Genomic DNA, 68,356 nt, shown 5'->3' with positions numbered 1-68,356 from the left:
TGTTAGCTGTTATCGTCCGATAAGCCGGTTGTGTTGTATTTCAAAAGTGTTCGAAAAAATTCTTTTTGATCAATTGTATGAACATAGTCGCCATAAACTGCATGAAAACCAATTCAGTTTTCGCAGACAAAGGTCAGCTGTATCCCAACTATTGCTCTTTTTAGACTCTGTATACAAAAATCTCGACGACAATTTGAACCTTTCAAAAGTGTTCGAAAAAATTCTTTTTGATCAAGTGTTTGAACATAGTCGCCACAAACTGCATGAAAACCAATTTAGTTTTTGCAGACAAAGGTCAGCTGTAGTCCAACTATTGCTCTTTTTAGACTCTGTATACAAAAAATTCGACAACAAAAACATGAAAGAAATGGCATTCATTTATCTAGACTTGGTAAAAGCATTTGATAAAGTTGCGCATCATTTGCTTATCGATAAAATTAAAATATTTGGAGTGGGCGGAAAACTCCTTAATATCATAATTTGATATCTCGATAAACGCAAACAATTCGCTAAAATTGAAAACGCTTCGTCTAATCTAATACAAGTCAGCAGTGGAGTACCTCAAGGCTCTATCCTGGGTCCGTTACTCTTCTTAATATTCATCAATGATCTACTCAACGCAAACCCTCACCTTGAAAGTTATGGCTTTGCTGATGATTTTAAACTAATTGCTCTGAATGAAATCGACCTAAGGAATGTCGCTAAGGGACTTGAAAACTGGTGTAATGAAAACTTGATGACGACATATACGAACAAATGTAAATTACTAAATTTAAGAGGAAATCTAGCCGCCGAACTGAACGACACCAAACTGCATCCCACGAATGATCAAAAGGATTTGGGCCTCTTAATAACCCCAAATCTTACATGGAACCAAAACTGTGAAAAACATGCCCAAAAGGCAACAAGGGCCTTTTTCCAATTAAAACGAAACGTTTCCGCTACGTGCTCATGCGTTAACAAACTCCACTCGTATACTGGCTACATCGTCCCGAATATAACTGACTGTTCACAAGCTAGGTCACCAAGTAGAGCTAACTCAGTAAGTTTCGAACGAGTACAAGTAATGGCCATAAAGTGGATTCTTAATTGCAATCCTGACTACAAAGGAAGACTAGTCAAACTCAAACTGTTGGCAATATGCCTCTACGTTGAAATGCAGGATCTTCTCATGTATTTATCCTTAGTAAATTCCAAATATGACATATCAATTGCTGTTGAATCTTCTTAGGAAGAAAAAACTCGCCAACACAGCAGAGGAGAACATGCAGTCAACAAAAACAGACTGAACAAATCAGACGAAAACTTTTTTCACAGAAGGAAACTCGTACACAACATCGTCATCAAACACTACGAAGAATATGGGAATCAACTTGACAAAAAACCAATAAGCAAATTTTATTGGGATTACGTTGTCAGAAAATTCAATTATCTAAACAGATGCACTTGGAGAATTATCTGCAAATGCATTCAGTGTAACAACTGGAAAAAACTCGAAACTCAAACTTAACTTGATGAAAACATGAAAATGACGGGACTCATAAACCCTTGGGAAGCGTGACTTCCCAGAAGCCTCAACTACTACTACTACTACTACTACTACTACTACTACTTCTACTACTACTACTACTACTACTACTACTACTACTACTACTACTAGTAGTAGTAGTGTAAGCTTCCCGATCAAGTGGAAAAGGAAGGTTCTACGGAAGGTTCCGAAGCGATCCACCAATCCCGGTCCAAGAATTTGGGAAGATAATGACGTTATCTCCCAGGAAAGGTTGGAGCGGGGCCCTGGGTTCTTGAAATATTTAATTCTCTGATTAGCCGTGTAAGCTACTGGAATGCACTGAGCGTTGCAATTCAACGCCGTTTAAAAATTTTCTTCCGAAGCATGATAAGTTGAGACAGCGAGAGAAAGTCAAACCATCTTCTACATTTTTACGTTGTAGATGTTACTTCTTCCGAATGCACGATAAAAATAACCAGAAAGGCCTTAGTGTCGAAAAAACGAGGGATATGGAACAATAAACTCAAGAGAACCCTCCACTCTAGAAACTAGAATAACACAAGACTCAGGGTCAAACCCCTGTCCTGAACTCATAGAAACCACAAGGAAAATATACTCCGAAGTGGTCCACTGGAAACCAGTCTTCATGATCTTATCAAAAAATAAAATTGGTTACAATTTCATTGAAACCCTCAATAGAACACTGAACAGCTTAATAGAAAACAACGAAATAGCCTTCGCAATGCACGCAGCAATGATATTTTCTTACTTACTACTGTGCAAAGCAAAGTCCGATAATGATGGATCTTTATCCAAGACAATATCAAGGTGACTTAGGCAATGGCAAGACGGATACCTGGATGGCTTATATAACGAAGAGAAGGCGCTGCAAATGCCCTTGACAAAAAGAAGTAGAAAAAAAACTGAAACTGAAGCACAACAGTTCAATAATTTAATGAATACTGGTAAAATATCAAGCGCAATAACAAATTAACGGACACATCCAAAGGCGTTCTTTCGCTCGACGAGATCGTTAAAGGTCAGACAGAAGAGCAGACTCTTATAGAGTAGCACCTACCTTCTGAACCAAATGATGAGAACTATATTACAACAGTGTCAAATTAAAACAATTCCTTTACATTCATTGATATTTGATCAGATAAACGGTCAACATATCAAGAAAGCAGCCATGAGAACGCTTGGATCTGTGACATTCCACCAGAATGTACGAAAATACAGTTTCGCATTCGAATTTTTTTTATTGACCAGAAAAAGAACATCTGACCTGGAAGATTGATGGTTTTAACGGATTAGCGACGTTATTGGAACGGTTAGACGAATCGGGAAGGGTTAGTTTTAACAGACATGCTAATTTTTAAAATTTCGATTTGGATGTGAACGACACGTAACCTTTTTATATTTCGCGCACACTGAAACGGCTAAACAGAACAACAATAGTTGCAGTGAAAACATCTTCGAGAAAACGACAACAGATTGAAACTGTGATTGGAATTTGGCAGGAACCATTCCGAGTTTTAATGATTGTGCTGCTACAATCGTTACAACGTAGAACCCGAGAAAACGGAAGGGTGTTGGGACGGCGTGTCTAGCCTTCCGGAAATATATAGGAGTGCTATTTCCCCGGATTCCAGAATCCGGAGGGGTCTCGGGCCCAGGACTCAAACTGTTTTATATATAAATTTTTAGCTTCCTGATCATGTCCTGAGTTGAATTTAATTAACATCACGATTCAATTTTAGAGAATGAGAAGTTAGGAGTGAGGTAAAGAGTTGATCCACCTTCGATGGAGATGATGATCTTTGTCTACTGAGCAAAAACAATCGTAATATATTAAATAGTAGTAGCCCTGTCCTTAGGAGTGACCTCGTGGTCTTGGGATACTGAGACACAGCCATGAGCTCACTAGTTTTGCATATAATTAGGTTAATTTGAGTGTTTTGACCAAAGCCGGAAACAGTAACGTTTTTGTCGACCCGATGTTAGGAAAACCACCAAAAGAACTGGCTTTGGCAGAGACGGTGAAAACCATGTAGAGCTGTGTTTAGACGCTGGCCAGTCGCTTTAGAACCTAGCTTTATTTTCCATCGATATGTACTTCCGGGCGAATGTTACATAGATGTTTTTATTGCGCTCCTGGGTGTTATTTCTCTTTAACATCTTGACCGGAAGAACCGTTAACGAGCACTCGGGGCGGAAGGGCAGTTCGGAACGCGGAAGCCTTCCGGATTCCCGTTAATAGCTTTTTAACCCAGTTAAGACCGAAAATTCACGAACCAGGAAGAGTGGGGTGATTCGCGGTCCTGTCATTTCCTGAAAGGTACGTGACTAAAAACACATAAAGATATACAAGAAACCAAACAAAAAGTAGTATAGTACCTAAGAAAAACAAAAAACAAAAAAAACCGAAAAAACCAAAAACAGTAAAAAAGTATAAAATCAGTAGAAATCATCACCCCAGACGAGATGTGATCCGACCCTCTCGTTTGTTGTTGTTAGATATATTGTTGTTACAGGCATTTATATCAATTTTGTGGCCCGTTTGTGGTGCTTGTACTGTAGGGTTATTTGAGTATTTAAGCACGTCAATGATAATTTGCGCTCAATCCGGAAGGGTCTCGGGGTTAGTGAAGAAGACTGATCCGGCAAGCAGTTCAAGGAGCGACAAGAAGGGGCTCAAGGAGAACAACAATCGACTGTTGGGTATCGTTAAAAGTTTGGTATCCCTTTTGGTACAAAAAGTAAGATATTACTCTGTGGAGGTCTCGACTGTGACTACACTATAGTGACCCTTCACCGAACAGCGAATTTCCGAGTTAAGCACCTTAATTCGGAGATTGAACAAAACCGGAGAGGTATAGTATTACTACTGTTATTATTTATACAAACTGTATTAATGCTCCTATACCGTTTTCAGTTAAAAAAAACACTAAGCAGACCGGTTTTTAGGGTCAAAATAGCAATAGTTTGATCCCCCCCACGAATCGCGGTTTTTGAGATATCGATATTTTTTGAAAAAGAAAAAAGCACTAAATTCGTGAGTTACATCGTAATTGTAGTAGAATAATAGGTAGAACTGGTTGAGCTTAGTTCGGAAGTGGTTGGAACTAATTGGGTAACAAAAACCGAATTTTCTTGACTTTTGAAAAAACGAAACGCTATTAAAAAAAAAATTTTGAAAGTTTTAAGTTAGGACAGTAAAAACTGTTGTTCGGACAACGTTCACTAGTGAATCGAAAGGTTTTAAAACCCGTTTGCCGATAATCTTCCGGGTTACAGAGAAATCGAACTTAACGTGTTTGATTTAGTGGATTCATCAATCCGGATGGGTCCAAACAGCATTGTTTTTAACAATTTTTTTCAGCTGGAACGTTTTAGATCGTTTTTTTTTTGCATTAAACTAGAAGAGTATATGCCTTCTGAGCTCGGATCAATAATTTTTAGATCGAAAAGAACAGAATTGCGAAAAAAAAGATAGGCGGAACCTATAAGAGAGAAAATTTTTTGATTTTAGAAAAAAGACGTTTTGGTTAATAACTTTGAAACTACTGTACAGATTCAGTTGATCCTGGTACCATTAGATCAGAAATTAGTTGAAATTACTAAAGAGTAGGCGTGAAAAATTGTTTTGAGCAAGTTCACTAATTCGGGAAGGTAGACCCTTCACGTTTTCTAAAATTTTTTTGGAAAGCCCTTACATCTCTACCAAAGGGTAACAATGGTGGAATAAGGTAATTTTACGCTGTTCTAGACAAAAAGGGAAGGCTAAGGGAACCAGAAAACCATAGTCGAGTCGAAACTAGGCTAGTGATAAGACCCTTCACAGTTAAGGTGAATTGTCAAATAAGAGGCTTAGCTTCGATCCGGAAGGGTCTAGGGAAAGAAAATACACCCTTCCTAGTTAGGTCAAACAGCACAATAACATCGGAGAACGCATCCGGAAGGGTGTCGGCTGAAAATTTTGGAAGTCTCTGAAAAGCTATTTTTACAAATCCGGAGGGGTCCCAACCCGGAAGGGTCCCAATTTTGCCAATCCGGAAGGGTCCTTATTTTCCCAATCCGGAAGGGTCCCATTTTGCCAATCCGGAGTGGTCCTGTTTTTGCCAATCCGGAGGGGTACTATTTTTGCCCATCCGGAAGGGTCCCAATTTTGCCAATCCGGAGGGGTCCTGTTTTTGCCAATCCGGAGGGGTCCCAATTTTGCCAATCCGGAAGGGTGCCAATTTTCCCAATCTGGAAGGGTCTTATTTTTGCCAATCCGGAGGGAGCCTGTTTTTGCCAATCCGGAGGGGTCCTGTTTTTGCCAATCCGGAAGGGTCCCAATTTTGCCAATCCGGAGGGGGCCTGTTTTTGCCAATCCGGAGGGGTACTAATTTTGGCAATCCGGAGGGGTACTATTTTGCCAATCCGGAGGGGTACTGTTATTGCCAATCCGGAGGGTCCTGTTTTTGCCAATCCGGAGGGGTCTTGTTTCTGCCAATCCAGAGGGGTATTGTTTTTGCCAATCCGGAGGGGTCCTGTTTTTGCCAAGAAAAGATAATAGTGAAAGGTATTAGGTTATTAAGAGACAGGCTAGGAACCAGTGACTGCACTGGTAACTTGCCTTTTAATAAAAGACGAGACCAAAACAAAACAGGTCTAAGCTCTGATATTCACGACAGTAAGTCTAAAACGAAAAAGAAAGTGCAACTGATTTGTGTGGATTGAAATCCAAATGTTTTATGGGAAAGTGATTGCCTTCATGATTTTAGTAGGTCTAGCGCGGGCAATCCGAAGGCAGATAGGTAACACAGGATTCGGTGGGTGCAACAGACGCCCAAATTACTGCCTTCAAGTTTTGTCTGTCTGGTGCGGGACCGAGCAGGTAAAGCTCTTTCTTTAGAAACAAGTTCGACTATTATATTGAGACTGACTAAAGTACAAAACACATACGTTTTTCATTGAAAATATTCTTATTTTTTCTTCATTTTTGATTTTAACTCAACATTATTTGTGCTTGATTGGGTAGTGCGAACACTATTTTTTAGATAGGTTGATATCATCAGACTGTGCTAGCTTCATATTTTACAACTAATAATCGATTATTGTGAAAAAATTGTATACACGCTGTACTGTGATATTATACAAGGTTTCGTGGTCACTATTTAAGTGAAACTTTTGGATTTCATTGTGTTGTGTTATTATTATCAGTAGTCAGACTATAAGGACACTTGCAATCGAATTGAGTGTATAGGCAGTAAGAAGTGATAAATTGAAAATGAGTCTAGACAAGTCAAGGATACCTAAGCTAGGCGATAGCTCCAGGAAGTTCATACCAGGAAAACAGAGAGAAGCAACGAACGACCCTTTTGTGCAAAAGATCACACAATCCCGGACCGACAATGCGAAGAGAACTTCAGGCATTATGGTTGAAACCAGGAGTCAAAAGTCCTGTGAAGGACAAAAGGCAAGGTTGGAGGTAGAGGCGCATTCGGACCCTGCCATGGATGATACTCAGGAGGGACATGGACCGGAAGGGAGCGGAAACAGAAGATTGACGAGTGAATCTACTCCGGTAGAACAAGGCCAAGACTTTGCCACTTCCACCGGGACCCTGGACCGAGAAGAGATATCTGAACTGTCCGTTATCTCTACCGAAAACTTGGCGACTACGAGATCACCCACAGACAACACCATGATGGTTGGCGTGACGGAAAAAGCGGCAACGTCCTCGTCGTTTTCAGAAAGAGTGAAGAACACTTTAGGAAACTTCTTTCCATTTACTATGGGAACGAGTACAGGCGATGAAGCAGAAGCCCAGGAAGAAGAAGAGGACAATGACGCGCAAGATGACTTTGGATCTCAAGTCAGCCTCAATAGCTCGAATCAGGAGAATGACGCATACACCGAAAGAGAGACTGGTACCATGGACCAATTTGGTGTGGTGGGGACAATAAGGAAGACCAAAAAAAGGGATCAGGCCAGTCTGGAGACTTTGTGAATATGACGAACTCGGAAATGCAAACTGGGGAGAGTAGGAACAGGGCTAAGCAACGCACCGGCGGATCCAGAGGTGGATAGTGAAAAGACATCGAGGCAGAGAATCAAAGCCCGAATATCGACCAGCAACAAGCTAACTGAAATCGACAGGGTGACACCGCCACTTGTGACGCCATTAGTGGAAAACGGAGCATCAATTGAAGAAGCCTTGACCAACATAGTGGGCAGTATAGGAGAACAGAATGAACAGATTTCCATAAGAATGAGTGAACTGGAATGGGCAGTCCACTAGAGAGAAAGTCTGCGGAAAGAGATCAACCGCAACAGACAAGAAGCTAGCAGAAGCGAAAAACGCTTGAAGGAGAGAACGGATGAACACCTAGCGAAGAACGTGTCGCGGTTGACTAGGGAGGCTGACCAAAGAGAGTTAAGATTGAGAGACGACATGGAGAAGTTGAGGATTCAACAAGAGCAGACTCTTGGGACTCTTGACACTAGGACAGATGCGATGATGGAGAGGCGAACTCAGGCTATCATGTATAGGTTGGATGAGCTACTAGGCAGCAGGAGTGGATCAAAAAATGGGGAATCGAACTCAGGAGAACCTAATAGGGAGCCGAGGGTGAACTTCAATGAGCAGCAGAACAAGAGAAGGACATATGGATCCAGTAGAGGAAGGGGCAGTTCATCGGGCTATGCCATACGGGATAATAGAACAGGGGCCCAGACATCAGAGGAAGTTCAAGTAGCAACAGACAGACATCAAACGAACGACCGACGCAAGATGCACATGCGACTGGGAGATGCGATTCCAGGAACAAGAGTCATGCGAGTCAAGGAAGAAACAATCCCAGTGACCAAGGCAGGAAAAAAAATGCAGAGCCCTTGTCAGGGGGCAATGATACTCAGGCGGGGCATTCAAGAGACGCTACATTAATGGCCACAGCCTTTGAACCTCTAAACAAGTCTTTGGAAACATTTCTTACGAGGTTATCTAGAACCAATGCACGTAGTGAAAAGTCCAGAATAGTTTTTAAGAAACCAAGATGCTATAAAGACGAATCTGATGGTTGTATTGATACCTGGATAGAGGTAATGAAACTGAATTTTGAAGAAGAGGATTTGTCAGAAAGACAAGAATGCAGTGCGCTTACCAGGAACTTGGAAGGGACATCCTAAACTGTGTGTAGGCCTAAAGACAATACCAGCGTGACACTGCTGAGAAAATCTTTGAAATCTTGTTAAGTCGTTTTGGACACCAAGCAATGATGCGCTTCGAGAAACAAAGGCAACGCAAAGATGAGATAACAGACAAGTTTCTAGACAATTTAGAGATGCTGAGAAGGCGTAGCTAACCAGATGAGTCGAACAGAAGGATGAACCTGGCAGTAGCCTCGAAATTCATCGATGGTGTGAAGAATGATGAGCTTCGAACAATGTTGGCGACACATTACACACCACTCTCAACCAATGCACCAACACCAGAGGAGTTGACACTCAAGTCAAAAGAATATCTTTTGCTGAAGCCTCCATCGAGATCGGGATATTACAAAAACAATTATGGCAATTTTAAAAATGGACCAGGAAACCAAGGAAATAACTGGTACAAACCAAGGGACGATATGGACAAGATACGCTCTTATGCAAATTGCAGTTCGAGGGACCATTATGTGCCAGCATGCCCAACTTACAAACAGGACATGAAAGCAATACACTTCAGTCTCGAGGATGAAGATGCGTCAGACCGATCATGAAGATTTCATGAGAGGAGTAATTGCGAAATTCGGCCCAAGGTGTTTCTTTTGTAACTTGTTCACAATTCTGGGATGCTGTAGCAGACATCAAGCACCCAAGGCATGAGGAAGCTTTATCGGGTGTGAAAGCCAGCAAGGCTCGCTTGTTGAGTGAGGCGGAGGCACGCAGAAAAGAAAAACCGCAAGTGCTGGCAACGAAGAAGATGCAGGCGGTAACGGAAGAGAAATATTAACCGGAATCGGCGACTGCAGTGGATGACTTCAAGATCGACTATAAGGCAGCCGCGAGGGATGCTCTAAACAGAGTCCAGCAGGAATATGTAACAAAGGAGATCAAACAAAAAGGTGAAGCTCGAATTAGAAAACGAAAAAATTCAGGAAAGGCTGAACGCCTTCGAGGCATCAGAAGTCGAGGAGACAAAAGCACCAAGTAGTTTGAGCATGAAATTAAAGTGATCTCCGGGCAGAAGTTTGGTATGGTGCCGCAGGGAAGTAAAGTACAATCGACAATCTCGGTACTGGGACACCAGGTAATCAGAAATCTGATTGAAATATCGGAATTCACTTTAATGCATTTGGATACATATGCAGATTATCTGAGACAGGTGGAGCCACACACTGAGTCAAGAGCTGTGCGAGCGCTACTACCAATGGGTGGCCCTCGAATAAAGAAACTTCACGGGCGCTACCTGGAAGTATAAGGACAAGATCAAGTGATGCTGAACGTGGACGGGATCAGTATCTACACTAGGACCTACGTGACGACAGACAGTGACCAAATAGGGCAAATCTATTTGGGTGAAGAAGAACTTAAAGTCCGTATGATAGGTCATGACGCCATGATGGAGCAAGATGCGGTTCATTTTGGATACGAAGCAGATGTGACTGAACATCTGCTCGACACCAATGGAAAGAAAATCAGAGTCACAGGGCTCCTGGACACAGCAGCGGTAGTGAGCGTGATGCCGATAAAAACTTGGGAAAGAATGGGCTTCACGAGGGAAGACCTAAGTCCGACAAATCTCCGACTAGCGGCAGCCAATCGAGGAGCTATTTACAAAGCCGGAAGGACACCAATAACGTTCCTCCACATGGGAGGACGGGATCTTTGGATGAGCTTCCTGGTGGTACAGAATTTGGACGACTCCGATCAGTTCATCTTGGGCAGTGATTTTGTCAAGAATTTCGACGTGATGATTGACTTGAACGGTCTAATAAGGATTAGAAAACCGGACCGGAATATGTTAAGAAACCAATTAATAGAATGCTAACAGATGAAAACAAGGTACCCATATTTTTAGATAGAAAGGTAAAACTACAGCCGGGAGAAGCTGTGTTAGCAATTTTTAGAATGAGAAATTTAAATTCGTTAAGTGACAGTAAACAGGTTTGTTTGGTACCGATTCCAAATAGTCAAAGTTCAGTGATTTTAGGCCGGAGCTTCTCGGTAACTCGAAACGGACTGTGTGTCAGTGTGTTATTGAACACACTGGACACCACTGTTTCAATCCAGTGTGGAAAGAAACTTAGTTACGCTTTTCCAATGAGGACCGACTATGACGAGACACAAAATTTGATGAGATATAGTGTGAAAGACTGCCCTTATCATGCCAATAAAGATATATTTTTTTAAAACATTAATGAATTTAAATCTATTCATAAACTGAATTCAATGAAATCCGAAATGAACGACGGCTTGTCGAGCTGCTCGAGTTTTCCGGAACGCCCCTCGTTATATGAACTAGAATCTGACAAGCCGGTTTTGCCAGAAATAGAACACTTAAAAGGGAAAATAGGCAAGGGAAATTTTGAATCATTGCGGGCGGTTTTAAATCGGAACGCGGATGTATTTTCACAACATAAGGTGGATATCGGTTGTTGCAACTTCGTCGAACACGAAATCGAATTAGAGGAAGGCGCCGTTCCCCATAGGGAAGGTGCAAGACGAATGACACCACATAAATCGGAAGCGTGCCGAGCGGAGATAGAAATGTTGCTCGAATATGACATGATAGAACACTCGAAATCACCGTGGGCTTGCGGGGTATTAATGGCAAAAAAGAAGGGGGCAGCTTAGGTTCTGTTGCGACTTTCGTTACCTGAACGCGGTGACAATAAAAGACGCGTACCCGATACTGCGGGTAGACGAAAACCTCTCTAAACTTGGTGATGCCAAGTTCTTCACCAGACTGGACTTGGATTCTGCCTTCTGGCAGGTCCCTCTGCGGAAGAAGGACAGAGAGAAGACCGGATTCGCATGTGAATTGGAATTGTACCGGTGGAAGAGGATGCCCTTCGGCAACGCGACGGCCACTTTTCAAAGACTGATATCTCAGGCTTTGACCAGAGTGACGAAGAAGTACAGGAACCTGGTGATGTGTTATGTGGATGACGTGGTCATAGCAACACCCACCCTGGAAGACCACATTGATCGGCTAGAGAAGGTGTCTTTGGCTGCATGAAAAGAGCAGGCTTGAAATGTAAACCATCGAAATGTGAGATACTCAGAGATTTAATAAAGTATTTAGGAAGAATGGTGGATAGGCATGGCGTGAGGCCGGACCCGGAAGCAGTAGAGGCTGTGTTGATAAGGAAGGCTCCAAGGACGGACACACAACTCATGAGCTTCCCAGGATTCGCCAATTATTACCGTGAGTTCATAAAGGGATATGCAGACAAGGTGTATCCAATGCAGAAGCTGATGCGCAACACAGGAAAGAAGTTCGAATGGAACGAGGAAGCACAAACTGCCTTCGAGAACATAAAGCGGGAACTGTGCGAGGCGCCAGTGCTAGGCATGCCTACAGAAAAGGTCATCTATGTTCTTGACACAGACGCATCAGTAGTAACCATCTCAGGAATACTGCATCCGGAGCAGGAATGAAATGGAAGAACAGTTCTCCGTCCCATTGCATATGGCAGTAAGGTGCTAATGAAACTGAGATGAAAGATGGTGCACCGAAAGCAGAAATGTTTGCAGTAGTCACATTCGTGGAAAAGTACCGCGCATACTTGGGGAGGGCTCCCTTTAAGTTACGCGTGGACAGCAGAGCGTTATCCTGGTTGAAGACATGCTCGATGGATCAGAGTTATATTGGTAGATGGATAGTGAGATCAGATGGCTACCACATGATAGTCGAACACAGGATGCGTGATAAACACCAGTATGCTGATAGCCTCAGCAAGAAAACTGAGTTCTATGAAAGATTGGAACAGAAGCAAGCCAATCAGGCAGAAATAAAGGAGGGATTCTCGTTCCTGAACAAAGAGACTTACGAAGCGCTTTCCTTGACGAGATGGTTGGATAAGTCTGGACATCCAATCCCAGGACATTCTGAGTTACCTGTAGATAAAGCAGTTGAGATAAAGAATCTATTCAAGAAGGACCCGGTGCCCTTGGATCTGTTGCTGCGCTCGAACCTGGTCCAGCAGGAACTCTCTCGCATGAACATTAACAGCCTCTCATTATTGGATAAAACAGTGCAGGTCACACCGCAAGTGATGCGGATGCTGGGTGGATTGTTGGAGAGAGAAGTGACCAGAGATGATCCCGAGTGGGCAGCAGCCAGGGCATCACGCAAACGGAAAGAGCTGGGATACGATACGCAAAAGAAAACCTCTACCTTTGAAGACCAGATTAAGGAAACTGAGAAGGTTGAACAGAACCCAGGCCAAGAAAATTCGTCCGGGAAAAGTAACAGTGAGAAGAGCAGGCGAGTTGAGGATCAACACCCGGGATAAGAAAGTTTGTCCGGGGAGTCTGATGTAGATGAATATTTCCTGATGAGAAACAGGACCTGGAGAATAAAATTTTGGCCGCGGAATTCAGATGGATGAGAAGAACGCACAGAACTGATCCGGAGGAGGGAACGTGCTCTATCGCAATTTTTTCAATGGATGACAACTCCCGGAGTTCAGGAATCGACACCTATTCAGACAGGAACTCGAGCTCAGGATCAGACTTGTCAGAGCTAGCGATCCACACACTGTTGGTGGAAACTCGAGCAAGGAATCTGGCTAGGGAGGTATATCAAGACCCTGACAGTGATCGCTACCTCATCCAAGGTGAGAGAGTCTTTGACAACACAGCAGATGATCTGGAAACAATAGCAGTATCGAAACGTTCGATAAGTTTGTTGCCGCAAAAATAGGTAGTCAGGACTGATCTTCAACCGTTCGAACAAGAAACACAACCATTGGCGAAAATTTGGTGCGTTAAGATGGAAGATGACACGCATCAACTAGAAGAAAAGAATAGTCAGATGAGGGCCATGAAGACGTACTTGAAGGCAAGATAGAGACTCTCGGACCTACTAAGAGCACAGAGAAATGACCGCATGACGAGCAACCTGAAAAGGTGGATCGAAAATGGAGTTCCGGACAAAGGTGATCTGGAGGAAGATAGTTACCGCATTCTGAGACATTACTTTATGCAGAAAGAGGGAAGGTTATATCTGAACAAGGACAAAATTGTGGCTTGCAAGAGAAGAGAAGAGGACAAAGTCCTGTACAAATATCATGCGATAGTGTTGCCGCACCTCTATCAGACAGAACTTTTATTCAGGTCACATGATCAGATGGGCCATCAGGGAATCGATAATGTATACCAGAGGATTTTGAAACGCTTTGAGTGGCGTGGAATGAAAAAGGCATGCGAGAAGTGGGTAACAGCATGTCTGTCATGCCAACAGGTCAAGGATCCAAGGAAGTTGCAATTTTCCTTGCAGTCGATCGAGTCATCTAAATTTAACGAAGTGGTGCAGATCGATAATCAAAAGATATGCATGACAGACAGTGGTTACAATCAAGTCTTGGTCATTATAGATCACTTCACGAAGTATGCAGAGGCCGTGCACTGCATAACTGCCTCAGCAGAAGAGACGTGCGATCACCTGATCAATACGTGGAGAGCCAGACATGGTTGTCCGATGACGTTTCAATCGGACAACGGAACGGCTTTCGTGGGAGAACTTACGAAAGAGCTCATGAGACGTTCAAAGGTGGCCCAAGCTCACTCCACGACATAACATCACCAGACGAATGGCTTAGTGGAAAGGCAAAATCGAACGTTAGTGTCGATGCTGAAGTATATTGTTCCAGGTACATGACCGATTGGGACAGATATCTTCCACAGGTGATGGGAGCCTACAACAGCACGCAACACTCCACCACTGGAGTTAGTCCACACATGATGTTGACCGGACACGAGAAGTATCTGCCCTTGACTTTCTTTTACCCAGAGTATGAGGGGAGGAAAACATCACCACAAGTCTACGTAAGGGATGTGATTAGACGTCAACAAGCAAGAACTAAACGAATTGTGTAGACGGAACAAGGCAGAGGAAAAAATTCGATAAAAAAGCAGCTGGTGCAAAAACTTACGCGGTAGGAGACTACGTATGGGTATTTCAGAACGTTATACCACCAAAAGGAACAAAAAAGCTCCTGAAAAAGTGAGGGAGCCTTCATGATTACGGAAGTGCATCAGGAGGGACGCTTTTTCAGACTGAGTACAAGCCGAGCCGCTCACTACGAGAATATTAAGCCACGCAATCTATCGACAGAGGACTGGTGTATACCTGCGGAAATGGAAGAGGGGAATTATCTGATGATGGACCCTATTTGTGAGGTCAACGAGAAGGGCACCAGGGAAAAGAACGATGGAAATGAGGTCATAGAGGAAGGGACAAGTCCATAACTTGACCTGGATCTCAGCGAGGTGATCGAAGCAGATGAAGAAACCTTACCCTACGCAGAGGACGACTGGCAAGACCCTGAACAGATGGAGGTCCCCAAGAACTCGGAGCCGGATCTTCCATTTACGATACAGACTCGACAGAGTGACAGGACAAGACTCACGAAGAAATATAATTCTTACGGAGACGACTTCGTAGTGGACAGGATAGATTTAAAGAAGACAGTGGAAGAAGTAGTGGGTCTAGAGAAAATAACTGTGTCACAGGACATTGACATAGTCGATGATCATGACGAGGAGTGGGTCGATGACCCGTCGAAGCCCGAGGTAGAATTCGACGACGAGCAACAGCAATCTCATGAACAAGACTTGACGAATCTGCGTGTCTGGGAATGGCTGAACGAAATGACGTCGGACCCAAAGGAGACCAGTGTCACGATTCAAGATGTAGATCGTGGAAGCATGAAATACGTAAAAACCGAAATATGTGATCCTTCCTGTGCTGCCCAGGAAGGACGATTACTTATTCCGGCTTCCCACCTCGATTTGATATCCGGTATGACTTATCCACACTGAAAATTTGTTAATAAAAAAATTAAGAATAGCAAGAGAGACAGGTGATCTAGAAGCAGAAACAGACGAGGACCCTAAGAAACCGAACATAGTGAGGGTAGTTGAGTCAAATTTTAAATTACCAAATGAATACTCAAGTGGCATAATTTTGACAGATAGCGATTTTATACTCACGAATAGAACATGTGCGATAGCGATCACAGCAGACATGAGTTTTAAGACAGCGTTAGCAGCGGATTTTAAGAGAGAATATAAAAACATAGAATTCCTTTGGAAGCAGAGGCCAGGAATAGGAGGCGTAACAGCTTTGCCTCCGGCGGCGTCACAAATACCGGGAAAAAGCTTGTGCTTCTTGGTGATGAGGGCGACGGAGAGGCGGCACGTGGACCCGAAAAACCTAGTCTTGTCCTTGACGAGATTGAGAGACTTCCTTGTGGAAAGGGAAGTGAAGGAGCTCTTGCTTCTGGTGTACGACCCGAACAGAGGACGACTGCATCCACGGGAACTGTATGCACTGATACACGTAGTCTCCTCTGATACTAATATACAAGAATACTTACATAAAAAATAAGTTTAAGTATAGGCTGAGTTTAGGTTGCATGCAGGAAGGCGTCGTGTGTGATATGTGTGTTATGTTATGTTATGTGTTATGTTATAAAGACCCTGGGTAAGAAGGAATTAGTGACAATGAATAACCGAATGGTGATCTTAGGAATAGATCCGAACTTGGACTGTCCATTCATAGGTCAATTTCCAAAAATTTAGAAACGGACTGATTTTAATAAATTTTAGGATCAAAATTTTTTTATCTGACTCTTTTAAATAAATTTTAATAAAAAATTAGTGTAAAGTTGACAAATGTGATATTCGCGACCTCTTTTCTAGATCCTGATTGATCATTTAATCATTCACTTGATTTCAATTCATCAAAGGATAATAGAATCGAATCCGAAAGAACATGGACAACTTTGATTTGAAAGAGTACATGGACCTGGCAGAGGCGTACGTAGGACCGATGATGGATGCGATCTATCGTCGGCTGATGGATCGGGACTTGGCTATGGAGGACCCAGAGGTAGTCATGTTACTGGCCGCCTTACTAAACATCTTGGGGCATGATAACCGTGGGGACCGCCCCACGGAAGTCTTATTGATGGCAGCTTACGGAGAAAGAGGAGTACTAGACGACCTCCCGAACATGAGGGCAAGGAGGTGGAGAAACGGGGCTCTCTCAGGAAGTGACTTGGCGAACGAGCCTGGATTGGGAAGTTCGAGGACCTACCAACCAGGTGAGTTGCCTTTGCCCACCAAGCCTAGGCCTGGATTGAGGAGGATGCATCAGGAAATGACCAGCGAGGCTACCTCGTCTAGTTTACAAATGAGAGCAGCTGTGCCAACTAAGAGGACGAGAGTAGAGGAGGAGGTTCAGACGAACGAAACCGGGCAAGACCTTAAGGGAACGATAGACGAGCTGGAGAAGACCAGAAGTGAGCTGGACGAGATTACCAAGACCCTGCTCAGTACCGAAGAAGATAGAGACATAAGGAAGAAATTCTTTGAAGATTGTAACAAGAAGCAGGGTGAAGAAATAGAGCGCTTGAGGCGAGAGTACAAAGAGCGATCGGAGCGGCTGGCATTGACGACAGCCGTAGAGAAAGTGATACCTGCAAGGAATATCCCTCGCGGGCAGTCCTCGATGGAACTTTTGACGCCTCGCGAGTTGAGTCAAACGACGGAGACGCGACTCCCAGTTACAACTGGTCGAGTGACAATCCCGGACCCGAGTGACAACAAGAGTTGATGACAAGAACGAGAGTTAGTGATACAACGTTACCAACAAAGAGCTCTAAGGTTCCAGAGAGAAAGATACGAGAAGTACCGATGAAGAAAAAGTCCCAAGTGATTGACGTGCAGAAGAACAATCAGTTGAAGTATAGCTTCACGAGAGTTCCGGAAACTGATTCGCGAGCCTGCTTCAATCGATTCACTTGGAGCCCAGCAGTAAACCTGCAGCAACCGCCACTTGGGACGTCACATCTGATACAGGGTGACAGCTTAGTCAGAGTGCTCCAGAGTTTGAGGACCTCCTGGATCACTACGGTGATGGCCTTTGGAGGTGCAATTATAGCCCAGCTATTTGGGATGGTGGAGCTGATGAAACCAGGGAGGATCCCTAACATAATGATCCTAATAGGGACGAATAATTTATCAAGAGGCTCAGATGAGGAAGAGGCACGATGGGAGTCAATGATGGTATGCCTGTTTACTACTCTCTGGCAGAACTTCAGCTGCGCGGTACTGAGCGTCTGCACCGTACCCATGAGCACAAAGACGTTGACAGCAACAGGAAAAAGTCATATTGAAGGAGTCATCAGGTGGAACAACATCCTGAGAAATCTTGCAAGTCAGAATGCTGGACGGTTGATCCTTATGGACAATGAACATGAGCTGAGAGCTATGGATCAGGCCAGATTAACCACTGATGGGATACACTTTGATAGCATTGAAGGACAAGCCTGGTTGAACCGAGTCTTCCAGGAGCGATTGGATGGAATGGAAGTCGAGCTCTTTGACACGGGAATGCTGAAGAAGGAAGAAACCGCGAATGAACCGGCAATTTCAAGCTTTGTGCCCCCTAACTTAGAAACACATTTGGGAACGGTCCCAGGTGTGACGACCTACAGGCCGCAAAGCTCTAGCGAGCCGGGGCAAAGGACAGATGTACAAGATCAACTGGGAGAAGCACCAATGAGAAGAACCATCCATCCTAGGCTAAGATTAGGATCTGTCAATCCGACCGCGGAGACGATCAGCACCTCTAGATTGGATACAAGATCAGAGACGACGAGCACCAGTCGAGAGGAGCGACGCCCAGACAGGAGCTCCTTGATGTGATCGAGGCCCATACCTTCTCCCTGGCATGTACAAAGAGGATCTGATGAAATTCAACCTTCAGACGGTGAGCTTTGCAGCAGATGCCATGAAGATGTTGAATGGAACAAGATTGTCTGTCAACGGACTGTACTCAATAACAGGAGTAGACTGGTTGATAGCCGCTAGCATAAACTTCTGCTCCACAACCGCCTTGAGATTTGCCGATTTAGAGAGACTGTCCTCAAACAATACAATGGGTCCAGTGAATACGAGACCATTGCAGGATGTGAAATTGAATCACGATGAAGGAAATCGAGAAGAAAGGCCCGGAAGATTCTTGACGACTTGGGCGCCAATAGGACAACACGTGAAAATGTTCAGGCAGATAAAAGCACCCCCAGGTCACGTAAAAAAATGAGCGTACCTGAAACAATTAAACCAAGAGTGTGATGTTCAGAGATACGGTGGATTGATGGGGATCAAGAAAAATGAGACCGTCTTTGCTGCGTATGACAAGGCAGAAATGAGGAAGGCAAAGGTTATGGTAGTCGCGAGTTCAGACTTCGTGTATACATCCAAGTCTCGGTTTTGGCCTGATGTTATAATGATGGCAGCGGTCGACCTGGATCTTATGCAGTCTGTGTCGATGGCAATCGGGGTACAACGGCAGACAAAAATGAACCCAATCACAATTGTGTTTGTGGCATTAACAATCATCTACACAGTAGGGATTTCCTGAGGAGACTCAGAAAGCCTACGACAGCCGAAGACGCTGTGTGGCCGGCTATAAAGGATATCCTCGAGTCAATGGGTGAAGTAGTGGACACTCTGAAAGAAGGTGCCTTCACCAAAACAACCCGGAGAAAGTTTGCACTGTCTCCTGGGTATGCACATCTCCCGGATGGACTGAAGTTTGTGTATGCGATGGTGGCTTTGCTCTTGGAAGGGAAATATGATGTGATCATATCTGCCCAAATCGCGAAATAGAGACGGAGAATCTGAGGCCACTCAGAGCTGAATTACCTGCGGTGTGGTTGGACATCTCGAATGCGATGAGAGGGTTCAAGGACCATTCACTACACATGCTAGTATTGGACGAAGTGCTGGGGTGGTAACTGTCCAATTTCAGTCAACAACTCAAACTGAAGCCGGGAATTTACGATGACCATCGAGTAATCGCAGCGTTGTCAAACGATTTGTGGTTCCGGGGAATGGAAGTAAGAGAAGGAAGAGAGAGAAGAGAGAACTCCAAGGAGACCAGAGCTCGTCTGGAGGCGATGGTTTTGAGAACGAAACCAGAGGCTAACCAGTGGCTGCACTTAACCCCTCGGATAGCAGCTTTGGGCGCAGATGCTTTCGAGCGCGGCCATGTGATGATCAGGAAGATCCATGCTTACTTGGTGAAAGAGGTAAGCCTGGCCAAAAATCCTGAAGAAAAATCAGCCGAGTTCATAAAAAGAGTGTGCGAAGTGACCCTGGAAACTTTCTAGAACAAGTGAATGTGACGGAAGGGAAAACGAAGAGATGTTGAAGGAAGACTTGGAGAGAAACGTGAAGTTGTGCCTCCACAACAGCTTCTGCCGAAACAGAGAATCTAACGTTGATCCTCTACCAAGTGTAAACAAAGAGTAGAAGAGCAGGAGTGTTGGAGGACTGTTTCCAACAGCGTCAGAATAGCTACCGACGTGTTGCAAGACACAGAGACTGAAAGTGCGGAGTCAATGACGCAGGAGGAGGAGATGGAACATTGACAGATGGTCGAAAAAAAAGATGCAAAAAGAAAGAAAATTAGAAGAATTTAGAAGTTTTAGAACTTCTAAATGACGAACAAAGGAAGAAACAAAGAAGCGACGAAAGAAAAGATAACAAAACTCAGAATTGTTTTGTATGTAACAAAAAACTCAAATGAGAAACAAAGCAACTAAGTGGCAATTGAAACTGAAAAGAAAACAATTAGTTGAGTTTTGAAGATTAAAGAGTTTGTTGCATTTAAAAACTTGCATTTTGATTTTAGTTAGTGGCTTTAGAGACACTTACTGTTTATTTAGAGAGGCTTGAGTGGAGAATATATTAAAATATTCCAGCCTGCTTGATTGTTTTTAATCAACTAGGACAACTGATCACTTGGTGGTGACATGAAAGGCTTGGGTAATCTCTTGAAGAAGGAGATTATTTCATTGTTCCTTCTAACCGCCGAGTTCCTTAGTTTTAATATTCAGGACCAATAACAAGAACTTCAGCTGCGCGGTACTGAGCGTCTGCACCGTACCCATGAGCACAAAGACGTTGACAGCAACAGGAAAAAGTCATATTGAAGGAGTCATCAGGTGGAACAACATCCTGAGAAATCTTGCAAGTCAGAATGCTGGACGGTTGATCCTTATGGACAATGAACATGAGCTGAGAGCTATGGATCAGGCCAGATTAACCACTGATGGGATACACTTTGATAGCATTGAAGGACAAGCCTGGTTGAACCGAGTCTTCCAGGAGCGATTGGATGGAATGGAAGTCGAGCTCTTTGACACGGGAATGCTGAAGAAGGAAGAAACCGCGAATGAACCGGCAATTTCAAGCTTTGTGCCCCCTAACTTAGAAACACATTTGGGAACGGTCCCAGGTGTGACGACCTACAGGCCGCAAAGCTCTAGCGAGCCGGGGCAAAGGACAGATGTACAAGATCAATTGGGAGAAGCACCAATGAGAAGAACCATCCATCCTAGGCTAAGATTAGGATCTGTCAATCCGACCGCGGAGACGATCAGCACCTCTAGATTGGATACAAGATACAAGCCGGGAATTTACGATGACCATCGAGTAATCGCAGCGTTGTCAAACGATTTGTGGTTCCGGGGAATGGAAGTAAGAGAAGGAAGAGAGAGAAGAGAGAACTCCAAGGAGACCAGAGCTCATCTGGAGGCGATGGTTTTGAGAACGAAACCAGAGGCTAACCAGTGGCTGCACTTAACCCCTCGGATAGCAGCTTTGGGCGCAGATGCTTTCGAGCGCGGCCATGTGATGATCAGGAAGATCCATGCTTACTTGGTGAAAGAGGTAAGCCTGGCCAAAAATCCTGAAGAAAAATCAGCCGAGTTCGTAAAAAGAGTGTGCGAAGTGACCCTGGAAACTTTCTAGAACAAGTGAATGTGACGGAAGGGAAAACGAAGAGATGTTGAAGGAAGACTTGGAGAGAAACGTGAAGTTGTGCCTCCACAACAGCTTCTGCCGAAACAGAGAATCTAACGTTGATCCTCTACCAAGTGTAAACAAAGAGTAGAAGAGCAGGAGTGTTGGAGGACTGTTTCCAACAGCGTCAGAATAGCTACCGACGTGTTGCAAGACACAGAGACTGAAAGTGCGGAGTCAATGACGCAGGAGGAGGAGATGGAACATTGACAGATGGTCGAAAAAAAAGATGCAAAAAGAAAGAAAATTAGAAGAATTTAGAAGTTTTAGAACTTCTAAATGACGAACAAAGGAAGAAACAAAGAAGCGACGAAAGAAAAGATAACAAAACTCAGAATTGTTTTGTATGTAACAAAAAACTCAAATGAGAAACAAAGCAACTAAGTTGCAATTGAAACTGAAAAGAAAACAATTAGTTGAGTTTTGAAGATTAAAGAGTTTGTTGCATTTAAAAACTTGCATTTTGATTTTAGTTAGTGGCTTTAGAGACACTTACTGTTTATTTAGAGAGGCTTGAGTGGAGAATATATTAAAATATTCCAGCCTGCTTGATTGTTTTTAATCAACTAGGACAACTGATCACTTGGTGGTGACATGAAAGGCTTGGGTAATCTCTTGAAGAAGGAGATTATTTCATTGTTCCTTCTAACCGCCGAGTTCCTTAGTTTTAATATTCAGGACCAATAACAACTAAATTTCTGAAAGGAATAAGCATAGTAGGATAATTTTAGTTTGTGGGTTGGCAGGACTGTCCTGCGTTTCTACACTTTTAAGTCTAGGAGAAAAAGTTTTAAATCGGGACATAGACATTGAAAGTCTAAAAAGATGTTTTATCTGAAGTTTATCCTCGAAAGTGCAGATTAGTGAAAGAATTTGAGAGGCTATAATAGTGTGGTATGATGCCATTTATATCCTGCAGTGAGTTGATAGGAGGTGGATAAAATTGTTTTCGTGCATTTTTTAAATTCTGTTTGATGACACTGTGCCATTTTGATAAAGAATACGAGACTCAACGAATACATTGACCGGGCTGTCCGGGAAGTGTGTGACATTTGACCAGAATGTACGAAAAAGCAATTTCGTATTCGAATTTTTATCGACCAAAAAAGAACATCTGACCTGGAAGATTAATGGTTTTAACGGATTAGCAACGTTATTTGAACGATTAGACAAACCGTGAAGGTCAGAATATTCTGGTATTTTAAATTTTTATAATTTCGAATGGTGATGTCACATTTCAAAGAAGTTCTGAAACGGCCATTTTGAAGAAAAAACAGAAGAAAATCAGAACAAAAATAGCTGCAGTAGAAACAACTACGAAGACATAACGACAGATAGAATTTGAAATTATCAGAAACCGCTCCGAGTTGTAACGACTATGTGGCTACAATCGTTACCGAGCAATTCACACGAACGTGAAAATTGTTGGGACGACGTGTCCAGCCTTCTAAAAGAAATAAGGACGTTATTCCAGAATCCGGAGGGGTCTCGGGCTCAGAACTCAAACTGTTTTTTTATGAATTTTAGCTTCCTGGTCATGTCCTGAATTGAATTTAATTAACATTCGAATTCATTTTCAGATAATGAGAAGCTAGGAGTTGATCCATCTTTCAATGGAGATGTTGATTTTTATCTACTGAACAAAAACAATCGTAATATAATAAACAGTAGTAGCCCTGTTTTTATGAATGACTTCGTGGTCTGGGGGTACTGAGACCCAGCCATGAGCTCACTATTCTTGCATATAATTAAGTTAATTTGAGTGTTTTGACCGAAGCCAGAAGCAGTGATGTTTTTGTCGACCCGATGTTAGGAAACCCACCAAAAGAACTGGCTTTGGCAGAGACGGTGAAAAGCATGTAGAGCTTGAGCTGTGTTTAGACGCTAGCCAGTCGTTTTAGGAGCTAGCTTTATTTTTCCGTCGATATGTACTTCCGGGCGATTGTTACACATTTCAGATGGATCAACCAAAACTCTCCTTATCTCAACATAACAATGTAAAACACACTCAAGAAATTTAAATTTGGTATTCACATACCGGCGCACTCTAGAATTGGAGTAACTTAATTAACAAGTAACTCTAGAATAACCGAGGAATTAAAATTGACTAGAGGTGTTTTAATTTAATTAGTTCCAGCTTGAGAAATGAGTTTTGGGGCTGGACCGTTGGGACACTTTGGTTGTCCATCTTTCCACCGAAGGATCACTCTGGTCCACTTCTAATCTGTTTCTCTTTTGTTCGCGATCGCTCTGTCCTCTGTTTCGAAGACAGCTCTACTCTCGTGTATTCTGATGTCTGGAAATTGCGAATAGCAATTTTCCGCTGCTTTTTTTTCGACTACTTTCCCGCGATTGTAAATCGGTTCTTCTGATGTTATATTTCTGATATTTTCAGTTGTCGCGAGAAACTTGAGCATGACATGTCCAATTCGATTTTTTGAAAAATTTCATTTCACCGCAAAATCATGTTTCTTGCGTTGCTCAATGTCAAACTTCCAAATATTTCCGACTGGCACACCTATGACAAAACCAAGCCCCTTTCTTCATTTCAGTTTCGTTATTTTTGTCGGACCGTCGCATGACGGAAGGGACCATTTTATCAAATCTGAGATGGAAAGTTCAACTGAATGAAGCGGTTGCGATAATGGTTCATACTGAAGCGGCGGCCTCGTAAGAGAAAAGTTTTTTTTCTAAGAGAAATGTTATCTCCTTCGAATTGATTCGAATCATACTATTGTTTTTTATTGTTCTTTGCAAATGTTTAAAAGTTATCATCAAATCAGATTTTCTTTACATATATTGAGCCAAAACCACTTGTATTTGTGAGTGTTGGATGGGTGAATTCCCATAGGTTCCAATATTCATAGGTTCCAAAATAAAAAATCTGTCGCATAAGTTCCAAAATTTATCTTCTTGAATTCTGATTTGTTGAAATTTGAATCAGCGAATTTACGGATTGATTGTTTACTGTTCAACTAGCATAAAGTCAAGCTGCAGCCGCGCCAACGTGTTGCGAGCTTGCCACCAAAGCTTGCCACCAACGTGTTGCGAGCTTGCCACGAAATTTAGAGCCGGTTATCGCCCCGAAGCGGCGTAGCGCGCCCACCGGCGACCTCAAACCGAGACTCGGCTAATTTAGTCTTTTGACCAATTGAAAAGATTTGGTACTTATGCGACTGCTTTTTTATTTTGGAACCTATGGGACTGATTTTTTATTTTGGAACCTATGAATACGCACCGTTGGATGATTTTGTTTTATATGTTTCAGATTGATTTTTTGATTTACTTGCGGGTCAGTTAATTTCCTCCATATGGCGAGAAACGCCGCAAATGAATCTTCTGCATCGCTCAGGGTTGTCAAAAGGGTGCAATTTGGCATACTTGGACCGGATGAGATCAAAGCAATGTCTGTGGTCGATGGAGGCGTGCGATACTCTGAGGTCTATGAAGCTGGAAAGCCTAAACTTGGGGGACTGATGGATCCGAGACAAGGTGTGGTAGACAAAGGCACCAGATGTCAAACATGTGCTGGAAATCACTTTGACTGTCCGGGGCATTTTGGCCACTTGGAACTTGCGCGGCCTGTATTTCACGTGGGTTGGCTAGCGACGACGATCAAAGTCATGCGATGTTTCTGCTACTTCTGCTCGAGGCTTTTAATAGACAAGGTACTTTTCAATTTCATCTGTGGTAAAGGTAAGTTAACAAACCCCGCAAATACTCTCCGCCAAATCCAATTAGGCGGATGGCTGTTAATTTGGTTCTGAAGTGTAATTTTTAGTCAAACAGAATCGAGCATTGTAGACGCAGCGCTTAGCAAACTTAGTCAAATTTAACGCTGGATCTTAACCGAGCGTATCTTTTGGAGGAGGTTGTTAACTTGATCCGAGATCCGATCAATGTTTTGATTGAACGGTTTTCGATTGTTTTTTTTTGGCTTTTCAAAGTTGCCATAAGTTAAGTCAGAATTCGGTAAGAAAAACCTTGACTGAACAATTAATTGTAATCAATTCCTTTGCTTATTATTTTATTTTCGACAAATTCTCCAATAGTCACGAATAGCAATTTTAGTTGAGATCTGCCCAGTTCATTCTTTGTCGATGAAACGTTTTAATTAATTAGTGTTAACGAACAAGTGAAGTTTCACTCTTTTTGCCGTGTGGTAGTTTGATTTTCTTTTCATGCTCAATTTCATGTTTTAGCACTTTGACCTATGGTTACTCTTGTGATAAGCAACGGTATTGCAACCGGGTGATAGACTTTTTTCCCGTTAAATAACTTTGTTCACAAGATGCCTGAAACTTATGGTCATTTATCTGTTCTTCCGTCAACTAACAAACAAATTGTGAGCATGTCTGCGATTTACGTGCCCGTTCTCTTTACACGAGCATAGTTTAGTGTGATAGTACTATGTAATTTTTTTACGAACTTAAGTCGCAAATAAAAATGCTCCGTTTGGTGGCACTTTTGAATTAGTAGGCTGCATTAGCAGTATATTTGTGTGTCTTGGCATTTGATTAGTAATAAGTTAACACACGAGAAAAAACCAAGTATCAATGCTTGAACGTTTTCGTTAATTAAGACATCATCAGAACAACTGAAAGAAAAAGCAACCAACATCGTAAACAATAAAAAACCACATAAAATCAGAGAATAAAAAAGCACAATTTGAGTTGACATGAAACGTTAAAACAACAAATAGATTAGAAGCGCAGCGTTAGCTGGCGCTGCCGGTACTCCTCACTGATTAGGGCTGGAGCTTTCCTCGAGATGTAGGGGGCTTCGAGAGTTAGCAATTTCTGGGTGTCAATGCTCCTGTCCAGAATCTTGCACTGCAAATCCGGTGAAAAATTATCGTCTCCGCACTCTCGCAGGTGGGCACCAACAGGTGAGCCGGCCCTTCGGTGCTCCTGTAGTCTGGTTTTAAAATGCCGGCTAGTTTGGCCGACATAGCAGGCTTTGCAACCTGTACACGTGAGTTGATAAAGAACCCGACTACTGAGTTCCTCTGGAATGGGACACTTCAATGAGTGCAGACAGGATTTCAGCTTCCTCGTAGTGATGATAACTGAGACTCCGGTAGCTGCTGAGGCGTTTGGAGAACTTGTGAGACCCACGACCTCTATACTGCAAGACGACGGCGCTTCTCTACGTTTTGCATGCAGCCTTCTGCAGTGTGTTGACGCTCGTCTCCAAAATCTTCTCAGCATTGGCACGAACAATGGGGGAGTAAAAAGAAGGTGGATACTGATTCGCCGCCCAATTCGCTGTGGCTTTCTCAAGACCGTCGTTGAAAGCCTGCCACGTCGACGTAGCATGATGAATCCTGTGGACAGTGGCTTAGACGATGTTCCGCTTGTATTTGTTTGGAGCAACTGCATGGTAGCTCAACGACAGCCCTGTGTCCGTGGGCTTAGAGTAACAGGACGTCTGAAACCTACCATTTGCTCTCGTCACCAAGATGTCGAGAAAAGGCCAGGCTCCGTCAATCTCTCCTAAAATAACACAATTGATGCTTCTTTAACTCATCAATTGAACAGAAAAAAAAGCTATTTACTTTTCATACAACAGTATAATACTTGAAATCTTGTTCGGAAATTTTTGAGCGAGATATACTTCGCGAGATTTCTGAAATGAATATTTATACGCAATTTGTTTCAATACATTCTAATTTATTACATGCAAAGCTTACTACATTTCAAATTAGTATCCAAAAATTGAGTTTTTGTGGAATTCGAACCTCCTGTATCTTTGCCGATTTCTCGCTCGTGTTTGTGAAGTTGCAGCCTCGCCTCTGTGTCGAAATTTGTATTTTATTTTACTTGAACATTTGCCAACTCCCATTTTAGACAATCAGTTTTTCAGTCGTCTGAAGTTTTTTTTACTGAACCTATCTGCTTAAGAATTTTCGGCTTCGTTACCGCTCTGAAAGTTTTGATTGATGCTAATTGAACATTCAAATGTCTAACTGGGCATAATTTGTTGAAAAGGAACTTTATTTGAGACAAAAATAGGAAAATTTTTGTTATGAAATTTCTTTGGCAACGGTTTTTGTAGTTTTAACTCAATTTCTACCGGCTGCTTTGTTTGGGTTGTATCGCAAGTGGTGCGAAGCTTCGCTTCGCCTATGTGTTTTAAAGCTGATTTTTTTTCAGGAAAATTTTTAAAATTTGTTCACGCTCAGTTTTGTTTTTTCGCGGTTCGACTTGAGATTTCTTTTTAATTGTGGTGCTTTTCCATTGTTAAATTGAAGGCAAAGTCCACTATCGAACAGCAAAATTGTAAAGCTCACGAAAAACGTGATCGACTTCTAGTTTCGAAAATGGAAATTAATTATCACATTTCCCAGTGAAATGAAAGTTTTGCCTATTGATCCAGTTTTCTGAATTGTCTTAATTTTGACAAAAAAGTGTCCATCATAAATTAATCTACAAATTTAAAGAGCTTTAAGGCCATCTTTTTTTTCTTCGAATTTCAAAAATAGAAGATTTTTGAAAAAACTAGTCAGTTTTTGTTTCAGTTTCATTGCGTTTATTATCTTTTCCATCTGTCAGTTGGCTATGATTTAAAATTTGACCTATGGTTACTCTTGTGATAAACAGAATCGAGCATTGTAGACGCAGCGCTTAGCAAACTTAGTCAAATTTAACGCTGGATCTTAACCGAGCGTATCTTTTGGAGGAGGTTGTTAACTTGATCCGAGATCCGATCAATGTTTTGATTGAACGGTTTTCGATTGTTTTTTTTTGGCTTTTCAAAGTTGCCATAAGTTAAGTCAGAATTCGGTAAGAAAAACCTTGACTGAACAATTAATTGTAATCAATTCCTTTGCTTATTATTTTATTTTCGACAAATTCTCCAATAGTCACGAATAGCAATTTTAGTTGAGATCTGCCCAGTTCATTCTTTGTCGATGAAACGTTTTAATTAATTAGTGTTAACGAACAAGTGAAGTTTCACTCTTTTTGCCGTGTGGTAGTTTGATTTTCTTTTCATGCTCAATTTCATGTTTTAGCACTTTGACCTATGGTTACTCTTGTGATAAGCAACGGTATTGCAACCGGGTGATAGACTTTTTTCCCGTTAAATAACTTTGTTCACAAGATGCCTGAAACTTATGGTCATTTATCTGTTCTTCCGTCAACTAACAAACAAATTGTGAGCATGTCTGCGATTTACGTGCCCGTTCTCTTTACACGAGCATAGTTTAGTGTGATAGTACTATGTAATTTTTTTACGAACTTAAGTCGCAAATAAAAATGCTCCGTTTGGTGGCACTTTTGAATTAGTAGGCTGCATTAGCAGTATATTTGTGTGTCTTGGCATTTGATAATTAATAAGTTAACACACGAGAAAAAACCAAGTATCAATGCTTGAACGTTTTCGTTAATTAAGACATCATCAGAACAACTGAAAGAAAAAACAACCAACATCGTAAACAATAAAAAACCACATAAAATCAGACAATAAAAAAGCACAATTTGAGTTGACATGAAACGTTAATACAACAAATAGATTAGAAGCGCAGCGTTAGCTGGCGCTGCCGGTACTCCTCACTGATTAGGGCTGGAGCTTTCCTCGAGATGTAGGGGGCTTCGAGACCTAGCAATTTCTGGTTGTCAATGCTCCTGTCCAGAATCTTGCACTGCAAATCCGGTGAAAAATTATCGTCTCCGCACTCTCGCAGGTGGGCACCAACAGGTGAGCCGGCCCTTCGGTGCTCCTGTAGTCTGGTTTTAAAATGCCGGCTGGTTTGGCCGACATAGCAGGCTTTGCAACCTGTACACGTGAGTTGATAAATAACCCGACTACTGAGTTCCTCTGGAATGGGACACTTCAATGAGTGCAGACAGGATTTCAGCTTCCTCGTAGTGATGATAACTGAGACTCCGGTAGCTGCTGAGGCGTTTGGAGAACTTGTGAGACCCACGACCTCTATACTGCAAGACGACGGCGCTTCTCTACGTTTTGCATGCAGCCTTCTGCAGTGTGTTGACGTTCGTCTCCAAAATCTTCTCAGCATTGGCACGAACAATGGGGGAGTAAAAAGAAGGTGGATACTGATTCGCCGCCCAATTCGCTGTGGCTTTCTCAAGACCGTCGTTGAAAGCCTGCCACGTCGACGTAGCATGATGAATCCTGTGGACAGTGGCTTAGACGATGTTCCGCTTGTATTTGTTTGGAGCAACTGCATGGTAGCTCAACGACAGCCCTGTGTCCGTGGGCTTAGAGTAACAGGACGTCTGAAACCTACCATTTGCTCTCGTCACCAAGATGTCGAGAAAAGGCCAGGCTCCGTCAATCTCTCCTAAAATAACACAATTGATGCTTCTTTAACTCATCAATTGAACAGAAAAAAAAGCTATTTACTTTTCATACAACAGTATAATACTTGAAATCTTGTTCGGAAATTTTTGAGCGAGATATACTTCGCGAGATTTCTGAAATGAATATTTATACGCAATTTGTTTCAATACATTCTAATTTATTACATGCAAAGTTTACTACATTTCAAATTAGTATCCAAAAATTGAGTTTTTGTGGAATTCGAACCTCCTGTATCTTTGCCGATTTCTCGCTCGTGTTTGTGAAGTTGCAGCCTCGCCTCTGTGTCGAAATTTGTATTTTATTTTACTTGAACATTTGCCAACTCCCATTTTAGACAATCAGTTTTTCAGTCGTCTGAAGTTTTTTTTACTGAACCTATCTGCTTAAGAATTTTCGGCTTCGTTACCGCTCTGAAAGTTTTGATTGATGCTAATTGAACATTCAAATGTCTAACTGGGCATAATTTGTTGAAAAGGAACTTTATTTGCGACTTATGAAATTTCTTTGGCAACGGTTTTTGTAGTTTTAACTCAATTTCTACCGGCTGCTTTGTTTGGGTTGTATCGCAAGTGGTGCGAAGCTTCGCTTCGCCTATGTGTTTTAAAGCTGATTTTTTTTCAGGAAAATTTTTAAAATTTGTTCACGCTCAGTTTTGTTTTTTCGCGGTTTGACTTGAGATTTCTTTTTAATTGTGGTGCTTTTCCATTGTTAAATTGAAGGCAAAGTCCACTATCGAACAGCAAAATTGTAAAGCTCACGAAAAACGTGATCGACTTCTAGTTTCGAAAATGGAAATTAATTATCACATTTCCCAGTGAAATGAAAGTTTTGCCTATTGATCCAGTTTTCTGAATTGTCTTAATTTTGACAAAAAAGTGTCCATCATAAATTAATCTACAAATTTAAAGAGCTTTAAGGTCATCTTTTTTTTCTTCGAATTTCAAAAATAGAAGATTTTTGAAAAAACTAGTCAGTTTTTGTTTCAGTTTCATTGCGTTTATTATCTTTTCCATCTGTCAGTTGGCTATGATTTAAAATTTGACCTATGGTTACTCTTGTGATAAACAGAATCGAGCATTGTAGACGCAGCGCTTAGCAAACTTAGTCAAATTTAACGCTGGATCTTAACCGAGCGTATCTTTTGGAGGAGGTTGTTAACTTGATCTGAGATCCGATCAATGTTTTGATTGAACGGTTTTCGATTGTTTTTTTTTTGGCTTTTCAAAGTTGCCATAAGTTAAGTCAGAATTCGGTAAGAAAAACCTTGACTGAACAATTAATTGTAATCAATTCCTTTGCTTATTATTTTATTTTCGACAAATTCTCCAATAGTCACGAATAGCAATTTTAGTTGAGATCTGCTCAGTTCATTCTTTGTCGATGAAACGTTTTAATTAATTAGTGTTAACGAACAAGTGAAGTTTCACTCTTTTTGCCGTGTGGTAGTTTGATTTTCTTTTCATGCTCAATTTCATGTTTTAGCACTTTGACCTATGGTTACTCTTGTGATAAGCAACGGTATTGCAACCGGGTGATAGACTTTTTTCCCGTTAAATAACTTTGTTCACAAGATGCCTGAAACTTATGGTCATTTATCTGTTCTTCCGTCAACTAACAAACAAATTGTGAGCATGTCTGCGATTTGCGTGCCCGTTCTCTTTACACGAGCATAGTTTAGTGTGATAGTACTATGTAATTTTTTTACGAACTTAAGTCGCAAATAAAAATGCTCCGTTTGGTGGCACTTTTGAATTAGTAGGCTGCATTAGCAGTATATTTGTGTGTCTTGGCATTTGATTAGTAATAAGTTAACACACGAGAAAAAACCAAGTATCAATGCTTGAACGTTTTCGTTAATTAAGACATCATCAGAACAACTGAAAGAAAAAGCAACCAACATCGTAAACAATAAAAAACCACATAAAATCAGAGAATAAAAAAGCACAATTTGAGTTGACATGAAACGTTAAAACAACAAATAGATTAGAAGCGCAGCGTTAGCTGGCGCTGCCGGTACTCCTCACTGATTAGGGCTGGAGCTTTCCTCGAGATGTAGGGGGCTTCGAGAGTTAGCAATTTCTGGGTGTCAATGCTCCTGTCCAGAATCTTGCACTGCAAATCCGGTGAAAAATTATCGTCTCCGCACTCTCGCAGGTGGGCACCAACAGGTGAGCCGGCCCTTCGGTGCTCCTGTAGTCTGGTTTTAAAATGCCGGCTAGTTTGGCCGACATAGCAGGCTTTGCAACCTGTACACGTGAGTTGATAAAGAACCCGACTACTGAGTTCCTCTGGAATGGGACACTTCAATGAGTGCAGACAGGATTTCAGCTTCCTCGTAGTGATGATAACTGAGACTCCGGTAGCCGCTGAGGCGTTTGGAGAACTTGTGAGACCCACGACCTCTATACTGCAAGACGACGGCGCTTCTCTACGTTTTGCATGCAGCCTTCTGCAGTGTGTTGACGCTCGTCTCCAAAATCTTCTCAGCATTGGCACGAACAATGGGGGAGTAAAAAGAAGGTGGATACTGATTCGCCGCCCAATTCGCTGTGGCTTTCTCAAGACCGTCGTTGAAAGCCTGCCACGTCGACGTAGCATGATGAATCCTGTGGACAGTGGCTTAGACGATGTTCCGCTTGTATTTGTTTGGAGCAACTGCATGGTAGCTCAACGACAGCCCTGTGTCCGTGGGCTTAGAGTAACAGGACGTCTGAAACCTACCATTTGCTCTCGTCACCAAGATGTCGAGAAAAGGCCAGGCTCCGTCAATCTCTCCTAAAATAACACAATTGATGCTTCTTTAACTCATCAATTGAACAGAAAAAAAAGCTATTTACTTTTCATACAACAGTATAATACTTGAAATCTTGTTCGGAAATTTTTGAGCGAGATATACTTCGCGAGATTTCTGAAATGAATATTTATACGCAATTTGTTTCAATACATTCTAATTTATTACATGCAAAGTTTACTACATTTCAAATTAGTATCCAAAAATTGAGTTTTTGTGGAATTCGAACCTCCTGTATCTTTGCCGATTTCTCGCTCGTGTTTGTGAAGTTGCAGCCTCGCCTCTGTGTCGAAATTTGTATTTTATTTTACTTGAACATTTGCCAACTCCCATTTTAGACAATCAGTTTTTCAGTCGTCTGAAGTTTTTTTTACTGAACCTATCTGCTTAAGAATTTTCGGCTTCGTTACCGCTCTGAAAGTTTTGATTGATGCTAATTGAACATTCAAATGTCTAACTGGGCATAATTTGTTGAAAAGGAACTTTATTTGAGACAAAAATAGGAAAATTTTTGTTATGAAATTTCTTTGGCAACGGTTTTTGTAGTTTTAACTCAATTTCTACCGGCTGCTTTGTTTGGGTTGTATCGCAAGTGGTGCGAAGCTTCGCTTCGCCTATGTGTTTTAAAGCTGATTTTTTTTCAGGAAAATTTTTAAAATTTGTTCACGCTCAGTTTTGTTTTTTCGCGGTTTGACTTGAGATTTCTTTTTAATTGTGGTGCTTTTCCATTGTTAAATTGAAGGCAAAGTCCACTATCGAACAGCAAAATTGTAAAGCTCACGAAAAACGTGATCGACTTCTAGTTTCGAAAATGGAAATTAATTATCACATTTCCCAGTGAAATGAAAGTTTTGCCTATTGATCCAGTTTTCTGAATTGTCTTAATTTTGACAAAAAAGTGTCCATCATAAATTAATCTACAAATTTAAAGAGCTTTAAGGTCATCTTTTTTTTCTTCGAATTTCAAAAATAGAAGATTTTTGAAAAAACTAGTCAGTTTTTGTTTCAGTTTCATTGCGTTTATTATCTTTTCCATCTGTCAGTTGGCTATGATTTAAAATTTGACCTATGGTTACTCTTGTGATAAACAGAATCGAGCATTGTAGACGCAGCGCTTAGCAAACTTAGTCAAATTTAACGCTGGATCTTAACCGAGCGTATCTTTTGGAGGAGGTTGTTAACTTGATCTGAGATCCGATCAATGTTTTGATTGAACGGTTTTCGATTGTTTTTTTTTTGGCTTTTCAAAGTTGCCATAAGTTAAGTCAGAATTCGGTAAGAAAAACCTTGACTGAACAATTAATTGTAATCAATTCCTTTGCTTATTATTTTATTTTCGACAAATTCTCCAATAGTCACGAATAGCAATTTTAGTTGAGATCTGCTCAGTTCATTCTTTGTCGATGAAACGTTTTAATTAATTAGTGTTAACGAACAAGTGAAGTTTCACTCTTTTTGCCGTGTGGTAGTTTGATTTTCTTTTCATGCTCAATTTCATGTTTTAGCACTTTGACCTATGGTTACTCTTGTGATAAGCAACGGTATTGCAACCGGGTGATAGACTTTTTTCCCGTTAAATAACTTTGTTCACAAGATGCCTGAAACTTATGGTCATTTATCTGTTCTTCCGTCAACTAACAAACAAATTGTGAGCATGTCTGCGATTTACGTGCCCGTTCTCTTTACACGAGCATAGTTTAGTGTGATAGTACTATGTAATTTTTTTACGAACTTAAGTGCAAATAAAAATGCTCCGTTTGGTGGCACTTTTGAGTTAGTAGGCTGCATTAGCAGTATATTTGTGTGTCTTGGCATTTGATTATTAATAAGTTAACACACGAGAAAAAACCAAGTATCAATGCTTGAACGTTTTCGTTAATTAAGACATCATCAGAACAACTGAAAGAAAAAACAACCAACATCGTAAACAATAAAAAACCACATAAAATCAGACAATAAAAAAGCACAATTTGAGTTGACATGAAACGTTAATACAACAAATAGATTAGAAGCGCAGCGTTAGCTGGCGCTGCCGGTACTCCTCACTGATTAGGGCTGGAGCTTTCCTCGAGATGTAGGGGGCTTCGAGACCTAGCAATTTCTGGGTGTCAATGCTCCTGTCCAGAATCTTGCACTGCAAATCCGGTGAAAAATTATCGTCTCCGCACTCTCGCAGGTGGGCACCAACAGGTGAGCCGGCCCTTCGGTGCTCCTGTAGTCTGGTTTTAAAATGCCGGCTGGTTTGGCCGACATAGCAGGCTTTGCAACCTGTACACGTGAGTTGATAAATAACCCGACTACTGAGTTCCTCTGGAATGGGACACTTCAATGAGTGCAGACAGGATTTCAGCTTCCTCGTAGTGATGATAACTGAGACTCCGGTAGCTGCTGAGGCGTTTGGAGAACTTGTGAGACCCACGACCTCTATACTGCAAGACGACGGCGCTTCTCTACGTTTTGCATGCAGCCTTCTGCAGTGTGTTGACGCTCGTCTCCAAAATCTTCTCAGCATTGGCACGAACAATGGGGGAGTAAAAAGAAGGTGGATACTGATTCGCCGCCCAATTCGCTGTGGCTTTCTCAAGACCGTCGTTGAAAGCCTGCCACGTCGACGTAGCATGATGAATCCTGTGGACAGTGGCTTAGACGATGTTCCGCTTGTATTTGTTTGGAGCAACTGCATGGTAGCTCAACGACAGCCCTGTGTCCGTGGGCTTAGAGTAACAGGACGTCTGAAACCTACCATTTGCTCTCGTCACCAAGATGTCGAGAAAAGGCCAGGCTCCGTCAATCTCTCCTAAAATAACACAATTGATGCTTCTTTAACTCATCAATTGAACAGAAAAAAAAGCTATTTACTTTTCATACAACAGTATAATACTTGAAATCTTGTTCGGAAATTTTTGAGCGAGATATACTTCGCGAGATTTCTGAAATGAATATTTATACGCAATTTGTTTCAATACATTCTAATTTATTACATGCAAAGTTTACTACATTTCAAATTAGTATCCAAAAATTGAGTTTTTGTGGAATTCGAACCTCCTGTATCTTTGCCGATTTCTCGCTCGTGTTTGTGAAGTTGCAGCCTCGCCTCTGTGTCGAAATTTGTATTTTATTTTACTTGAACATTTGCCAACTCCCATTTTAGACAATCAGTTTTTCAGTCGTCTGAAGTTTTTTTTACTGAACCTATCTGCTTAAGAATTTTCGGCTTCGTTACCGCTCTGAAAGTTTTGATTGATGCTAATTGAACATTCAAATGTCTAACTGGGCATAATTTGTTGAAAAGGAACTTTATTTGAGACAAAAATAGGAAAATTTTTGTTATGAAATTTCTTTGGCAACGGTTTTTGTAGTTTTAACTCAATTTCTACCGGCTGCTTTGTTTGGGTTGTATCGCAAGTGGTGCGAAGCTTCGCTTCGCCTATGTGTTTTAAAGCTGATTTTTTTTCAGGAAAATTTTTAAAATTTGTTCACGCTCAGTTTTGTTTTTTCGCGGTTTGACTTGAGATTTCTTTTTAATTGTGGTGCTTTTCCATTGTTAAATTGAAGGCAAAGTCCACTATCGAACAGCAAAATTGTAAAGCTCACGAAAAACGTGATCGACTTCTAGTTTCGAAAATGGAAATTAATTATCACATTTCCCAGTGAAATGAAAGTTTTGCCTATTGATCCAGTTTTCTGAATTGTCTTAATTTTGACAAAAGTGTCCATCATAAATTAATCTACAAATTTAAAGAGCTTTAAGGCCATCTTTTTTTTCTTCGAATTTCAAAAATAGAAGATTTTTGAAAAAACTAGTCAGTTTTTGTTTCAGTTTCATTGCGTTTATTATCTTTTCCATCTGTCAGTTGGCTATGATTTAAAATTTGACCTATGGTTACTCTTGTGATAAACAGAATCGAGCATTGTAGACGCAGCGCTTAGCAAACTTAGTCAAATTTAACGCTGGATCTTAACCGAGCATATCTTTTGGAGGAGGTTGTTAACTTGATCTGAGATCCGATCAATGTTTTGATTGAACGGTTTTCGATTGTTTTTCTTTTGGCTTTTCAAAGTTGCCATAAGTTAAGTCAGAATTCGGTAAGAAAAACTTTGACTGAACAATTAATTGTAATCAATTCCTTTGCTTATTATTTTATTTTCGACAAATTCTCCAATAGTCACGAATAGCAATTTTAGTTGAGATCTGCTCAGTTCATTCTTTGTCGATGAAACGTTTTAATTAATTAGTGTTAACGAACAAGTGAAGTTTCACTCTTTTTGCCGTGTGGTAGTTTGATTTTCTTTTCATGCTCAATTTCATGTTTTAGCACTTTGACCTATGGTTACTCTTGTGATAAGCAACGGTATTGCAACCGGGTGATAGACTTTTTTCCCGTTAAATAACTTTGTTCACAAGATGCCTGAAACTTATGGTCATTTATCTGTTCTTCCGTCAACTAACAAACAAATTGTGAGCATGTCTGCGATTTACGTGCCCGTTCTCTTTACACGAGCATAGTTTAGTGTGATAGTACTATGTAATTTTTTTACGAACTTAAGTCGCAAATAAAAATGCTCCGTTTGGTGGCACTTTTGAATTAGTAGGCTGCATTAGCAGTATATTTGTGTGTCTTGGCATTTGATTATTAATAAGTTAACACACGAGAAAAAACCAAGTATCAATGCTTGAACGTTTTCGTTAATTAAGACATCATCAGAACAACTGAAAGAAAAAACAACCAACATCGTAAACAATAAAAAACCACATAAAATCAGACAATAAAAAAGCACAATTTGAGTTGACATGAAACGTTAATACAACAAATAGATTAGAAGCGCAGCGTTAGCTGGCGCTGCCGGTACTCCTCACTGATTAGGGCTGGAGCTTTCCTCGAGATGTAGGGGGCTTCGAGACCTAGCAATTTCTGGGTGTCAATGCTCCTGTCCAGAATCTTGCACTGCAAATCCGGTGAAAAATTATCGTCTCCGCACTCTCGCAGGTGGGCACCAACAGGTGAGCCGGCCCTTCGGTGCTCCTGTAGTCTGGTTTTAAAATGCCGGCTGGTTTGGCCGACATAGCAGGCTTTGCAACCTGTACACGTGAGTTGATAAAGAACCCGACTACTGAGTTCCTCTGGAATGGGACACTTCAATTAGTGCAGACAGGATTTCAGCTTCCTCGTAGTGATGATAACTGAGACTCCGGTAGCTGCTGAGGCGTTTGGAGAACTTGTGAGACCCACGACCTCTATACTGCAAGACGACGGCGCTTCTCTACGTTTTGCATGCAGCCTTCTGCAGTGTGTTGACGCTCGTCTCCAAAATCTTCTAGGCATTGGCACGAACAATGGGGGAGTAAAAAGAAGGTGGATACTGATTCGCCGCCCAATTCGCTGTGGCTTTCTCAAGACCGTCGTTGAAAGCCTGCCACGTCAACGTAGCATGATGAATCCTGTGGACAGTGGCTTAGTATAATAATTGAAATCTTGTTCGGAAATTTTTGAGCGAGATATACTTCGCGAGATTTCTGAAATGAATATTTATACGCAATTTGTTTCAATACATTCTAATTTATTACATGCAAAGTTTACTACATTTCAAATTAGTATCCAAAAATTGAGTTTTTTTGGAATTCGAACCTCCTGTATCTTTGCCGATTTCTCGCTCGTGTTTGTGAAGTTGCAGCCTCGCCTCTGTGTCGAAATTTGTATTTTATTTTACTTGAACATTTGCCAACTCCCATTTTAGACAATCAGTTTTTCAGTCGTCTGAAGTTTTTTTTACTCAACCTATCTGCTTAAGAATTTTCGGCTTCGTTACCGCTCTGAAAAATTTTATTGATGCTAATTGAACATTCAAATGTCTAACTGGGCATAATTTGTTGAAAAGGAATTTTATTTGATACATAAATAGGAAATTTTTTGTTATGTGAAATTTCTTTGGCTACGGTTTTTGTAGTTTTAACTCAATTTCTACCGGCTGCTTTGTTTGGGTTGTATCGCAAGTGGTGCGAAGCTTCGCTTCGCCTATGTGTTTTAAAGCTGATTTTTTTTCAGGAAAAATTTTAAAATTTGTTCACGCTCAGTTTTGTTTTTTCGCGGTTTGACTTGAGATTTCTTTTTAATTGCGGTGCTTTTCCATTGTTAAATTGAAGGCAAAATCCACTATCGAACAGCAAAATTGTAAATCTCACGAAAAACGTGATCGACTTCTAGTTTCGAAAATGGAAATTAATTATCAGATTTCCTAGTGAAATGAAAGTTTTGCCTATTGATCCAGTTTTCTGAATTGTGTTAATTTTGACAAAAAAGTGTCCATCATAAAATAATCTACAAATTTAAAGAGCTTTAAGGCCATCTTTTTTTCTTCGAATTTCAAAAATTGAAGATTTTTGAAAAAACTAGTCAGTTTTTGTTTCAGTTTCATTGCGTTGATTATCTTTTCCATCTGTCAGTTGGCTATGTTTTAAAATTCGAATTAATTTATTAACAAAAGAAAGGAAGAATTTCCTCTCTCCAAAACAAAAGAGCGTTTTTATTTTCAATTTTGCAGTAGAATAAAAATTTACCGTAAGATTCAAGGTTCTCAAATGTTTTAAGTTTCATACATATAAGGCCGATCATAAAAAGTTCGTGAAATTCAGAGAATTTCATTGTATTTAATTTGAAACTCAAAATTTAAAGATGGTGGCTTTGTTTTTCATAGTCAATTTTTTCTTAGGATTGATTAGGTAGCAGTAAGTAAACAACCGCGTATTCATACTCGGCAGGTAGTAGATAAATGCTTTAATAAGCAATCAGAATGGAGATAGGAAAGCAAACGTTTGAAGTATATAATTATGAGTTATTAATTTCTTCACTTATCTCGATTCTGAATGACCAATACAGTATTTTTCTACTGACTGACGAGTGTGAATACGCGGTTGTCGTCTTACAGATCGCACTCCTTCAAGGTTCTTAGCATTTATTTGTATTGCAAGTGCATGAAGTTCGCTCTCAATGGAAATGGTCGAAAGTCACAAACTTTGTATGATTTTTACTTTGTTTTCAGGACAGCGCAGCTGTACAGGACATCCTGTCTAAGACGAAGAGCAACCCTAGACGCAGGATGACTCTCATCTATGATATGTGTAAGAAGAAGACTATTTGTGAAGGAGGTGATGAGATAGAGACTGAGAAATTCATGCAGGAAGAGGACCCATTCACCAATGAAAATCGCGACAAGAAAAAGGTCAGTTAACTTATTCATTTCTACCTTTTTCTCCTTATCACCCCATCACCACCGAAAGGATCTCCCTTTAGTATCAAAAGAGTACCCTTTAGTTCCAAAGGGGGAACCTATCAGCACCCAAAGGGTCTCACTTTGGTACTTGGCGTCAAAATATATTAATTTTGGAGAAGCGCGCGCCATCTTAAATCAAAACCTTCTTAAAAAACGTCCTGTCGGTTATTTTACTCCGTTTCATCATCTCATGTGTGTAATATTTGTCTTTTTAAATCGACGATGAATTGATAATTGGAACTTTAGAAGAAACCCTATATTTGCGGTAAGGTTTGTGCCATAGGCTATTCTGAAAAATTTCTAAAATGCCATTCTGGTCTCTTTTTGGAAGTTTTTTGTAGCGCGCTGCACTTCTAAAGATGTCTTAGAAGAGAGCCAATGGGGGCTCTGGGTGATGAACGGGTTGAATTTTTGAGAGGTGGCGGAGGGGAGCTTTCCTTGAACTCACCTAGGTTATGGCCCTAATCGGAATGAACAAAATTGATTGCCAACCATTTCTAATTTCAAACGTTGGTTTTTATCAAATATTTCTCAATACTCATAAGTTATCAAAGATTGTGCCTTGCTACCCAAGCTATGAGCTTTTGTTTTTGTTATAATGCCGTTCGACGGTGATATAAAATTGAATGTCAAAATTGAAGTACTTCTCTTATTAACATTTTGAGAAAAGGGCTTGCCTTGGCTTTCTCTACTTGAAAACTGTGTGATCGAATTAATCCGTTAACTCTGGGCTACCTTCGTTGGCAATTTTTCCAGTCAAACTCTTTGGTTGCTTACAATACAATGTCCTTCTCCACCTGTCTAGGAGAAGCATACGTTAGTTTTCAATGGTTATTCGGCTGTCTTGAAGCCGAAATTACATCAGAATTACGCAAATTACATCAGAATTACGTAAAAATTGCGTAATGACAGTGACAATGTGTTTGTTGCATACAAAAAATTTTTCGGCCCGTTGCAATGGTAATGTTATTTTCGGTTTGTTGGCCATCCGGCTTGTTGGCCTACCACCGGTTGTTGAGTCAAACATTATTTCCATTCGTTTGTTAAGTAGTACGACGCTTTTTGTACATGGAGAGCCTGTATTTTTTTCCTTTATACGTACAACACATTTTTTTTGCTTTCAGCATTTTAACAATTCAACGTTCAGGCTTGGCATAAATCTGCGGCGCATAATTACCGCATGATAAACCTCAAATTTGAAATTGCTGAATTCCGCATAATTCAAGCATTTTTGGCAAACCAAAGATAATCTGGGAGAAAATTTTTTGAAATTGAAGATATGCTCTGCTAAGGTAAAAAAAAAGTATTGACAATGAAATGAATTAAAGTTGATGGGTACATTTGTGTTAGAAAGGCCGTCAAAACCTAATTTTAGCAAAAAATTTTGCTGAATGGTTATTTTCAGCAGAAAGCCCCGCATAATTAGGAAAAAACTCCCCCAGTCCGCATTGCAACTTATGCCCTCAGGTTTTTGTCAAGCTTGTCCACATTCTAGTAGTAAAATTTCATAAAATTAGTAGCAAAAAATTCGAACAGACAAAATTAATTAAAAAGAGCATTTAGTTTTGGAAAAATTTTGCACGCAAAATTTAAATTATCAGACCGAATTTGTGTCTCAAGGTTGTCTAAATAGCATGCAAACGTTTGTCAAAACGCAACGATTGCTCTTTTTTATGAATTCTTTCTGTCCGAACTTTTTGCAGCTCTCTTTATAATTAGTAGCAAAAAGTTCAGACAGACAAAAATATTTAAAAAGAGCAAATGACCTTTTTCAGACAAAACTTGCATGCAAAAGCTAATTTTTCAGACAGAAAGTATGTCTCAATGTCGCCAAAATTCAAATTTGCATGGAAAAATTGACAAAATTGGCAGATTGCTCTTTAATTATTTCTGTCTGTCCGAACTTTTTGGAACTCTCTATAGGTCCTTTGCTCTTTCTATTAATTTTGTCTGTTCCAACTTTTTGCAAATCTATAGTTTAAGGACATTATTTTATTGACTGGTCTTAAGCAGGTTGCTCTTAGTTAATCTGCGTGAAAAATTATTTGATCACAGTAGACCTTCCGCACTTCTTGTAGCGATATCTTAGCTCTAGTTTGTTCATCGCTCTAGTACCAAATTCGAATCAAGTAGCCAAACGTTGAGTAAACTGTCAGTGTTTGGTTATCGTGTTTTACTATCTGGTTATCTGCGATTCGAAGCCAAATTACCAATTTTTGCATTAGATATCATTCTTAGATATCGTATTCAAGCTCACACACTCCTCGAGAGCTGCGTGCTGTAAATTATTAATCATTATCTTTGATTTGACTTGACCTGATTTTAAATCCGAATTAACTTGCAATAAATTCATCTGCAATGACGAACGAAGCTTTCGTTACGCTAGTCACAAATGATAGCTATGCTAAAGGAGCGTTGGTTTGGGGTCAGTCGCTGCGCAACTGTGGTACGACGAAGAAATTGGTAATAATGATCGGATACAAGCCGGAACCGCCCCTGCAAGCTGTCATGGAGAAGACCTTTGACGAACTGGTGTACGTTTCATTGATGGACAGCGGGGACACTACTCGACTTGCACTGATGGCTAGACCAGAATTAGGAGTTACCTTCACCAAGCTGCAATGCTGGACTTTGACTCACTACACCAAGTGCGTATTCATGGATGCGGATACCTTGGTTGTAGAGAACATAGACGATCTGTTCGAGCGCGAGGAGTTTTCTGCAGCTCCAGATGTCGGCTGGCCCGACATGTTCAACACCGGAGTTTTTGTCTACAAACCCAGCATGGAAACTTACGGAAAGCTCCTGGAGCTGGCCAAGAGTGAAGGATCTTTCGACGGTGGAGATCAAGGACTTTTGAATGCCTACTTTAGTGACTGGGCTTTCAAAGATATCACTAAACGACTACCATTTATATACAACATGGCTGCAAACTTGACATACAGCTACTTACCAGCGCTGCTGAGATTTGGAACCGAAGTGAAAGTGGTGCACTTCCTGGGCCAGAGCAAGCCCTGGAACTTCGGGTACAGTGCGGAGAGTGACAATGTGTACGGAGGAAGTATGGCCGACAACATGTTCCAGACGACCAAGCCTTTCATCAGGACCTGGTGGAAAGTCTACAACCACAATGTGGAACCCCTCTTCGAAAAGAAACCAGGTATGTTCCAATTGGTCTTGTTAATGTGACGTTTGGTAGTTTCTTTTGGCAACTAATCTGACGCTAGGAAATCACAAAAAAAGCTCGTTTGATGTATGGTCAGTTCCTCACGCCGAAACTCCGAAGATTAATTTTTAAATCTGCATCCCCACTTGTGCCTGTTATTGGTCAACTATTAGGAAACAGTAATAGATATATGAACAGTATGAACAGTAAAGTTTAAAAAAAATGCTATGCTTTGCTTGATCTCATTCTAGAGGGCAGCGTCGACGTGCCTGAATATCCCAAGAGTTCCGCACCTGTGAGCAGCGAAACTAATGGAAGTGAAGGCGGCAAGGCAAGTGGAGCTGCAACTCCTGACCAGTGGGAGCGAGGGGATATCAACTACACTGGCTCTGATCGATTCCACAACATCCAGCGACACTTGGACGCAATGATATACAAAAATGCTAATGACTACTGAGAAAGCTAACTATTGAAAACTGATGCTGTACGAACGTATATAATTTGATGATTATTCTCTCACTTTTTTGTCTGATCGTGTAATCTAATTGAATCTGCATGATTAGCTCGCTTACCCATTTGAGTATCGTTTTACACAAGCCGAGGATATTGTTGATAGTACGAGGTTTTTAAAAATCTTAGTCGCAATATTATTTAGTACTTTCGTTTGGAGGCAGCATTGGCTTTTTTGAAATAATTATGAAATTCAAGCTGAGTCTGATAGTTCTCTGAAGTTAAGCGTTTGCCTTTTTGTCGGCGTTTTTTAAAGTTCTTTATTGAAAAATTGAAATTCAGATTGTTTTGAAGTTACGGGCTTGAAGTTATGTTCAAAAAACTGCGCTGCGCTTTTTCAGATGTTAATCATTTGGGTTTGCTCTTTGACATTTAAATGCAATTTTGAAAATTTGGTTGTAATATATATTTCACTGTCTCATAGTCCGATAAATTTATTGAAAGCTATTTATTTTTGTCTTAGTACAGACAAAATGAATTAGAAGAATTGACCTATTTCCTATTTTGGAGACACTTTGCATGCAAAACCTTATTATGAGAGCAAAGTTTTGTCGCAAGGTTGTCTTAAACCAGGAAATTGCATGCAAAAAAGGAAAAACTAAAATAGCATTCAAAAAACTGTCAAAATGGAGCGATTGCTCTTTTAAATTAATGCTGTCTGTCCGAACTTTTTGCAACTCTCTAATGCTTGTGCTTTGAAGTTCCATAAGTATCAAGTTAACAGTTGATGACAGAAAAAAAACAACGGAAAGTTAAGGTTAACGGCAATTGATTGGTATCTGCAGCTAGTGTTTTTGGTGGCTAGTTTTTGAAAATATGAGCTTTTTGCGCAGATGCGACAAAATGAGTCTCGAATTCGGCAGGCAAGTTTCATCACTCGGTGATTTGTTTTCATTTTATTTTAATTTAAGGTTTATTTTCGGTCAACCAATTTGAAATCCGATCCTAAAACTGCTCATTTTGACGTCGCGTTCGCTGATTTTCATGTGATAACTGTTTACGATGAACCAATTAACCTAAAATGCTATTATTTTTGGAACGATCAAATTTACCAAAGTCATCGAAATTGCCAATATTAACTTTACTTTTCTTGATTTACTTTCTAGATCTGCTTTTTCGTTTTCTTGCTTGTGTTTGCGCAGTGCTGCATCGCCTGTGTAAAAATCACTTAATTTTCAATTGTAGCTCTAAAGCGGAAATTTTCCATGATTTTAATGTTTTTTTTACTGACGTCGAGTAACCGCATAGTCTCCCCATACAGAAAAATAATGAAAATTCCTTGGTGAAATGGTTATTGTTCTTGGAACATGTGTGCTACATTCAGGCGCTGATGAAAGATTTTAAGCTCTCCAAAATACTTGCTTTATTTTCACCTGATTGGCGTGGGATGTTATGGCGTAATGGAACAGAAGTACCCTAGCTTTCATTGCTGATACTTTAGCTAATATGAATAACAATTTATAACCTATTGTGCGTATTTAAAGCGCATATTTGAATATTTTTCGAAGCTAATTTTTGCCGTTCTCGCTGTAAAATCCAGGTCGGCGGTGCGATTCCGGCAGATGGAAAGTTTTTTTGATGCTTCAAGCTGGTTTATGTAAATGAATCGAACTATGAGGACTAGGTTATGATAATTTTTTTCTGTATAATTTTTGTTCACGCTCAAATTTGATATTTCTGTTTCGATTTAAAATTCAGGTCTGCTCACTTGTGTAAAACTCGTCGATCAAACAGTAAAAGTGTTAAAAGGTTACGAAGAGATCAACTTCTAGTTTGGAAAGTGGAGTTTCATTTCTCACTTTAATTACGTTCATTGACTCTTCCAACTGTCTGTTGGCTGTCTTGTTTACAAATTTGACCATTGGTTTTGGAAAATATTTCTGCTTGCGTTTTGACACCAAATATTGTTTTTTTTTTCGGATCCAGGTGAAGTTCAATGTTGGTTTTTTGTAGTAACGGTAGTTACGCGGTAATGATATTTATGCGTAAAGTGAGTTTATATAAGTCGCAGGAACATGCGTCATTTCAGGCACAGTTTTGGATGTTTGCTTTTGCGAGATCAATTATAATTCATTTGCGAAATTGAAAAAAAAATTACATGGTACAGTAAAAGGTTCAACTATAACCCATTTCCCTTAAATTAAAGTTTTAAAGCATAACTATGTCAATAACACGGAGCCAAGATTTTTTAAATGCTAAGAGTTTAGTTAATGCTATCAGTTCTACGTTTACATTTTGGTAGATTGAGTTAGATTTCGTTTTAATAATTTGCGAAACGGTTTGTGAAATGTAAGGTAAATTATGCTTTCCGATAATAGAACTGCTGCTAATGGCCGGAAAAAGTGCCGAAATTCGGGATCCTTTTAATTTTCAACGTATCAATTGTAAGGTATAACGAGTGGTTTTAAAAGGTTAATTAGGAAGACATGTTTGTGATGGTCTTATTTGTCCGCATGTCAGGTTTCGTAACAATCAGACAATGTGAACAAATGGGGTGATTTGAAGAGAGTTGCTTTAAAAAATGCTTTTAAACCTATTTTCTTCCATTGATTTTGTTTTAGTTCAAAAGACCAATTCAAGGCTCATCATCGTTTACAAAGTTTTTTCTTCGGAGTTAAATTTATGGTTTCATTGTTCATTTACATTGTACAAACTGTCTGTTAGCTAAGTTGTCATTGCTAACGGCTTTTCATTCGATCTGAAGACCAAATTGTTCTCTCAGCATAATTCTGAAAGTCAAAAAAATTGTGTACTGGTGATATTGTTCTTCCATTTATAATCGAAAGTCGCAGTTGATGTTGATCTTGTAAATTTTTTTAGTTTGTTCAAAAGTTCTTCATTTAAGATGCAAGAGGAGGTGTCTTGTGATCGGGAAATAGACATTTTTTCAGTGAACGTTTAATTTTGAGAGAATTATAAGAATGTGTGGCTGTTAAAAGTAGCGACTCTAAAAGCAGGGGAAGAGGTGGCATACTCAATTTAATTGATTTGTAAAATTTCCTGTTTCAATAAACTTTCTGTGCAATTTATAATATCAACGTTGACTTGATCTTAACATAAGGTAATAAAATCTATTTTGGTTTAATTATTTAATTTTTAGGGGCTTTCAAGTTTCGGAATGCTTTCTTTTGTCTTATTTAAGCGATTTAGCAACAAAAGTCGATCCATTGTGTGCAATTGCGGTTGCAAACGAGCATTTGTAATTGCCCATAACTGCAAAGACTATCAAAAACAAACAGGTGAAATGGTTGAAAGTTAACCTTTATGCTGTGTTTTTCTTGGTGGAGATTGTGTCGTCGTATTACTAGTCAATTACTTTGGCCAACCGTCTTATAAATACTTAACAACAAACCTGCTGTCGGTTTTCCTGCTACTTTTTAGCGACATGGTTCAATCAAGTGTCAGAGAAGCATGTGGCATATATGATTTATTCTAATATTCAAACAGGTTTCCAACTCTGAGAAAATGTCGTCTTGGTTTTTTATTTTGGCTAAATAGTTCATTTTGAAGCTTTCATTAGCTGGCTTGAGGGTTGACGCTGAATTTCTGTAATCAAATTTCGACAGATTTTTTGTGGAAGCTTGAATTGTGATAGATTTAAAAAGTTTAAATAATCCCAGAATAGAATTGATGTTTGCATAAATTGATTTCGCCAGGCTAATTATTAGTTCACTGCGATAGATCGGGTGTCCCGTAAATAAGATGACAGCTGTTACGACGACATCCGCTTTTGGTAGGAATTAAAGACTACGCTGCACACGAATTCTCCAATTGTATTTCAAACATGTCTTAACTCCCATTTGTCGTCTTTAAGTCATATTCTCTTAATTTCTTGTCGTCTTACCTAGCCCCGTTAGATCGAGGTTTTCTACTACCTTGCGTGAGAAGGTGGAAAAAGTCAATTTCAAAACAAGGATAGCCGGTTACTGGTTAAGTAGCACAAAAGTCTTAAGTAAATGCAACTAAAAAGTTTTTTTTTCAAATTTCTGCGTAGTGTGAGAACGAAAAACTAGAGCTTAGGCATATTCGAAAGTCATAGCCATAGTAAACTAAACGATTTGGGCAACAAGTTTTGGTAGAAAAATGACTAGAAAAACAAAAAGAATAAGAAAATTTTCCAAATTTTTTCATGTTGCAGTTTTTTGAATGTTTCCACTAACCAGTTAAAAATCACAAATTTCAAATCTGTTTTTCTCAATATTGGGACAGCTTTATGAAAATTTTCAAAGGTCGTTCGAATAACGACTAAAAGGGCTTTAATGTGATATATCACTCGGACCATTCTGATGATTATTTGTGTTGACTGATTTTGCATGGAAAAAACTGAAACACACCCGAATACAAAGTTCCTACCCGTTTTTAAATGGTCGGAACAACAAAGCGAAAGACTTACGGCATTTTTCTCAAAGTTTGCGATTGAATTTTTAATGTGTAATTGTGGCTAATTTTAAGCGCGGCTTGCCCACTGCCACAAACCGGGAAGCTCAACTGCTTTATGTTCCAGGCACCAGGAGGCTGTGGTCGTCACCAGCCGAAGATAAGAAGACAGGGACTCGAGTTGACAGCAGAGTGGAAGGTGATCAATGAAGAGACCCAAGAGAAGAAGATCCCACTCACAGCCGCTATTGTACATGAGATGTTCAAGAAGATATCGGACGAGGACTCCGACATAATAGGTTGGAAGTCATGATTCAGTTACTTTTCCAACTTAACTTAATAATAACTGGTTATGTGGAGACTTTTAATGAAAATTCCTGGCTCTCCATTTGTTGAACACTCGAAGGTAGCCACATTTTTTGTTCCAAAATTGTGTGAATTACTTAGAAAATTATTCAAGGTTATGTAAGGGAAGATATATCCTGCTAAGTTTTTTTCGTCTTTTGGTTATGTAATTAATAGAACTTTGATTTGTTGTGTAGCGATCATTGATAAGATTATGGATTATTTTTTGAAGACAATGTCTATTTTTAGGGATGAATCCTAGATTTGCTCGTCCTGACTGGATGCTGATCACGGTTCTGCCAGTTCCGCCACTGGCAGTGCGTCCAGCGGTATCGCTCTTTGGTTCAGCCAAGTCTCAAGACGATTTGACCCACAAATTGGCAGACATCCTCAAAATTAACAACGAAATTATCCGAAACGAACAAAACGGAATCGCTTCTCATATTCTAGCTGAAAATGTGAAGTTGTTGCAGTACCATGTAGCGACGCTGACAGATAACGAGATACCAGGACTCCCAAGAGCTACTCAGAAATCAGGCCGACCTCTGAAGTCTATAAAACAGCGCCTGAAGAGTAAAGAAGGTCGAATCAGAGGAAATCTGATGGGAAAGCGGGTAGATTTTTCAGCACGTACTGTGATCACTGCAGATCCCAATTTGTTGATTGATCAGGTGGGAGTGCCCAGGTCCATAGCGACTAACTTGACCTACCCGGAATTGGTGACGCCGTTTAATATTGACAAGTTAGTTTTCATGATACATTACATGGCCATTCTTTTAGTCATCGTGTGCTTCTTTTAGTCATCGTGTGCTTCCAGTGTTATCATATCAGAACAAAATAGAAGATTGGGGGAGCTGGGCTTTCAAATTGTTTGAAAGCTTTTGCAGTTTCGATCACTGTTATTGAGACACCATTCAGCGTTCAAAAAAGTTTAAGCCGCTACTGTTTAATGAAAATTTGTTTTTCTTTTCATGCCCGTGTTTGTCTGTTGAGGACCATTCTAAGGGTCCATCGGCAAAAATTTTACGTCGAAATGTTTTCAATGATATAAACCGAAGTGTCTTTTGTGCCATGTAATCAATGTGCAGTTCTTTTTTAGAATGCAAGAGTATGTCTCGAGGGGTGCTAACCAGTATCCAGGTGCCAAGTACGTCATCATGGACAACGGAGACAGAATTGACTTGAGATACCACCCGAGAACCTCCGACCTCAGACTCCAAGTGGGCTACAAAGTGGAACGTCACGTGCTAGACGATGACGTCATTGTGTTCAACCGACAACCCACTCTGCATAAAATGTCAATGATGTGTCACAGAGTGAAAGTACTACCATGGTCGACCTTCAGAATGAATCTAAGTGTGACGACACCGTACAATGCGGATTTCGACGGAGATGAAATGAATTTACACGTGCCACAGTCAGTCGAAACGAAAGCTGAAATCTCCCAACTGTGTAAAGTGGAAAGAATGATAATTACGCCGCAGTCTAACAGACCTGTAATGGGTATTGTGCAGGACTCGCTGACGTCTGTAAGGAAAATGACAAAACGAGATGTATTTTTGGAGAAGTCGCAAGTCATGAATTTGCTTATGTGGATTAGCAGTTGGGATGGCAAGTTACCACCCCCTACTATTTACAAGCCGAAGCCGCTCTGGACTGGCAAGCAGTTGTTTTCACTGGTCATTCCGGAAGGAGTGAATTGTATCAGGGCTCATTTTACACATCCGGACACGGAAGACAGCGGGCCATATAAACACATATCGCCAGGAGATACAAAAGTAAGACAGTCTTTCAGATGTTTCAAAAATCAGATTCATATAAAAATTAGTCAGTTAGGTTTGTTGTGTTTTATTCCAGTTTGATTTGCGACACAATTTTTCTTCTCAAGTGTTTATCAACAAAGAAGTGAGATCTACTTATTTAGAAAATTGTGGATTGTAATCGGATCGTAGTTTTTTTTTGTTTTTATGAATTATGTTGAAATTTTTCTAGCGCTTGTTGGTTGCCGTGAAAGTATTCACACTTTTCGAACGGTATTCAGATGTTCACTGGTATCGATGTCTATTTTGTAGGTTTTGATTGAGAACGGTGACCTCATTAGTGGAATTGTATGTAAGAAAACTCTGGGAGCCAGTGCCGGATCTCTGGTCCATCTAATTGCACTTGAGAGCGGACATATTGCAGTGCGTGACTTCTTGAGTAACGTGCAAAAATTGGTCAACAACTTTTTATTAATCGAAGGTGCTTCGATTGGAATTGGAGATTGTATTGCAGACTCCTCTACTTATAACGAGATCCAGCAGACGATTAAGAAAGCCAAAGAAGAGGTGATAAACATTATTGAATTGGCACATAATGATGAATTGGAGCCGACTCCAGGAAACACTCTGAGACAGACGTTTGAAAACAGAGTTAACAGAGTGCTAAATGATGCCCGTGACAAAACGGGAGGATGTGCACAGAAAAGTTTGAGCGAGTTCAATAACTTCAAATCCATGGTGGTGGCAGGCGCCAAGGGATCTAAAATTAACATCTCTCAGGTCATCGCTTGTGTGGGACAGCAGAACGTAGAAGGAAAGCGTATCCCGTTTGGCCTGAGAAAGAGGACTCTGCCTCATTTTATCAAAGATGATTACGGTCCGGAGTCGAAAGGCTTTGTGGAGAATTCGTACCTGGCAGGACTCACACCGAGTGAGTTTTATTTCCACGCCATGGGAGGACGAGAAGGTTTGATTGATACTGCGGTGAAAACAGCAGAAACTGGATACATCCAGAGACGCCTTATCAAGGCCATGGAGTCGTTGAAGGTACGTGGTATTTTACTTAGCACATTCAACTTCCAGTTGATCGAAGATTAAAACAAGTAATTTGGCTTTGTAATTATGATATTAATATCAAAAATTCTTTTTTCAAGGTGACAATTGTGCAATTCGATTTTAACAATAGTATTCAGTCGCAACTTAGCTAATTGATCCAAAAGGACACGCTAGGATGTTTAAATATGTTAATTTCAGCTTAAATACATTTGAATTAAATCCTGTCTGAGTTTTTAAAACCTTGTTCGCAACTGAAGAGAAAATTGAAAATAAAAGCGTCTCAATGTGTAAATGTGTTGTGTTTGACCCAGGTATGCTATGACGGTACAGTGCGCAACAGTAACAACAACCTCATCCAGTTCAGATATGGGGAGGATGGTCTGGCTGGAGAGATGGTGGAGTTTCAGAACCTCCAGTCCATCACCCTCTCAAGACCGAACCTGGAGAAAAGATTCAAATTCGACTACAACAATGAGAGGTCAGAACTGAATTTATATGCTGTACTTTTCGTTTTTTTAGTTTTCTTGATTGAGTATTGACGCTAAATACACTGCTTTCCGGGTAGCGTAAATTGTTTTTCGGAGTATGATTTTTTAATTAAAAACAAATGAACAAAACTACAGTTTGTTCATTTTTAGGTCAATGAAACGTGCTCTAAACGATACAGTTGTACGTGACGTGTGCTCCAACGCCAGCTCACAGCAAGTATTGGACCAAGAATTTGAACAAATCAGTAATGACTGGCGCCTGTTGAGACAAATTTTTGAAAAACCTACGAGCAAAGTGGTACTTCCGTGTAATTTGGCCCGACTTGTTTGGAACGCCCAGAAATTGTTCCACGTTGACTTGCGACAAGCGTCAGATTTGAGTCCAATCAAAGTCGTTCAAGATGTGTCAAATTTGTGCAAGCGACTTGTGATAGTGAAAGGAGAAGACAGATTGAGCGTTGAAGCACAGGCTAATGCGACTTTATTGATGCAATGTCATTTGAGGTCATTCTTGTCCAGTAATAAAGTGGCGTTCCAGCATAGACTAACGTCAGAGGCTTTTGATTGGCTGATTGGTGAGATTGAAACTAGGTTTAATCTGGCAATGGCAACACCCGGCGAGATGGTGGGAGCTCTGGCTGCCCAGTCACTGGGAGAACCGGCTACTCAGATGACCCTGAACACTTTCCATTTTGCGGGAGTGTCAGCTAAGAACGTGACGTTGGGAGTGCCTCGGCTGAAGGAAATCATTAATGTGAGCAAGAAACCGAAGACGCCTTCCTTGACGGTGTATTTGCATGGGGCACCGGCTAGAGATGCTGAGAAGTGCAAGGTTAGTTAATAGATGTCTCGAAGATAAAAATTATTTGTTTTTCATGTGATTCGATGCGTCGGTTAACTAGTCGAAAGAGATTTTGAAAAATCGTTATGCTAGTTAAAAGTATTTAAAATGTTGTAAGAACTGAACTGAAACCCCCATTTTCCACAAATTTGAAACATTATTGGAAAGTGCCTTGAAAGCGATTGTGAGTGTGATTGTTCAACTTGAATGAAAAGAGTATTTTAGGACGTGCTCTGTCGTCTGGAGTACACTACTTTACGAAGAGTGACAGCCAACACTGCAATCTATTACGATCCAGATCCGGCCAACACCTGCATTGAGGAGGACCAGGACTGGGTGAGCATCTATTATGAGATGCCTGGATTCGACCCAGAGAGGTTAGATACCAACTATATTAACATATATCAAAAAAACGTTGTGTGTTTGATATATGTTAACGAAAAATATCATTTGAAATGTTCATCAATTTTTGAAATAATGAAATGTTTTTGGAAAAATGTCTGCTCTACCATGCTTGTTTCAATTTTGCGAGTATCTAGGTTTTTTTGCGAGGGAGGAGATTTTCATTTTTTCCAAAATTAGTCTTTTTATTAGGAGCCCACTTGATTTTCCGAGCACTTAAACTACTTGAAAGACCCTGTTTTGCAATAGCTGATTTTTTAAAGATATTGTGCAAAAATACCGCTTTTGGTCACTTTTTGGAGAATTATGACCAAATAGTTATTTTTTTAGCGCGTGCTCTTTTCGATGTAGGGAATTGTTGGCGCCAACGTATCGAGTATTACAAGATCTTGAAGCTGATAAAATTAATTTGATTTAATGGTTTTGCAAATGACATGAACTGTGTGCAATGGTTATTGTGATAAAGAGTAATGAACGTATTGAGTACTCTTATATAGGCCTTGCTGATTTTTTTTTGTTTTTTTTCTCCTGGAAAAAGTCTTCAAATTTGTTCACGCTCAATTTTGATTTTTCGCGGTTTGACTTGTAATTTCTTTTTAAATTCAGTGCATTTCTATTATTGAAAGGAACGAAAACTCCACTTTCGAACAGCAAAATTGTAAAGGTCACTAAAAACGTGATCGACTTCTAATTTCAAAAATGGAAATTAATTATCAGATTTCCCAGCGAAATAAAAGTTATGCCTATTTATCCAGTTTTCTCAAATTGGGTTAATTTTAGCAAAAAATGGTCCGTCATAAATTTATTTTTCTACAAATTCAAAGAGCTTAGTATTCATCTATTTTTTTCGAAATTCAAAAGTTTTTTGAAAAAACAAGTCAGTTTTTTTTTCAATTTCCTTGCGTTTATTACTCTTTTCCAACTGTCAGTCGGCTATGTTTTTTTTGCGCGTGCTCTGCTGAATGTAGGGAATTGTCGGCGCCAACGTATCGATTATTACAAGACCTTGAAGCTGATAAAGTTAATTTGATTTACTGGTTTTGCAAATGACATGAACTATGTGCAATGATTATTGAATATAATAGTGTTAAGACTAAGATTTATCTAAACAGTTTTAAACATTTTGTATGGTTCCAGGTTATCTCCCTGGCTGCTGCGAATTGAACTGGACAGAAAGAAGATGACAGACAAGAAAATGACGATGGAACAGATTGCAGAGAAGATCAACTACGGATTTGGAGATGACCTCAATTGTATCTTCAACGATGACAACGCAGATAAATTGGTGCTGAGAATCAGAATTGTAAACAACAGCGAGTCTAAATCAGAGGTACTTTTCTAGAAGCAGAATTTAATATCTAGATATGTACAATAATTCGGTCAGCTTTTTGCTCCTACGAGAAGTTAGCCAGTTTCGAAAGAACGAAAACAGCTTTGGTTTCACCTTTGATGGTTCCAAAAAGCAAGCTCCTAAACCTCATGAGTAGACGAACTGATAGTGAAAAAGTCTTGAGATATAAACTGGAATTTGTCTATTATAGCAAGAGGAACAGATTGACAAGATGGAGGATGACACATTCTTGAGGTGCATAGAGTCCAAGCTACTCACCGACATGACACTCCAGGGCATAGAGGCCATCTCCAAGGCAAGACTCTTTTTTTTAAACATTGTATTTAGTATATATTTTTTGTTTTCGGGCTTGGCGTTGTTTATCACCTTGAGCCCTTTTCTCACTAAATGAACAAGTTTTCGAATACGCCGATTTCAAATTTAAGTCATCTATAGGTGTTTGAGGCATAAATTTGAGTACTTTTTGTGTCGAAGGCAGTATTAGTAACGAATCGCTCGATTGGAAATGGATACTTGAAAATATTACTCTATGATATGGTATGAGTTCTTAGCGTCGGCTTTTATAAGTTGATTTTTTCGCAGGTATACATGCACTTGCCGACAACAGATGACAAGAAGAAAACAGTGATTAATGAGATAGGAGAGATCAAGAGTATACAAGAGTGGATGTTGGAGACAGACGGAGTGGCTCTGCTCAAAGTGCTCTCCGACAAAGACGTCGACCCTAGCAGGAGCACATCCAACGACATCTGCGAGATATTCTCGGTTAGCACCCACAACAAATCAAGGAAACAAATGTTAAAAACCTCAATGTCTATTGGAAGAGATACATGCTGGCTGACTGAACATTAGATTTTGCAATAGGTGCTTGGAGTGGAAGCAGTGCGCAAGTCGATTGAGAAAGAGATGTTCCACGTGATCTCATTTGACGGATCTTATGTCAACCACAGACACTTGGCCCTCCTGTGCGACATCATGACTCAGAGGGGACATCTGATGGCCATCACGAGACATGGAATCAACAGGCAGGATGTGGGGGCACTCATGAGGTGCTCATTCGAGGAGACGGTTAGCTATTTCGATTTGATTGAACCTCTTTTCATTCCAACACCCAAAAATTATTCGGGGAATCGACCCTAATACTGCGTGAAAAATGAGCGTACAATCCCATGTGAAGCTATTGTTTCAACTTGCATCTCGAACGAGCTGTGATTTGGGCAAATTTCGGGGCAATGTTCTCAAAGTAGCATATATTAATGAACATACGCCGGTCATTTCGGCTTTTGCGTTTTATCTTTTCAAATTTAGTGCGTTTACCTTTGCAAAACCTCTAGTTTCGATGAAGAAGCTGAAACTGTGTTGATGGATGGCATGCTGAGAGATTTCGACAACATGGTACAGACTTCTAATATATGTGTATGTTCAGGTGGACGTGTTGATGGATGCGGCCGCCCATTGTGAGGTGGACATGGTGAGGGGAGTGAGTGAGAACATCATGTTGGGCCAGCTAGCTCCAATCGGCACTGGATCCTTCGATCTCATCCTAGACCCGGAACAGTGCAAACAGGGCATGGAGATACCTGTACTAGGTACCTGCACGTTTTTTTTTCACTATAATTTCACGATCATTGTGGCTGAAAAAAAAATAACTGGGGATTAAATTGGCACCGTTGAGGTCATTGTATGCGGCTTTGGACTAGAAGAGATGAAATTATGGGGGAAAACAATTTCTGTCTTTTCTTGAATGTTTTTTTTTTAAATCAAGGCGGTGCAATGGGCAGCCATTTCTCCGGAATGTTGGCCGGATCTCCCAGCAGTGCAATGACTCCTTGGGCGACTGGTGCCACGCCTCTGTATGATGGAACTGGGCCCTTCTCTCCACAATTCGGAAGTGGCATGACTCCAGGAGCCGCCGGATTTTCTCCATCGGCAGCTTCGGAATTCAGTGGATTCAGTCCTGGATACAGTCCGTTTTCACCCGGAGCTGCTTCACCAGCATCACCTGGGAGTCCCTACATTCCTTCTCCTGGAGACTCACCGTCTTATAGGTTACTTTGCATTGATATTTGCATTTAGGTTAAAAAAATCGATTCCTTCAATGCTGCTTAAAGCTGTAACATTTTTTTTTGTTCAAGCGTTTTTTTTCTAGTCCAACGAGTCCGTCGGTACCCCAAATGTCACCGATGTCACCCAGCAGTCCTGGCTTCCCTGGATCGTCTCCTGGTTATTCGCCAACCAGCCCGAAGTATTCCCCGACTAGTCCTGGATACGCCGGCAGTCCCAGCTATTCGCCAACTAGTCCTGGATACTCTCCGCAGAGTCCAGGCTACTCACCGACAAGTCCTGGCTATAGCCCAACGAGTCCGAGTTACTCGCCAACTTCTCCAAACTATAGTCCGACATCGCCGAACTACAGTCCAACATCTCGAAATTATAGCCCGACGTCTCCCGGGTACAGTCCTACGAGTCCTAGTTACTCTCCCACTAGTCCTGGCTATAGTCCAAGCCAGAGTGCTCGCTACAGCCCGACTTCTCCTAACTACTCGCCAAGTGCAGCAGGTTATTCGCCTACATCGCCGAAGTATTCTCCTACGAGCCCGAACTACTCGCACTCTCCGAGTTACAGCCCAACAAGCCCGTCTTACTCGCCGACTTCGCCGAGTTTTGGAAAATCTCCGGCTGGATACTCTCCAACATCTCCTAATTATTCGCCATCAAGTCCTAGCTACTCGCCCACTTCTCCGTCGTATAATGCGATGTCGCCATCGTATTCACCAACATCTCCAAGTTATTCTCCAACATCGCCCTCTTACTCGCCATCGAGTCCAAGTTATAGTCCGACAACTCCGAAGTATTCACCGACGAGTCCCAGCTACTCACCAACTTCCCCGAGTTACAGTCCAACTTCGCCGAGCTATAGCCCGGGAGGACCAACTGCGAGTTCTAATTATTCGCCGTCAAGTCCAAGGTATTCGCCGACTTCGCCGAACTATTCTCCTTCGAGTCCTAAATATTCGCCGTCCAGTCCAGCTTATAGCCCGAAGTCACCGGCTGTCGGGTACTCGCCGACAACCCCGACTTACAGTCCCTCTACTCCAGCTTATTCACCATCGACACCAGATTACTCGCCCAAGTCGCCAAACTACTCGCCTGCTTCACCGAAGTATTCACCGACTACTCCCAAATACAGTCCCTCGACTCCTAAGTATTCGCCTACTAGTCCTCGATATTCTCCTACGAGTCCTAGATATTCACCGACAAGCCCGAATGCAATTTCACCCCAGTCGCCGGCGTATGCGGAAGCACCAGGGCCGTCATCACAACGCAACGTCCAAAGATACTCTCCAACGAGTCCGCAGTATTCGCCTCAGTCGCCGACTGGAGACCCGACAAACCATTACTCTCCGTCTACTCCTGCATACTCACCGATGTCACCGGGACACTCACCGGAGAGTCCACGATACTCTCCTGACTCTCCGGATTATTCACCAGCTTCGCCATCTGGACCAGGAATGGACACTTCGGTTAATGATTTGCAACCTATAGCATCAAGAGGAGGAGCGCCGAGATACAGCCCAAGCGACCCGCAGTACAGCCCAACGAACCCACAGGGACATGGTCCCCGATGATTGTAGACCTAAGCGGACTGGTTATTTTAATTTAAAGTACCCGACCATTGCAGACTACCAAAATAAACTTAGTTTGGTGACGATCCGATAAACGAGATAAAATCCAAAAAAAAAAAAAACTGTATCTCAGATGAATATTATACCATAGATTGATTTGACAATTAGACTGGTTAATTGCAAAGAAGTTTCTCCTGCTGTGATGTAGATTGAAAAAATGATTTAACTATAGATACAATGAACAAGTAAGTATTATGTTGTCCATCAATCTTTGGTTGCTGAAAATGTTTTGTGTTTAATTAATGTTTTGCGATTCGTTTAAAAAAAACCGATACAAATGAGGTGATCAGTTTGGAAGATGAAATTAAACGTTCAAGAAAGAGAAAAATAATAAAGAACGAGATGAATGCGACCAGTTGGGCAATTATTGTTATTATGACGAAATAAGCTATGCCGTAGCCAGAAACGATGCGATGAAGTTCATTTGAAATTAAACGCAAGTGACATCATTCATTAGTTTGCAATAGTCTAGCTTGCAATAGTCTAGTGGGTAGGGCGACAATTCGTAATAGGCGTCAAATCGTAACAAGCGAGAATTCGTAACAAGGAATTGGCAAGAAAAACAGGCTTGCTCCGCTGCGCTTAGATTTCGGAGCGAGAGGAATAGTGCGCATAAATAAGTGTTTGCCCCTTAAATTATTATTACGCATTACGGCTTGTTGCGAATTTTTGCCGGGTACGAATTGTCGCCTTTTAAAAATTGTCGCTTCACGTGTTAAGTGTAATTGAATGCAGTAATTTTTCCTTCGTTTAAGTCACGCGGTTTCTTTTTGGTGAAAAATTATAATTTTATGGTGCTCAAAATTGTACCTTAGAGATTCAGAAGTTGATTTCTTGTAAAGTTCCTTGCTTGTTTTTGCTGAGGAGGCAAATCACTCTCTTCAATATTACCAAACGTAGCGCAAAAAACGTGAATGCCTCTAAAACTCAAAGTGGAATTTAGTATTTAGATTTCCTAGGGCGCAGGCAAAATTTAGAAAAAATAGGCCAGAAAGGACGCTTTTAAACGATTTTTGTACATTCGGAAATAGGAAAAAAAACTTGATGTTCTTCTGACGTGCGCTCCTCAAAATTAACACATAATTAAGCCCAAGGTTCAAGTAAAATTGGATGTCCTTACATAGTACCATTTCATTGAGTTTGTTGGTACTATTTCATTCAATTTTCTTGAAATTCGAAGAAATGTAAACGTAAGAAGGCTGCAAAAAATAGTTTTCTTGAATATCGGATAGATGTAAATGTAATAATGCTTTTGGAATGCTGCAAGTTTGAAACAAATCGGTCATTATTACTCTGCTTCCTTGTTCAGTAACACTTTTCCAACTGTCTGTCTTATATAATACAAAACCTTTTTCCGGTGTAAATCATAAATTTTTGTTCCTTTTTTAGTTTCTACGTACTGTTTTAGTTGGGCATTGGTTCCTAAACAGCACGAGCTATATCCGATCCCTTAATTACATTCAATGCTTCTTGAATTGCTTAAGTCGTAAATGAAAGAAATGATTTTCATTTGCAAGTTTTGATTTGTTTTTAAATCCAATAACGAATGCATAATTGGTGCGAAACAGTGAGCATGTTTGATTTTTAATTTGAAAGGGGATTTTAATATCGAGATTTTCAGTAGATTAAAAAATACTCATTGATCATTTTTTCTTAAATTGGGTTAAAATAAAGAAAAAAGATTTAACATGAGCAGTTCTTGAAATTGAGATAGTTGAAGTTAATAGTATATGTTAGTAGCAATCAGGGGGGGGGGGGTGTGTCTATGTATTAAGATAGACTATAGCCTTCCGTTCTCCAAGCTATGTATTAAAATAGGGGATAGAATTTCACGTGTATTAAAATAAGTCACAGGTTTTGACACGTATTAAGATTCAAAGTTCGAGATGGTTAGTTGGTAAGTTTTATTCTTTTCCTGACGAGAAGGCAAATCAATCTCTTGAATATTAACAATAACAAACATAGCGCAAAAAATTGTGAATTACTTTAAACTTCACAGTGGTATTTAATTCTTAGATTTCCCGGTGACAAGCGCGCAAGCAAAGTTTTGAAAAAGCAGGCCAACAGGACGGTTATCTACTCTTAAGACAGTGTTGAAAATTGAAAAAAAAATGTTTATCTGGTGCGATCTCCTGAAAATAAGCACATATTTCAGCCCAAAATTCGGCTAAAAATGGATATTCGTAAATAGTACAAAATGGCGTTTTTTTGGTGGGCAGGAGATCGAATGCCCTAATACCGCTATTTTCAGTGTAAAAGAAATTTATCTTTTGGCCTAGTTTTTTCAAGTTTGATTACTTTCATCAAAAAAAATTCATTCATTAATTTTTCTTAAAACCTGAAGAGCTGTAAATGTAATGAGTTTTTCCCTAGAAATATTGCAATTGTGAAACAAATCGTTATTCCAAATCACCCTTTTTTGAAATTCTGGTGTCCTTCATCGAGACATACGAAAGTTTGGTTCACCTAGTTTTGTTCAACTTTTTTCATCTTTTTTTCGATACTTTTTTTTCTGATTGCGCTGTATCGCAAGTGGTATGAAGCTCTGCTTCAATTTTGTGTCAAAAACGTCAATCATTGATTTTTCATGGAATTTGAAAAACTGTAGGTGTAATGATTTTTTCCTTTGGAATGCAGCAAATTTGAAACAAATCGGTCAATTTTTCTCTGTTTTCTTGTTCAGTAACACTTTTCCAACCAATTATCTGTTGTATATAATACAATTGAGTTTTTGAGTTCCTGCATTTTGTTCAGGTTGAACAATTGATCCTTAAATGGCAGCAGCTGTATCCGATCCTAAATTGTTTTGAATGATGCTTGAATATTTTTTTAGTCGTAAAAGAAGTGATTTCCTCTTCATTTGTGTGAAGGTCTTCATTTGTGTTTTAATTCAATTACGATCGCAAAGCTGGTGAAAAACGAGCAAACATGATGTCGATCCTTGGGCCCCCACTGATCCCGTGGCAACATATGATGATGCATACTTGTTTCCCCTCTCGTGTCGGTATGTCTCATATGTCTCATTTCTTTCTTTCTTGAATTCCGTTTCCAGTGCGTCTAACATTCGTGGGTAACGAATCGCCGAGAGATCCAGATGCGGTCGTCTTTTGTGAAGTTCGTCCTGCCCTTTTTCCCCCAGACACAAATACAGATTCGAAATCAGCACTTGTTCCGATTCCAGTCGATTTTTCCCATCTACTTCCTCGGGCAAGGCAGTAACTTGAGCAGCTGAGAGAGTGTCGGCGTAGTAGAAGTTCTTCGGGTTTAGTGAATGCTTGGCGACCATTCCCCATTGGAATCTGTTAATTCAAAATTCCCACATCATTGGCGGTTCCGTGCATTTCGCTGGCCAAAATCCCGTGATGCCCAGTGGATTCTTTCCCCCACCTGAGACTGCTGACTGCGCCATGTCGAGATAGTAAAACGGTAGTCTTCTAATTGTGAATTCCGATACAAGAGATAGTCAACTTAATCTTACAAAGTTAGCATAGAGAGTGGTTGAGAACACAATCCAAGGGTGACAGACTGTTCCAAGGACAAACACCTGCTAATCAATTAGTCTAGCACCGAGAGTGAACATTTGATTGACAGCTTCCGAGATGACACAATCCAAAGGTGACAGACTGTTTCAAGGACAAACACCTGCTAATCAATTAGTCTAGCACCGAGAGTGAACATTTGATTGACAGCTTCCGAAATGAACTAAATTACTCAATACAACGCTTTTCCTTCGATAATGAAACTTTAGTTGAATAGAAATGATTTCACCTGTTGATTTTAAATGACTGAAATGATTGATCATGAATGGTTGAAAAGAACTTCTTCTAGACGTCGTGGATGAGGTCTCGTCCTGGCTATCCCCCTGGCTGCTGTATAAAACCAGCCTGGCTTTCTTTGATGAGGCTCCCTTCTTCTTACTATTGGTAGACTTCGACTGGTCCCCTGGATTGGACGTTCCTTGGTCCCTTGGATGATGATGATCCAACTCACCGCCCCGTGCCGGAATGGTGTCCTGGTCACTTCCAACATCGACTTCTGTTATTGCTGTTGCTGATCGCTCTATAGGTTCATCGGGGGTGGTAGTTAATGGCTGCTTAGTCCGTTTTACCGAGATAATCGGCAAGTCTTCGCTGTCTTCCGATTCCGAGCCACTATTTTCTAATCTTCGCCCGATTCTTCCCCGTTGTTGTTCCGCAAGTCGTTTTGTCAAACGATCTTTAACTGCGCGCGGAGTTGGCGGTGGTAACACTGGTTGAGTTGCTCGCTTGTTTACTTCACTCGAGGGTACCGGTAATACGGGTTTAGCGGCAACTTTCAATTTCTTTGGTTTGGGCTTTGTGGCCACTCCCGATTTCCTAAGCACAACCCCATTATCAAAAGTTAGTGTATGTGTACTCTCGGATCTTACTTTAGAGTGGAGTTGTTTATACCTTTTTAGGTTTCGGTTCCCAGTTCGCTGGAACAACAATCCAGATGGTCCCGGTTGTCCAATGGGGTTTGCACTTTTAAGTAACGACGGTTCGTCGTGTTGATTGGTGGATTGGTCCTCTGTAAGACGTCTTGCATGGGTCCTGTTTTTGATATCGTATGCGATGTCTGATCTTACACTCCAGTTTGTATTGGCTGAACGGGGCATGTCTTGCGCATTTGGATCGGCGGCATCTAAACAAGCATTTTTCGTTGTTATAACCCGTGACCAATCCAGATTTTGAAGAGATGGCTTCTTAGTAAGGTTCCGTAAAACTGTGTTCGCTTCTCTCCCATGGTGAGCTTCGAAAGGCGAGATTTTTAGAGTTGAATTTTTCGAGAATCTGAGAGCACCAAGGGCCCGTTCAACCATTTTCTCCAAGGGTTCGGGATTCTTTTCTTGAGCGAAGGTAAGGATCGAATTTTTCAGACTGCCAATGGTACGCTCGACGCACCCCGTTGCTCGATGGTCGTTTACTGGTGATTTAATAATTTCAATGCCCTCCCCATTACAAAAAGCTTTAATCTCGTTTGACATGAAACTAGTTCCCTGATCAACCTGAATTTTCCGTGGCACCCCATGGTTTGTTATATACTTCTTCAAGAATTTCAGTATCTTATCTGACCGATTATTTCCACATACCATTGCCGATGGCCAACGAGAAAACCTATCTACCGCCACTAATACATATTTGCGGGATTCATTTAAGTAATTGATGGGGCCCCAAAAATCGTTTTTAAATTCTTACCGGCTGCAGTACATTCGGGGCACCCTTCGGCAATGGAAGCTATTGAGCGGTAAATATAAGGGTACCAAACATCTTTCGCTGCATCGAACATATTTGATTTCCCGTGGTGATACGCATGGATTCGGTTATTAATCGCTGATTGAAGGTTAATTGGAATTACTAATTTGTCATCCATCCAAACTACATTTTCCTTCACCGAAAAGTCATTAACGAATTGGGCATAATAGCGGTTCATTTCAGTGATTTTTTCATGGATTTCAGGATCTTGTGTAACAATAAGGTCGCGAATAGCGCTCAGCTGGGGGTCAGATACATAATTCGATTCTATGAATTTTAGATTAAATAGATCAGGTAATGAAGTAACTTTATTACCGATTTTGCAATTTCGAGGGATAATTGACATACATAATAGATTCGGGTCCACTGGTGGTACTGTTTCTCCTTTGAATGCCGAGGGTAACGAGAGAGTTGTGTTAGTGCGAATTGATCTTGTTTCTTTGGTAACAGCTTCTAGTGATACATTTGGGGGCAATTCTTCAATTTCGTCGCTACTACTGTTCAAACTTGGATGTTGTTGAAGGAATTTCTGCCATTTACGCATGCTTCGATCCATTTTGGTATTTGATGCTGAAATTTGAGAATTGGATTTTGATAATTTTGAACAACTTTGTTCTGATTTAATAATAGCCCCAACTAATCCAGTGCGTATTTCGCGTAGCCGTCGGCTCAAATTACGTGTTTGAATCTGATTGGTTGATTTCCGCTTACATGTTTTCCCGCCCTCTACCGAGTCATTTCGTGACGAAACTTCCAGTCTATTTATAGATTGCTTACTTTCCGCTGTACAAATTGTTCCCTTGGATTTATTGTGTCCCTTGGATGTATTAAAGCCAAGCGCAGTGCGAATTAGGTTAATCTTTGCCACCGTAAACATATTATCATACGTACTAATTGGCGTTGCTTCTCTACTTGGATGACGTGATAAGTAGTCCGCCAATCCAATTTTAGCCCCTGGTTTATGTTCAATTCGAAAATCAAAGGCAATTAGTCGATCTAACCAGCGCGGTAAACGGCTAAACATCGTTTTATTTTTCTTATTATTACCATTCAAAAGGGATATTAGGGCTTTATGGTCGGTAACGATCAAAAAATTTCGGCACAGAATGTAATTTCTGAAATATCCAGCCCCCCACACAACTGCTAACATCTCCAATTCGTTTGTTGAATATTTCTTTTCCGCTTCGTTAAGATATCGCGAGGCAAACGAAATAGGGCGCCACCCTTCTGGTCCTAACTGTTCCAACACCGCGCCGAGCCCGTTATGGCTTGCATCGCACACTATTCGAATGTCCTTGTGGTTATCAAAATGTCGTGGTTCAACAATGTTCGAAACTTGTTTCTTAAGATTTTCGAACGCGTTCTGGCATTCAGGTGTCCAAATGTATTCATTATTTTTGCTTAGTAGGGGTCGCAGCGGCGCAGATGATTCGGCCAATGCCGGTAGATATTTATGTAGGCTGTGGATTGACCCCATGAACGATTTTAGTTGCGACAAGGTCCGCGGCGGCGTTAGCGCCTCTATTGGTTCTGTTATCCTAACCAATGGAGTGATTCCCGTTGGGGTTATTTTATGGCCGAGCCATTCGCATTCCCGTTGGGCGAATTTACTTTTTGTTAATTTTAGGGACATATTTTCACGATCCAGTTTCTTGAAAATTTTCTCTACCGTCGCTATATGGTCTATCGCAGTTCCCTTGGTTACAACCAAAATATCATCGATGAACGCGTGCGCCTGCGGGTATTCGGCGAGTATGCAATCCATTGCGCGTTGGAATTCCGCGGGCATAGTAGTTAGACCATAGAATCCGGTCTTGAACCGGTACGTACCCGTCGAGCGGCCTCCAATGAGAGAAAAATTGCACTGTACGCTCGTTTCAGCGTTTAATGGCAGTTGGCCATATGCGTATGTTAAGTCCATTGTTGTGAAATATATGTCTCCCTGTTTTTTTTTCACTAATCGTTTGCCCAACTGTGTCCATTAGTTCCTCGATATTCGGCATTTGATATTTGTTCTTATGCACTTGTTTATTTAATTCACTCGACTCGAGTGCTAGCTTCACGGACCCATCCTTTTTTACTGTTATTACTATTGGGGACACAAAATATTTGTCCGAGCATTCTGTTAGTTTTTCGATATGGCCCTGTTGCAATAGTTTATCAATTTCAGCGTCCACTTTTTCTTGCAACGAAATCGGAACTCGACGCCCCTTCTGTTGTACTGGGGTGAGGTTTTCAAAAAATTCAGCTTGTACTTTGTAGTTTCTTATTTTCCCTACCCTGCTAAAAAAAGGTTTGAAAACTGCTTACTGAAATAGGTTTGCCATGAACCCAACTCCCCCTCCGGTTCCAGTGCGTCCTGGTTGCCTTCTTCAGTGGACATTATCTGTTTCCCTGGTGATTGTTGCACCAACTGGAGTCCTAATTGGGGCATCAGATCTCTTCCAATTATTGATGGTCGGTTTCCTCCGATTACTTTTATCCTCGCGTGAATCTTCCAGCCGTTTGATTGTCTTGTTACCGCCATTGTTCCAATCATCTGTAGCGGATTGTTTCCATAATCCCGAAAAGCATTATCTTCCTCCGTAAGATTATCCAGTTTTACTCCTGACGTTCCCAAAGTCTTCCTCAATTCCCCAATGGTGAAGATCGAAATTGGAGACCCGCTATCGATCCACACTCGAGTGGGTTTCTCATTGACTTTAATCGGTAATTGTGCCCCAGCAACTTTCAATTCTGTAACTCTTTTATGTTTTATTGCCATGACCATATAGTCCCCGTCTGAACTGCTCGAGTCCCACGAGTGCACCACTGGATTCTTATTAACCCATCCAATGGAACTTGCATGTTGTGACGCTTCTTCATCCCCCGAGTTTTCCAGATGACCATCGTCAGCATTCTCCCGTATCATTCCTACGGCTCCCTGTCCCCGCTGTTTTCCACGCTTCCCCCTACAGGTACGTTCGAAATGGCCAATTTTGTGGCAAAAATTACATGTAACGCCTTTTGCTGGGCATCTGTCCAAATGTTCCCTGGTGAAGTTTTGTTGATCGCAGTTATAACATTTATTGTTATTGAGAAAATTTCTACCCCGATTTGATCCTCGCCCTTGGTAAGAGCCCCGGCCCCTTGCACGATTGTTCCTATAACCTCCACGAATTATTCCGACTGGTTCCGATTGCCTTGGATCCCTCCGCCTCCTGATGTCGATCCTTGGGCCCCCACTGATCCCGTGGCAACATATGATGATGCATACTTGTTTCCCCTCTCGTACGAGAGAGCTATCCGGTACACTTCCTCAGGTGTTTTCGTCGACCTGCATAGTTCCTTTTGTGCATCACGGTTATTCATGTTGACAATGAATACGTCTCTCAGTATCCGGTCCTCTAGTGTTCCAAAGTTGCACCGCGCCGCCAATCCGCTGAGTACGGAATGGAATTGCTCCAAACTTTCATTGATAAACTGCTTACGGGAAAGAAGTTGGTATGTCTCATATGTCTCATTTCTTTCTTTCTTGAATTCCGTTTCCAGTGCGTCTAACATTCTTGGGTAACGAATCGCCGAGAGATCCAGATGCGGTCGTCTTTTGTGAAGTTCGTCCTGCCCTTTTTCCCCCAGACACAAATACAGATTCGAAATCAGCACTTGTTCCGATTCCAGTCGATTTTTCCCATCTACTTCCTCGGGCAAGGCAGTAACTTGAGCAGCTGAGAGAGTGTCGGCGTAGTAGAAGTTCTTCGGGTTTAGTGAATGCTTGGCGACCATTCCCCATTGGAATCTGTTAATCCAAAATTCCCACATCATTGGCGGTTCCGTGCATTTCGCTGGCCAAAATCCCGTAATGCCCAGTGGATTCTTTCCCCCACCTGAGACTGCTGACTGCGCCATGTCGAGATAGTAAAACGGTAGTCTTCTAATTGTGAATTCCGATACAAGAGATAGTCAACTTAATCTTACAAAGTTAGCATAGAGAGTGGTTGAGAACACAATCCAAGGGTGACAGACTGTTCCAAGGACAAACACCTGCTAATCAATTAGTCTAGCACCGAGAGTGAACATTTGATTGACAGCTTCCGAGATGACACAATCTAAAGGTGACAGACTGTTTCAAGGACAAACACCTGCTAATCAATTAGTCTAGCACCGAGAGTGAACATTTGATTGACAGCTTCCGAAATGAACTAAATTACTCTATACAACAGTGTTTTTTATTTCAATTACGATCGCAAAGCTGGTGAAAAACGAGCGAACATGATCGATTTCTAAATTGAAAGGGGTTTTAAATTTAAGATTTCCCAGTGGAGTAAAACAGTACTCCTTGGTCAACTTTTCTTCAACATGATTAATTTTGAGAATAAACCGTCAATATGAGCAGTTTTTGAAACAGAGCACAAAAAAATGTTCAACGGGTTAGCAAAGATAGGATGCCGTTATACCTATTGATTACAGAAATGAAATTCATGGCTAGTTCCATATTTTTTGAAGGTAATGAAAAAAAATATTGGGTTGAAGTACCTTTTAAGCAGCGTAAGATACTACATTTATACCGCTGTAATACTAAGAGCTTTACAGTGATACACTTTTATTTTCAAAACAAATCAAGCTTCTGAAAATCGATATTTGAAAATTAAATAATTCATCATTATAAGATAAACGGCAGAAAAATAAAATAAATTTTTATACAAGCAGAAGGCAGTTTGATACTACAAAGCTAGTTTTTTCCTAGCAAAATTGCAAATATTAGTGCTGAGTTTGCTGGCTCTTTTCAGCGAAATATGTGCGTTGACGTTTGGTTATTAATTGCACAGTTCATGCGTCGTTTTTAATTCATCAAATGAACCAGAAAAAGCTATTTATTTACGCAACAGTACAACTAAAAACTCGTTTTTGGAAAATTTTCAACTCGGAATATTTGATGAAATTTTCGAAATGCATATTTTATACATAACTTTGGTTTTATACTTGTCAATTTTGTACTTGCAAAGTTTGTGTGGTTGCCTTCTGCTGATAACATTCTAAAATATTTCATGCGAAATTTCTGTTTTTCAGCCTCTAGATGCTCCTTTTTGCCTCTTTCTCGCTTGTTTTTGCTTACTATAAGCGTCAGTGGTACAATTGTGTCGG

At 40.6% G+C, this 68,356-nt stretch overlaps 3 protein-coding genes across 3 annotated transcripts; all 3 read left to right on the top strand.

Moving 5' to 3' along the window:
* Positions 1-11,794: 11,794 nt before the first annotated feature.
* Positions 11,795-12,145, top strand: LOC134841737 (uncharacterized). Its single transcript, XM_063857775.1, has one exon. The coding sequence runs from the start codon at positions 11,795-11,797 to the stop codon at positions 12,143-12,145; it is 351 nt and encodes a 116-aa protein (XP_063713845.1).
* Positions 12,146-24,861: 12,716 nt separating this feature from the next.
* On the top strand, positions 24,862-58,541 carry LOC134842655 (DNA-directed RNA polymerase II subunit RPB1-like). Its single transcript, XM_063859099.1, has 16 exons — positions 24,862-25,257; positions 39,747-39,926; positions 48,158-48,329; positions 48,625-49,117; positions 49,475-50,153; positions 50,448-51,182; positions 51,503-51,669; positions 51,830-52,511; positions 52,746-52,897; positions 54,060-54,252; positions 54,464-54,568; positions 54,856-55,038; positions 55,138-55,341; positions 55,700-55,862; positions 56,039-56,321; positions 56,423-58,541. The coding sequence occupies exons 1-16, from the start codon at positions 24,901-24,903 to the stop codon at positions 57,900-57,902; spliced, it is 6,228 nt and encodes a 2,075-aa protein (XP_063715169.1). The 5' UTR covers positions 24,862-24,900; the 3' UTR covers positions 57,903-58,541.
* Positions 41,907-43,723, top strand: LOC134842656 (glycogenin-1-like). The gene is made up of 2 exons (XM_063859100.1): positions 41,907-43,137; positions 43,395-43,723. The coding sequence occupies exons 1-2, from the start codon at positions 42,336-42,338 to the stop codon at positions 43,598-43,600; spliced, it is 1,008 nt and encodes a 335-aa protein (XP_063715170.1). The 5' UTR covers positions 41,907-42,335; the 3' UTR covers positions 43,601-43,723.
* Positions 58,542-68,356: the final 9,815 nt, after the last annotated feature.

The sequence above is a fragment of the Symsagittifera roscoffensis genome, chromosome 3 (assembly GCF_963678635.1).
Source record: "Symsagittifera roscoffensis chromosome 3, txSymRosc1.1, whole genome shotgun sequence".
NCBI lineage: Eukaryota > Metazoa > Xenacoelomorpha > Acoela > Convolutidae > Symsagittifera > Symsagittifera roscoffensis.
Note: the sequence above shows the minus strand (reverse complement) of the source record. Positions and strands in the feature narration are given on the sequence as shown.

Bases quoted from the DNA above. Each gene is read 5' to 3' on its own strand.
- LOC134842655 (XM_063859099.1), top strand. From the start codon at position 24,901: ATGGCGAGAAACGCCGCAAATGAATCTTCTGCATCGCTCAGGGTTGTC. The intron at 51,183-51,502 runs GTACGTGGTATT...TGTTTGACCCAG, and splicing joins AGGCCATGGAGTCGTTGAAG to GTATGCTATGACGGTACAGT. The intron at 52,898-54,059 runs GTTAGATACCAA...GTATGGTTCCAG, and splicing joins CCTGGATTCGACCCAGAGAG to GTTATCTCCCTGGCTGCTGC.
- LOC134842656 (XM_063859100.1), top strand. From the start codon at position 42,336: ATGACGAACGAAGCTTTCGTTACGCTAGTCACAAATGATAGCTATGCT. The intron at 43,138-43,394 runs GTATGTTCCAAT...ATCTCATTCTAG, and splicing joins CCTCTTCGAAAAGAAACCAG to AGGGCAGCGTCGACGTGCCT.
- LOC134841737 (XM_063857775.1), top strand. From the start codon at position 11,795: ATGGTGGATAGGCATGGCGTGAGGCCGGACCCGGAAGCAGTAGAGGCT.